Below are 72,089 nucleotides of genomic sequence, written 5' to 3'. Positions count from 1 at the left end.
ATAACCCTCACCCTTACCCTAATCTTAACCCTCACCTTAACGCTAAAGCTCACTGTCCTCCTAACCCTCACCCTAAACCAAACCCTCACCAACACCATAACGCTCACCGTCACCCGAAACCTCATTCTAAACCAAAAACTCACCCTCACCCTAAACATCACCCTAAACCTAACCCTCACCCTCACCCTCACCATAACCCTAACCCTAACCCTAACCCTCACCTAACCCCAACCCTAACCCTCACCTTCACACTAAACCTAAACCTTAACCTGATCCTAACCCCCACCCTCACCCTAACCCTAACCATAACCCTCACAATTAACCTAAACTTAACTGTGAACCTAACCCTCAACCTAACCATAATCCTCACTTCACCCTCACCCTAAACCTAACCCTAACAATTACACTAATCCTAAACCTAACCCTCACCCTCAAAGTCACCCTAAATCTAACACTAACCCTAGCCCTCACCCTAACCCTAACCCTAACCATATTCCTCACCCTAACCCCAAAGCTAACACTAAGCCTAACCCTGAACCTCACCTTCACCCTCACCCTAAGCCTAACCAGAACCCTAACACTAATCCTAAACCTAACCCTCACCCTCATCTTCAACCTAACCCTAATACTAAAACTAACACTCACCCTCATCCTCAACCTCACCCTCAGCATAACCCTAACCCTAACCTTAATCCTAACCCTAACACTCACCCTCTCGCTCACCCTAAACCTAACCCTAACCCCAACCCTAACACTCACCCTAACCCTCATCCTAAACCGAATGTTAAACCTAAAATTCACCCTAACCCTAACCCTCACCCTAACCTTTTCCATCACCCTAACATTAACCCTAACCCTAACCGTAAAAATCACACTAAAAATATCCCTCACCCTAACCCTAACCCTATCCGTTAGCCCAACCCTCCCCCTAACCCTAACTCTGACCCTAACCCTCACCCTCATGCTAAACCTCACCCTCAACCTTTACTTTATCCTAAACCTAACCCTAAACCTAAACCTCACATTAACCCTAACCTTAACTTTTACCCTAACCCTAAACCTAACCCTAACTTTAACCCTCACCCTAACCCTAACCCTAACCCTAAACCTCACCGTAACACTTACCCTAACCCTAACCTTCACCCTCACCCTAACACTCACCGTCACCCAACCCTCACCCTAAACTTAACCCTCACCCACACCCTAACCCTCACCCTCACTTGAACCCTCACCATCACCCTAAACCTAACCCTCATCCTAACCCTAACCCTAACCCTCACCCTAACCCTAAACCTCACTCTCACCCTCACTCAAACCTTAAACCTAATTTTATACCTATAACTAATCCTAAACCTAACCCGCACCCTCACACTAAACTTAACACGAACACTAACCCTCACCCACACCCTCACCCTAAACCTAAACCTAATGCTAATCGTCACCCTAACCCTAACCCTAAACCTGACCCTAACCCTCACCCTCACCCTAACGCTAACCATAAAACTAACCCTAACCCTAAACCTCACCCTAACCTAACCCTCACCCACACCCTAACCCTCAACCTCACCTGAACCCTCACCATTACCATAACACTAACACTCACCCTAATACTAACCTTAACCCTTACCCTAACCCTAAACCTCACTCTCAACCTCACTCTCACCCTAAGCCTAACACTAACACTAACACTAAACCTAAGCCTAAACCTCACCCTCACACTAAGCCTAATCCTAACACTAACCCTCATCCTCAACGTCACACTAAACCTAAACCTAACCCTAACACTCACCCTAACCCTAACCCTAACCCTCACCCTAATCCTCACTCTAACGCTATCCCCAACAGTCACCCTCACCTTAACCCTCACCGTCACCCTAAACCTCACCCTAACCCTAAACCTAACCCTCACCCTAACCCTCACCCTCACTCTGAACATCACCCTAAACCTAACCCTCACCCTCACCCTCACCATAAGCCTAAAACTAACCCTAAAACGAATCCTAAACCTAAACCTCACCCTCACTCTAAACCTAACCCTAACCCTAAACCTAAACCTCACTCTCACCCTCAACCTAACACAAACCATAACGCTAACTCAATCCCTCACATTAAACCTAACCCCAACCCAATCCATAATCCTAAAACTCAGCCACACAGTCTCCCTTAGCCTAACCCTATTCTTCACCCTCACCCCCACCCTCAACCTCAACCTAAGCCTAACCCTAACCCTAACCCTAACACTAACACTAACACAAATCCTAAACCTAACCACCACCATCACCCTAACCCTAACCCTAAAACTAACCCTAACCCTCAACCTAACCTTAACCCTAACCCTCACCCTAACCCTAACCCAACCCCTCACCTTAACCATCAGGCTATCCCTAACCGTAAACCTAACTCTAACCCTCACCCTAACCCTAACAGTAACCCTAACCGTCACCCTCACCCTAACCCTTACCATCACCCTAACCTTCAACCTAATCCTCACCCTCACCCACACCCTAACCCAAACCCTGACCAGAACCCTCACCCTAATCCTCACCCTAACCCTAACCCTTACCTAAATGAAACCCTCACCCTCACCCTAATCCTAACGCTAACCCTACCCTTCAGTCTAAACCTAACCCTAACCCTAGACCTCACACTTGCCCTCACCCTTACCCTAACCCTCACCCTCAACCTAACCCTCAGCCTAAGCCTTACCCTAACCCTAACCCTCACCCTAACCCTAAACCTAACCCTCATCCTAAAGCTCACCCTAACCCTCACTCTAACCCTAGCAATCACCCTCACCATAACCCTCATCCTAACCCAAACCCTAACCCTCACAATCATCCTAACGATCACCCTAACACTTACCCTCAACTTCACCCTAACCCTAACTCTAAACCTAACCCTCACACTAACCCTAACAATCACCCGAACCCTACCTCTACCCCTTACCCTAACCCTCATCCTAAACCTCACCCTAACCCTAACCCTAACCCTAAACCTCACACTAACCCTAACTCTCACCCTATCCCTAAACCTACCCCTCACCCTAACCCTCATCCTAAACCTTACCCTAACCATAACACTCCCCCTAACCCTAACCCTAACCCTCACCCTTAACCTAACCCTCATCCTCACCCTCATCCCCAGCCTAAACCTAACCCTATCCCTAAGCCTAAGCCTAACCCTCACCCTCACCCTAACTCTAACCCTTACCCAACTCTAACCCTCACCCACATCCTAACCCTAACCCTCACTCTGTCACCCTAATTGTAGGCCTCAACTAACCCTAAACCTAACCGTCAACCTCACCCTCAACTTCACCCAAAGCCTAAACCTAACCCTAACACTAATCCTAAAGCTAACCCTCACCTTCACCCTAACCCTAATCCTAACCCTAACCCTCACACTCACCCTCACCCTCACCCTCAGCCTAACCCTAAACTTAACCCTAATCCTAAACCTAACCCTCACCCTCAGCTCACCCTAACCCTAACCCTAACCCTAAACCTCAGAGTCACCCTCAGCCTAACCCTAACACTAATACTAACACTAACCCTAACCCTCACCCTCACCCTCAGCCTTACCCTCACCCTGACACTCACACTCACCCTAAACCTAACACTAACCCTTAGCCTTACCCTAGGCCTAACCCTCACCCCAACTTTCACCGTCACTCTCAACCTCACACTTACCCTAACCCTAAACCTAACCCTAACCCTCAACCTAACCCTCATCCTAACACTAATGCTATCGCTAGTCCTCACCCTAACCCTAACCCTCACCGTAACTCTTACCCTCACCCTAATATTTACCCTAACCATAACCCTAACCCTCATACTAAATCTATCCTTCACCCTAACCCTAACCATACACCTCAGCCTAACCCTCACCCTAACTCTCATCCTAATTATATCCATCACCCTTAACCTAACCCTCACCCTAACCCTCACCCTAACCCTCACCATAACCCTAACCTTAACAATCACCCTCACCCTAAACCTCAACCTAACCTTAAACCGAACTCTAACACTCACCGTAACCCTCACCGTAACTCTAAAACTAACCCTAACCCTCACCCTCACCCTAACACTCAGCATAAAGATTACCCTCACCCTCACCCACACCCTAACCCTAACCATCACAAAACCTAACCCTAACCCTCACACTCACCCTAACCCTTACCCTAACCCTAATCCTAACACTCATCCTAACCCTCACACTAAACCTAACGCTAACACTAACCCTAACCTTAACCCTCACCCTCACCCTAATATTTACCCTCAACCTAACTTTAACCCTAACCCTCAACCTTTCCCTCATCCTAACCCTAACCCTCACCCTCACCCTAACCCTCACCCTAAACCTTACCCTCACACTAACCCTCACCCTAAACCTAAACCTAACCCTCACCCTAACGCTCACCATAAACCTAACCCTGTCCCTGGCCCTCCCACTCACCCTAACCCTCATCCTAACCCTCACCATAAACTTCACACTAATCCTTACCCTCACCATAGACGTAACCTTAAACCTAAACCTAACCCTCACAATAACCCTAAGCCTCACCCTAACCCTAACTCTACCCCTCACCCTTAGTCTCATCTTAAACCTAACTCTAGCCCTAACACTCACCCTAATCCTAATCCTAACCCTAAACATAACCCTAAACCTAATCCTCATCCTCACCCTCACCCCCAGCCTAAAACTAACCGCAAACCTAATCCAAAACGTAACCCTCACCCTCACCCTAACTATAACCGTAACCTAACCCTAACACTCACCCTCACCCTCACCTAACCCTAACCCTAACCCTAACCTTCACCCTAAAACTAACCTCACCCTAACGCTAACCCTAACCCTCAACCTCAACCTAACCCTAATCCTAACTCTCACCCTAACCCTCACTCTAACCTTAATGCTAACCCTAACCCTCACCCTCACCCTCACCCTTATCTTTATCCTAACCCTAACGTTAAACCTAAACCTCACAGTAACCCTAACCTTAACCCTAAAACTAACCCTAAACCTAACACTCACCCTAACCCTCACCCTTTACCTAACCCTAACCCTAAACTTCACAGTAACCCTTACCGTAAACCTAACCCTCACCCTCACGCTAACCCTCACTGTCACCCTAACCCTCACCCTAAACCTAAGCCTCACACACACCCTAAACCTCACCCTTACCTGAGCCCTCACCATCACCCTAAACCTGACCCTCATCCTAAACCTAACCGTACCCTTCAACCTAATAATAATCCTCACACTCACCCTCTTTCTAAACCTAAGCCTAACCATAACCCTAACACTAATCCTAAACCTAACCATCACCCTCACACTAACCCTGAACCAACCACTAACCCTCACCCTCACACTCACCCTAACCCTTACCCTCAACCTAACTTTAACCCTAACCCTCACCCTTCCCCTCATCCTAACCCTAACCCTCACACTCACCCGAAACCTGACCCTCACACTAACCCACAACCTAACTCTAACCCTAAGCCTCACCCTAACCCTATCCCTAAATCTCTCGCTCAGCTTATCCCTCACCGTCACCCTCACCCTGACCAAACCCTAACCCTAACCCTCACCCACACTTTCAAACTCTCTCTCATCCTCACACTAACCCTCAACCTCACTCTAAACTTCACCTTAAACATAACCCTCACCAAAACCCTAACCCTCAACCTAAACCTAACCCTCACCCTCAACCTCACCATAAGCCTAAAACTAACCCTAAAACTAATCCTAAACCTAAACCTCACCCTCACTGTAAACCTAACCCTAACCCTAAACTTAAAGCTCACCCTCACCCTCAGCCTAACCCTGACTCTAACCCTAACCTTATCCCTAACCATAAACCTAACTCTCACCCAACCCATGACCCTAACTCTCAGCCTCACCGTCTCCCTTATCCTAATCCTATTCTTAACCCTCACCCTCACCCTCAACCTCAGCCTAAGCCTAACCCTAACCCTAAGCCTAACACTATCACCCTCGCTCTCACCCTAACCCTAACCATATCCCTAAGCCTCACGCTAACCTTAACCCTCAACCCAACGCTAATCCTAACCCTAACCCTCACCCACACCCTCACACTAACCCTATCCATAACCCTCACCCTAACCCTAATACTAACCCTAACCATCACCCTCAACTTAACCCTAACCTTAACCCTCATCCTAACTGGCACCCTAACCCTAACGCTAATCGTAAAACTAATCCAAAACTAAAACCTAACCCTCACCCTAACCCTCACCCTAACCTTACCCCTAACCCTCAAACAAAACCTTACCCTCACCCTAACCCTTACATTCAACTTAACCCTAACCCTAACCCTAACCTTCACACTAACACTAACACTCACACTAACCCTAACCCTAAAAGTCACCCTAACCCTCAACCTAACGCTCACCCTAACCCTAACCCTAACCCTCACCCTCAAATACCACTCATCCTAACCCTAAACCTAACTCTCACCCTAACCCTAGCCCCAAGCCTAACCCTAAATCTAACCCTAACCCTCACCCTCTCCCTAACCCTAATCCTAACGCTAACCCTCACACTCACCCTAAACCTCACCCTAAACGTTATCCTCACCCTAAACCTAACCCTCACCATAAAACTCAACCTAACCCTCACAATAACCCTAACCCTCAGCCTAATCCTTAACATCAACCTAACCCTACCCCTACCCCTAACTCTCTCACTAACACTAATCCTCACCCTAACCCTAACCCTACTCCTCAGCCCAACCCTCATACTAACCCAAACCCTCACCCTAAACCTCACCCTAACCCTAACCCTCACCCTAACCATGACCCTCACCTCACCATTACCCACACCCTCAGCCAAACCCGAACCCTAAACCTCACCCTCACCCTAACCCTCACCCTACCCCTAACCCTAAATCTCACCCTCATCCTATACTTCACCCTTACCCTAAACCAAACCCTAACCCTCACCCTCACACTAAGCCTAATCCTAACCCTAAACTTAAGCCTCAACCTCACCCTCACCCTAACCCTCACCATATCCCTCAACCTCACACTAACCCTAACCATAACCCTAAACCTCACCCTCACCCTAACCCTCACCCTACCCCTAACCCTAAATCTCACCCTCATCCTATACTTCACCCTAACCCTAAACCTAACCCTAACACTCACCCTCACACTAAGCCTAATCCTAACCCTAAACCTCACCCTCACCATAACCCTCACAATACCCCTAACCCTAAATCTCACCCTCATCCTATACTTCGCCCGAACCGTAAACCCAACCCTAACCCTCACCCTCACTCTAAGACTAATCCTAACCCTAAACCTCACCCTAATCCTAACACCAACCCTAACTCTAACTCTCACCCTAACCCTAACCCTCATGCTAATGCTAAAACTAACCCTCACCCTCACCCTAACCCACACACTACCTTTTACTCTCACCCTAACAATCACCCTAACCCTAATCATCACCCACAACCTAACCCTCAAACTCACCCGAAACCTCACAGTCGCCCTAATCCTCAGACTTACCCTGACCCTCAACCTCATTCTAAACTTCACACTAAACCTAACACTCACCCTCACCCTCACCCTCAGCTTAACCCTAACCCATAACCTAAACCTAAACCTAAACCTACCCCTCAACCTCACCCTCACCCTCACCCTAACTATAACCATAACAATAACCCTAACCCTAAACCTAACCCTCACCCTCACCCTAACTCTACCACTAATCCTAAACCTTACCCTAACGCTAATCCTAACCCTAACCCTAACCCTCTCCGTCACACTAAACCTAAGCCGCAGCCTCACCCTAACCCTAACACTAACACTAATCCTAACCCTAAACCTAACCGTTACCCTAACCCTCACCCTAATGCTTACCCTCACCCTAAGCCTAACCCTAACCCTAATCCTAACACTAACCCTAATCCTAACCCTAACTCTAAACCTGAACCTAACCCTCACCCTAAGCCTCAACCTACCCTTACCCTAACACTAAACCTTTCCCTAACGCTAATCCTAACCCTAACCCTAACCCTCTCCGTCACCCTAACTCTCAGCCTAACCCTAACCCTCACCCACACCCCAACCCTCACCCTCAACCAAACCCTCACCCTCACCCTAACACTCATCCTCACCCTAAACACAAACCTAACAATAAAGCTCACGCTAACCCAAACACTATCCCTCACCTTAACTCTCACCCTAATCCTAACCCTAACCTTTAACCTGACCCTCACCCTAACCCTATCCCTAACCCTAACCCTCACCCTAGCTTTAAGCCTCACCTAACCCTAACCCTAACCCTCAACCTCACCGTCACCCTATCACTAACCCTAAACTTAACCCTCACCCAAACCCTAATCTTAACCCTCACCTTCACCCTAAACCTCACTGTCACCCTAACCCTCACCCTAACCCAAACCCTCACAAACACCCTAACGCTCACCCTCAACCGAACCCTCACTCTAACCCTAAACCTCACCCTCACACTAAACAACACCCTAAACCTAACCCTCACCCTCACCCTAACCATAACCCTAACCCTAACCCTCACCTAAACCTAATCCGAATCCTCACTCTCACAATAACCCTAAACCTATCCCTGAACTTAACACTCACCCTCACCCTAACCCTAACCATAACCCTCACACTTACCCTAATCCTCGCTGTGAACCTAACCCTCACCCTAAACCTAACCCTCACTTCACCCTCACCCTAAGACTAACCCTAACAATAACACTAAACCTAAACCTAACCCTGACCCTCACCGTCACCCTAAATCTAATCCTAACCCTCACACTCACCCTAACCCTAACTCTAATCCTATCCCTCACCTTAACCCTAAAGCTCACACTAAGCCTAACCCTCAACCTCACCTTCACCCTCACCCTAAGCCTAACCAGAAACCTAACACTAATCCTAAACCTAACCCTCACCCTCATCCTCAACCTAACCCTAACACTAAAACTAACACTCACCCTCAGCCTCAACCTCACCCTCAGCATAACCCTAACCCTAACCCTAATCCTAACCCTAACCCTCACCTTCCCGCTCACCCTAAACCTAACCCTAACCCCAACCATAACCCTCACCCTAACCCTCATCCTAAACCGAATGCTAAACCTAAAATTCACCCTAACCCTAACCCTCACCCTAACCTTTTCCGTCACCCTAACATTAACCTTAACCCTAACCCTAACAATCACACTAAACCTATCCCTCACCCTAACCCTAACCCTATCCGTCAGCCTAACCCTCACCCTAACCCTAACGCTAACCCTAACCCTCATCCTCACCCTAAACCTCACCTTCACCCTTTCATTTATCCTAACCCTAACCCTAAACCTAAACCTCACATTAACGCTAACCTTAACTTTAACCCTAAACCTAAAACTAACCCTAACCCTAACCCTAAACCTAACCCTCACCCTAAATCTCACCGTAACACTTACCCTAACCCTATCCCTCACCCTCACCCTAACACTCACTGTCACCCAACCCTCACCCTAAACTTAACCCTCACCCACACCCTAACCCTCACCCTCACCTGAACCCTCACCATCACCTTAAACCTAACCCTCATCCTAACCCTAACCCTTACCCTCACCCTAACCTTAAACCTCACTCTCACCCTCACTCTCACATTAAGCCTAACTTTATACCTATCACTAATCGTAAACCTAACCCGCACCCTCACACTAACCCTAACACAAACACTAACCCTCACACTCACCCTCACCCTAAACCTAACCCTAACGCTAACCGTCACCCTAACCCTAACCCTCACCCTCACCCTAACGCTCACCGTAAAACTAACCCTAAACCTAAACCTCACCCTAACCTAACCCTTACCCACACCCTAAACCTCACACTCACCAGAAACCTCACAATCACCCTAATACTAACCCTCACCCTAACTCTAACCTTAACACTCACCCTAACCTTAAACCTCACTCTCAACCTCACTCTCACCCTAAGCCTAACAATAACCCTAACACTAAACCTAAACCTAACCCTCACCCTCACACTAACGCTAATCCTAACACTAACCCTCATCCTCGCCCTCACACTAAACCTAACCCTAACCCTAACCCTCACCCTAACCCTAATCCTAACTGTCACCCTAACACTAACCCTAACTTACCCCTAAACCTAACCCTAACCCTCATCATAACACTAACCCTAACACTAACCATAACCCTGAACCTAACCCTCACCCTAAACCTAACCCTAACCCTAACCCTCACACTTACACTAAACCTAACTGTCACCCTAACCCTCACCCTCACCCTAACCCTCACCCTAAACCTAACCCTCACCCTAACCCTAACCGGAAACTTCAACCTTACCTTCACCCTCACCCTAAGCCTAACCTAACCCTAACACTATCCCTAAAGCTATCCCTCACCCTCACCTCACCCTAACTCTAAACTTAACCCAACCCTAACCCTCAACCTCACCCTAACCCTAACCCTAACCCTAAACCTCACCCTAACCCTTACCCCCACACTAACTCTAACCCTAACACTTAACCGAACCCTATCCATAACCCTAAACCGAACCCTCACCCTAACCATCATCCTAAACCTAATGCCAACCCTAACCCTCACACTAACCCTAACCCTCACCCTAATTCTTACCCTCACCCTAACATTAACCGTAACCCTAACCCTCACAAAAAACCTATCCGTCATCCTAACCCTAACCCTAGCCCTCAGCCTAACCCTCACCCTAACCCTAACCCTAACCCTAATCTTCACACTATCCCTAACCCTAAACCTCACCCTCAGGTTAGACCTCACCCTAACTGTAACCTTAACCCTCACCATAACCCTAACACTCACCCTAACCCTAATTCTCACCCTCAACATAAACCTCACCCTAAGCCTCACCCTAACCCTAACACTAACCATAACACTCACCCTCACCCTAACACTAACCCTAACCCTAACCCAAACCCTAAGCCTCACCCTAACCCTATCCCTCACCCAAACCCTAACCTAACCCTAACCTTCACCCTCACCCTATCCATCATCCTAACCATTACCCTAACCCTCACTCAAACATTAACCCTAACTCTAACCATCACCCTAAACCTAAACCTAACCCTCAACCTCACCCTAAACCTTACCCTAACCCTAAACATAAACCTCACCCTAACCCTCACCCTAACCCTAACGCTAACATTAACCCTAACCCTTACCCTAACTCTAAGCCTAAACCTTACACTCACCCTAACCCTAACCCTACCACTCACCCTAACCCTAACCCTAACCCTCAAACTAACCCTCACAATCACCTGAGCCCTCACCCTAATCCTCACCATAATCCTAAAACTAACCCTTACCTAAATGAAACCATCACCCTAACCCTCACCTTAACCCTAACCCTAACGCTAACCATCACCCTAACCCTAACCCTCACCCTCACCCTAACGCTCACCGTAAAACTAACCCTAAACCTAAACCTCACCCTAACCTAACCCTCACCCACACCCTAACCCTGACACTCACCAGAACCCTCACCATCACCCTAATACTAACCCTCACCCTAACTCTCACCTTAACCCTCACCCTAACCCTAAACCTCACTCTCAACCTCACTCTCACCCTAAGCCTAACAATAACCCTAACACTAAACCTAAACCTAACCCTCACCCTCACACTAATGCTAATCCTAACACTAACCCTCATCCTCGCCCTCACACTAAACCTAACCCTAACCCTAACCCTCACCCTAACCCTAATCCTAACTGTCACCCTAACACTAACCCTCACTTACCCCTAAACCTAACCCTAACCCTCATCATCACACTAACCCTAACACTAACCATAACCCTGAACCTAACCCTCACCCTAAACCTAACCCTAACCCTAACCCTGACACTTACACTAAACCTAACTGTCACCCTAACCCTCACCCTCACCCTAACCCTCACCCTAACCCTCACCCTAACCCTAACCCTAACCGGAAACCTAAACCTTACCCTCACCCTCACCGTAAGCCTAACCACTTGAGGAGGACCAGGCAGCAGGCTAAAAACATTCTGATTCCCACCCACTCTTTGAAAAAGTACACCGCAGAGGCAATCCAGTCTTCCATCCTACAATCTGTGGAAAATAAGGTGGGGAGAAAAAGGGAGTCTGCATGCAGGGGCATAGGAACTGGCCAGGCCCTGGTGACAGCCCACAACCATTGGTTTAGCTATCACAGGGGTTGCTATTAGCACTGTTGCTAACAGCAGGAAGATCAGCTGCATCAGGAGACGAGTGGATGGCATCTTCAAAGGGGGTTCTGCTGCAGTCTCCACCGGCCTGGTCAGTCTCGTTGGCACCCAGTGAGGTACTTCTTGACTCTGTGGAAAAACACAAACAGCTCCCCTGGATCTCGTTATTACCGGATCCGGTCCATATCATTTTTTATTAATAACATCCTTCCACATAACCATGTCTTTAGTATCCATGGGGTCTCTTGTCATATGCCGATCTGCGGCAGACTGATCGTTGTCATTTAGAATTAAAAAATTAAGGGTAAAGAGCGCAAGAGAAAGTCTTTCCCTGGGGGACGCTGACTCAGCAATTCCCCTTTTTTGTTTTTGAAGCATTCCTTTTATGCTTCTATTAGCTCTTTCCACTATACCTTGTCCTTGAGGATTGTAGGGCAATCCAGTGGTGTGGGCAACCTGCATTTGTGCGCAAAAGGCGCGAAAACCATGGGAAGTATAAGCAGGGCCATTATCCGTTTTAAGTCTAAGGGGCTTTCCCCAAGCTGCCCAAGCTTCTAAGCAGTGTATTTTGACATGAGACACCTTTTCTCCTGCCAGAGGTGTGGCATGAATGACACCAGAAAAGGTGTCCATAGACACATGTAAATATCTTAACTTACCAAATTCTGTCAGATGAGTAACATCCATTTGCCATAGGGCGTTTGGTCTCAACCCCCTGGGGTTTACCCCCACATGGGGAGGATGAAGAAAGGTAACATAAAATTTACAGGCTTTAACAATATCTCTTGCTACATGCCTGGACAAATTATATCTTTTCCTAAGGGTATTAGCAGGTACATGATACAATCTATGAAAGTCTTTTGCCAATTCTACAGGATCAGCAGCAACCAGGGCCACAGCCCGAGTTGCCTGGTCCACCAAATCATTACACCTTGCCATCGGGCCCGGCAACATAGAGTGGGCGCAAATATGTCCAATATAAAAAGAGTGTATTCTGTTTAAGATAAGGGACTGAATCTGTAACAAAACATTAGAAATTGTACTGGCCTGCTTAATTGAAGCAGCAACTTCAAGAGAAGCAACGGCATTTACAACATATAATGAATCAGAAAATAAATTAAAAGGTTGATCAAATCTTTTAAAAACTTCAAGCACAATTAAACATTCAACAGCCTGTGGGGCATTCGGCCGAAAATTAAAGACTACCGCCTGTTTGTGTCCTTGAAAAAAAAAGGCACCTTGTCCAGATTTTGATCCATCCGTAAAGATGGTCAGAGCATCAACCAAGGGCTCCTTTGACAACAGGAAAATACACTAAATTTTTGTTAACTATGGCAAGCAGAGGATGCTTAGGATAATGGTTATCAATTACATTTGGAAATGAGCAAACAAGAATTGCCCACATATCCACTGTGGCTGCTAAAATTTCAACTTGCTCACGGGTGTATGGAATAATTAATTTATCTGGAATTTTTGCAAAGTGCATTAAACAATACTTTATACCCAAAATTGCCTTTTTTTTTCTCAGACCAAAATTGCCTGTTTAGCCACTAATTCAGGAAAATATTGAACAGTTTTTGCTCCCACAGAATCATAGCATTAATAGTTAGCCTTCGAAGCAAGGCAGTGGTATAACTGGCCGTCACCCCATAAGTCCTGACTGCCTCAACTGAATCTTTTAACTGGGAGTAGGAAACCGGCTCCAGAATTCTCTCATTAGTAATGGGATTTTCAAAAACTGGAAAGGCGGCCGCCAGCCGCGACCAGGTGCTTCCTTTTATAAAGTGACTCCGCCCCGCCGGCGGGCACGGCGGGGGGGGGGGGCCAACGGGTGAGGGCCAGCTCCGTTTCCTCTTCCTGGCTGCTGCGGTACTCCCACCCCTAGGGGGCGCCACCCCCCATATCTGTCTGCCTCATACTCAGCCGCACCCTCTTCTAAGTCTTCACTATCAGCTGGATCGAGCTGCTCTCCCTCCTCCTTTAACATTTCTTCCTCTGAGTCACTCACAAGATCACTGCATTCTTGGTCCTGCCCTTCCACATGTAGGGCTGAGAACCGGTTTGCTTTTAAAGAAGGGCATAGGGGTCTCCTTGAGACCCCCTCTTCCCTAAGACCCTTCTCCTTTTGTGAGGGCTGCAGTCCCTCCTACTTTAATTCTTTAGGATCCTTTTGTCTTTTTCCCTTTTTCTTTTAGGACTATTTTCCTCCCATTTACTGGATGCTGACTCTGATAGACTATCCTGATGCCGTGTTAGTACTTTGCATCCTTCATGGATTAAATCAAACCCTCCCTCCTCGAGGCAAGTGCGCACCATCAAAAAGACAAGCCACAAAGGAAGAAGCAATGCAAGCAACCAATAAATATCTAAATCTACAGTGAACAGCATACCGGGGGATACTTACCGACGTCCCCTCTCCGCGTGTCGAGTTCTGGCTCCTGCTCGGCCTCTCGCGCGAGTCCCGGGTTTCGGCACCACTTGCGGCGAATGCCTTCTCGACCAGCGAGGAAGAACGACCACCACACCAGGAGTCTTCTCAGATCATGCTTTATTGGAGAGCCTTTTTATTTATGGGAGAGCTTGAGTGCGAGAGAGCGTGCACCCAAAACATGGCCGCTTATATAGGGAATAGGGACACGGGTCGGTCTATCATTGGTCAACTGCCTTTCAACTTCACCAGGTGCCACGGGATTGGCTGGGGACTCTACGTGGCTCACGCACGCGCAAAGCCCAGGACCCACCGTCCCGCCAAGCACCGCCTGAAATGGAGTGGTTACCTCAAAGCAGCAAGGGAGTGGGCGCCATCTTGTAATGGCGTTTACCCTGGCTCCCTACACTAACCTAACCCTAAAACTATCCCTAAAGCTATCCCTCACCCTCACCTCACCCTAACTCTAAACTTAACCCAACCCTAACCCTCAACCTCACCCTAACCCTAACCCTAACCCTAAACCTCACCCTAACCCTTACCCCCACACTAACTCTAACCCTAACACTTAACCGCACCCTATCCATAACCCTAAACCGAACCCTCACCCTAACCGTCATCCTAACCCTAATGCCAACCCTAACCCTCACGCTAACCCTAACCCTCACCCTAACTCTTACCCTCACCCTAACATTAACCGTAACTCTAACCCTCACAATAAACCTATCCCTCATCCTAACCCTAACCCTAGTCCTCAGCCTAACCCTCACCCTAACCCTAACCCTAACCCTAATCTTCACATCATCCCTAACCCTAAACCTCACCCTCAGCTTAGACCTCACCCTAACTGTAACCTTAACCCTCACCATAACCCTAACGCTCACCCTAACCCTAACACTCACCCTCAACATAAACCTCACCCTAAGCCTCACCCTAACCCTAACACTAACCATAACACTCACCCAAACCCTAACACTAAGGCTAACATAAAACCTAACCCTAAACCTCACCCTAACCCTAACCCTCACCCTAACCTTAACCTAATCCTAACCTTCACCCTCACCCTATCCATCATCCTAACCATTACCCTAACGCTCACTCAAACATTAACCCTAACTCTAACCCTCACCCTAAACCTAACCCTAACCCTCAACCTCACCCTAAACCTTACCCTAAACCTAAACATAAACCTAACCCTAACCCTCACCCTAACCCTAAAGCTAACCCTAACCCTAACCCTAACCCTAACCCTCAAACTAACCCTCACAATCACCTGAGCCCTCACCCTAATACTCACCATGACCCTAAAACTAACCCTTACGTAAATGAAACCATCACCCTCACCCTCACCCTAACCCTAACCCTACCCCTCAGCCTAACCCTAAACCTAACCCTCAACCTCACCCTAACACTAACGCTAAGCCCAACCCTCACCCTAACCCTTACCCTCAACATAACCCTAACCCTAACCCTAACCCTAAACCTCACACTTACCCTAAACCTACCCCTCACCGTAAACCTAACCCTAACTATAACACTCCCCCTAACCCTAACCCTAACCCTCACCCTAAACCTAACCCTCATCCTCACCCTCACCCCCAGCCTAAACCTAACCCTATCCCTAAGCCTAAGCCTAACCCTCAACCTCACCATAACTCTAACCCTAACCCAACACTAATCCTCACCCACATCCTAACCCTAACCCTCACTCTTACTCTCACCCTAACCGTAGGCCTCAACTAACCCTAACCCTAACACTCAACCTCAACCTAAACCTAACCCTTACCCTAAACTTAACCCTCTCCCTAAACCTAACCCTAATCCTCACACTTACCCTAACCCTCACAGTCACCCTAACCCTCACGCTAAACCTTATCCTCACCCACAACCTAACCCTCACCCGAACCCTCACCCTCACCCTCACCCTAAACCTTACCCTCACCCTAAATATCACCATAACCCTAACCCTCACCCTCACCCTAACCCTAACCCTCACCATAACCCTAAACCTCACTTACCCCTAACCCTAACGCTAACCCTAACCCTCATCACCACACTAACCCTAACACTAACCCTAACACCGAAACTAACCCTCACCCTCACCCTAACCATAACCCTAATCCTAATCATAACCTTCAGTCTAATCATAACCCTAACACTAATCCTAACCCCAAGGCCCACCTCACACTCACCGTAATATTAACCCTCACCCTCACACTAACCCTAACCCTAACCCTCACCCCAACCCTAACCCTCACTTAACCCTAACCTTAACCCTAACCCTCACCCTCACACTAACCCTAAACCTAACCCTGATCCTAACCCTCATCCTCACCCTAATCCTAACCCTAACGCTCACACTTAACCTAACCCTCACTGTCAACCTAACCCTCACCTTAACCCTAATCCTCACCCTCACCCTCACCCTAAGCCTAAGCCTAATCCTATCACTACCCATAAACCTAAACCTCACCCTCACCCTAACCATAACCCTAACCATAACACTCACTCTAACCCTAACCCTAATGCTATCCCTCACCCTAACCCTAAACCTAACCCTCAACTTCACCCTCACCTTCACCCTAAGCCTAACCCTAACCATAACACTAATCCTAAAGCTAACCCTCACCTTCACCTTAACCCAAATCCTAACCCTAACCCTCACCCTCACCCTCACCCACACCCTCAGCCTAACCCTAACTTTAACCCTAATCCTAACCCTAACCATCACCCTCAGCTCACCCTAAACCTAACCCTAACCCTAAACCTCACAGTCAACTTCAGCCTAACCCTAACACTAACCCTAACCCTAACTCTCACCCTCACCCTGAGCCTTACCCTCACCCTGACCCTCACCCTCACCCTAAAACTAACCCTTAGCCTCACCCTAGTTCTAACCCTCACCCCAACTTTCACCCTAACCCTCAACCTCACCCTCACCCTAAACCTAACCCTCAACCTAACCCTCAACCTAACACTAATGCTATCGCTAATCATCACCCCAACACTAACCCTCAACCTAACTCTTACCATCACCCTAATATTAACCCTAACCCTATCCCTAACCCTTATAATAAATCTATCCTTCACCCTAACCCTAACCCTACACCTCAGCCTAAACCTCACCCTAACCCTAAGCCTAAACCTAACCCTCACCCTATTCCTAACCCTAACCCTAACACTCACCCTCACCTTACACCTCACCCTAACCCTAAACTTAACCCTCACCCTAATCCTATTCATCACCCTAACCCTAACACTCACCCTCACCCTAACCCTCATCCTAACCCTCAACATAACCCTAACCCTAACCCTAACTCTCACCCTCTCCCTAAACCTCAACCTAACCTTCAACTGAACTCTAACTCTCACCCTAAACCTCACCCTAACCCTAAACCTAACCTTAACCCCCACCCTCACCCGAACACTCAGCATAAAGATTACCCTCACCCTCACCCAAACCCTAACACTATCCCTCACAAAACCTAACCCTAAATTTCACCCTCACCCTAACCCTTAACCTCACCCTAATCTTAACCCTCATCCTAACCCTCACCCTAAACCTAACGCTAACCCTAAACTTAACCCTCACCCTCACCCTCACCCTAACATTTACCCTCAACCTAACTTTAACCCTAACCCTCACCCTTCCCTGCATCCTAACACTAACCCTCACCCTCACCCTAACCCTCACCCTAACCCTAACCCTCACCCTAACCCTTACCCTCACCCTATCCCTGAACCTAACCCTAACCCTCACCCTAAAGCTAATACCATCGCCTCAGCCTAACCCTCATCCTAACCTTAACCCTAATCCTCACCCTAACACTAAACCTAAGCCTAACCCTTACCCTAACCCTAACTCTCACCTTCAACCTCACCCTTACCCTCACCCTCAGCATAACCCTAACCCTAACACTAATCCTAACCCTAATCCACACTCTCACCCTCACCCTAACAATAACCCTAACCCTAGTCCTAACCCTCAACCTCACCCTCACCCTAAAGCAACCGTATCCCTAAACCTCATACTAACCCTAACCCTCACCCTCTTTCTCACCATAAGCCTAACCCTAACCCTAATCCTAATTCTAATCCTAATCCTCACCCTCACCCTCACCCCCAACCTCAGCCTAAATCTAACCTTAACCCTAATCATAAAACTAACCCTCACCGTCACCCTCACCCTAAACATAACCCTAAACTTAATCCTCAACCTCATCCTTATCCTAAACCTAACCCTAAATCTAAAACTCACCCTAACCCTAACCCTAACTGAAAGCATAACCCTAACTTTCACCCTAACCCTATCCTTAACCCTCACACTCACCCTAACCCTAACACTGACCCTAAAACTCACACTAACCCTCACGCTAACACTCAGGCTAACCCTAAGCCTCATTGTCTCCCTAACCCTCACCCTAACCCTTAACCTCACCCTAATCCTAACATTAACCCTAACTATAAGCCTAACTCTAAACCTAACCCTCACATGAAGCCTAACCCTACTGGTCAACTTAATCCTCACCCTAACCCTCACGCTAACCCTAAACGTCACCCTCACCCTAGCCCTCACCGTATCCCTAATCCTCAAACTAACCCTAACCCTCACACTCAACCTAACCCTCACCCTAACAGTAACCCTAACTCTAACCCTCACCCTAACCCGAACCCTATCCCTACCCTCACACTAACCCTCACACCAACCCTAACCCTAACCCTAAACCTCACGCTAACCCTAACCCTCATCCGAACGCTTATCCTGGTCCTCAACCTAACCCTCACACTAACCCTAACCTTCACCATAACCCCAACCCTAACACTCAACCTACCCCTAAACCTAAACCTAACCCTCAACCTAACCCTAACCCTAACTCTCCACTCATCCGAACCCTAACCCTAACCCTAACACTTACCCTACCCCTCACCCTCAACCAAACCCAATCTAAACCTAACCTAACCCTCTCGCTAACCCTAATTCTCATCCTAACCCTAACCCTACCCCTCTCCCTAATCCTCATCCTAACCCTAACCCTAACCAAAAACCTCAACCTCACCCTCACACTCACCCTCATCCTCACCCTAGCCATCATCCTAAACCTAACCCTATCCCTCAACTTCACACTCAACCTCACCCTCAGCCCAACCCCAAACCTAAACATAATCCTAACCCTAACCCTCACCCTCATTCTAAACTTAAACCTAACCATAGCCGTTACTCTCACCCTCACCCTAACCCTAACCCTAACAATTACCCTACCCTAACCCTAAACGTTACCCGAACCATAACCCTCACCCTAATCTTAACCCTAACAATATCCCTAACCCTAACCCTCATCCTAACCCTAATCCTAAACCTAACCTCAACCTATTCCTATCCCAAACCCTAATACTAACTCTCACCCTAACCCTCACACTCATTCTCACCCTAACCCTACCCATATCCCTAACCCTCACCCTAACCCTAACCCTCACCCCAACGCTAACCCTAACCCTCACCTTCACCCTAACGTTAACCGTAACACTCTCCCTAACCCTCACCCTAACACTAAAGCTTACCCTAACCCTCACCCTCACCCTAAAACTCACCTTAAACCTTACCCTCAACATAACTCCAACCCTAACTCTTTCCCTAATTCTCACACTAACCCTAAACCTAACCCTAAACCTCACCCTAACCCTAACCATAATCCTACCCCTCACATTAACGCTTACCCTCTTCCCTAACACTCACCCTCACCCTAACCCTAACCGTCACACTAACTCTCACCCTAACCCTAACCCTCACCCACACACTAACCCTCACTCGAATCCTCATAATCAGCCTAACCCTCACCCTCATCCTAAACATCACACTAACCCTAAACCTCAACCTAAAACTAAACCTAACCCTCACCCTCACCCTCAACCTCACCCTAACCCTAAACCTAACCATAATCCTCACACTCACCCTAAACCTCACAGTCACCCTAACCATCACCATAAACCTAACCCTCACCCACACACTCACCCTCACCCTCACCCTAACCCTAACCCTCACCCTAACCTAAACATAACCATAACCCTAATCCTAGCCCTAACCCTCACCCTAACCCTAACACTCACACTAACTAGCACCCTAAACCTAACGGTAACATTAAATCTAATCCTAAGCCAAACCCTAACTTTCACCTTAACCCTCACCCTAACCCTTTTGCTCACCCAAACCCTAATCTTAACCCTAACCCTCACACAAAACCTTACCCTCAACCTAATCCTTACCCTCACTCTAACCCTAACCCTAACCTTCACACTATGCCTAATCCTCACCCTAACGCTAACCCTAAACCTCACCCTAACCCTCACCCTAACCTTAAACCTCACACTAATCCTCACCCTATCCCTAATCCTAACCCTATCCCTCACACTCAACCTAACCCTCACCGTCAAACTAACCCTCACGCTAACCCTAACCCTAAACCTCACCCTCAAAATAACCCTCATCCTAACCCTAAACCTGTCACCCTAACCCTATCCCCCACCTTAAACCTAAAACTAACCCTCAACCTCACCCTCACACTCACCCTAACCCTCACCCTAACCCTAATAATAACCCTAACCCTAAACCTCACCCTAACCCTTGCCCTCACGCTAACCCTAAACCTCACCCTTAACATCAACCTAACCCTAACCCTAATCCTTACTTTCACCCTAAAACTAACCCTTATGCACACACTAACCCTCACCATCAGCCTAACCCTCATACTAACCCTAACCCTAAACCTTACCCTTACCCTAACCCTTACCCTATCCTTAACCCTCGCCCTAACCCTCACCCTCACACTTAACCTCACCCTCAGCTTAAACCTAATCCTAATCCTAACCCTAAACATCACCCTCACAGTCACCCTAACTCTAACCCTAACTCTAATCCTAACCCTCAACCTCAACTCCACCCTAACCCTAACCCTATACCTAAACCTCACCCTAACCCTAACCCTAAAACTCAACTTTACCCTAAACCTAATCCTCACCCTCTCCCTCAGCCTCACCCTAAGCCTGACCCTAACCCTAACCCTAATCCTAAACCTAACCCTCCGCCTCACCATCACCCTCAGCCTAAAAATTCACCCTAACCCTAACCCTAGTTCTAACCTTCAACCTCAACCTAACCCTAATCCTAACCCTAACCCTAACCCTAACCCTCAACCTAACACCCATCCTAACACTAATGGTATCGCTAATCCACACCCTAACCCTAACCCTCAAACTAACTCTTACCCTCACCCTAATATTAACCCTAACCCTTACCCTAACCCTCACCCTAACCCTCACCTTCACCCAAAAACTAACCCTAACCCTAAAACCCTCACCCTATCCCTTACACTAACCCTCATACTAACCCTCACACTAACCCTAACACTAACGCTAACGCTAAACCTCACCCTCACCCTAACCCTTATCCTCACCCTAACCCTAACCCTAACCCTAACCTTAACTCTCACACTAACCTAAACCTCAACCTAACCCTAACCCAACCCCTCACCCCAACCCTCATTCTATCCCTAACACTAACCCTAACCCTCAACCTAACCCTAAACGAAACCCTAACCGTCCCCCTCACCCTAACAGTTACTGTCACCCTAACCTTCACCCTAACCCTAACCCTCACCCACACCCTAACGCTCACCCTCACCCTAACCCTCACCCTCAACCTAATCCTCAGCCTAAACCTTACCCTCACCCTAACCCTCACCCTAACCCTAAAGCTAACCCTCACCCTAACGCTCACCCTAACCCACAGCCTAACCCTAACCCTCACCCTCACCCTAACTCTCATCCTATACCTAACCCTAACTCTCACCCTCTTTCTAACGCTCACGCCAACACTTAACCTCTCCTTCACCCTAACCCTAACCCTAAACCTAACCCAAACACTAACCCTAACCCTCACCCTAAGCCTAACTCTACCCCTTACCTAAACCTCATCCTAACCCTATCCCTAATCCTAACACTCTAACCCTACCTCTAATCCTAAACTTCACCCTAAACATAACCATCTTCCTCACCCTCACCCCCAGCCTAAACTTAACCCTAAACTTAATCCTAACCCTTACACTCACCCTAACCCTTACTCTAACCCTAACCCAACCCTAACCCTCAATCTCACCCTCACCCTAACCCTAACCCTCACCCTAACCCCAACCCTCACACTAACTCTAAACCTAACACTCAAGATCTCCCTAACCCTAATCCTAACCCTCAAAGTCACCCTCACACTAACCCTAATGGTAACCCTAACCCTCAACCTCAGCCTAAAACTCACCCTAAACCTCACCCTCACCCTTACCTTTACCCTAACCCTAACCTTAAACCTAAACCTCACATTAACCCTAACCCTTACCCTAACCCTAACCCAATCAATCACTCTAACCCTAACCCTAACACTCACCAAAACCCTCACCCTCACCTGAAACCTCACCCTAATCCTCACAGTATCCCCAACCCTAATCTTTACCTAACCAAAACGCTCACCCTCACCCTCACCCTAAACCTAAACTTAACCCTCAGTCTAACCCTAACCCTAACCCTAACCCTCACCATACACCTTACCCTAAACCTCTCTCACCCTCACACTCACCCTCACTCTAACCCTAACCCAACCCTAACCCTCACCCACACCCTAACCCTAACTCTCACTCTAACCCTCACGCTAAACCTAACCCTCACCCTCACCCTCACCCTAACTCTAACCCTAACCCAACCCTAACCCACACATACACCCTAACCCTAACTCTAACCCGGACCCTCACCCTAAACCTAACGCTCACGCTCACCCTAAATCTCACCCTAACCCTAACCGTAACCCTAACCATAACAATTACCCTAACCCTAACCCTAACCCTCACCATTAACCCAAACATCACCCTCACCCTCTCACTCACAATAAGCCTAAGCCTAACACTAACACTAATCCTAAATCTAACCCTCACCCTCACACTTACCCTAATCCTAACCCTAACACTAACCCTCACCCTCACCCCCACCCTCACCCTAAGCCTAACCCTAACACTCTCCCTAACAGTAAGCCTCAACTAACCCTAACCCTAATCCTCAGCCTCACACTAAATCTAACCCTAACACTAACCTTAACCCTCTCACTAACCCTAACCCTAACCCTCACGCTTACCCTAACCCTCACCCTAAACCTAAACCTCACCCACACACTAACCCTCAACCTCACCCTCACCCTCACCCTCACCCTAAACCTCACCATCACCCTAAACATCACCCTAACCCTATCCCTCACCCTAACACTAACCCTAACCCTCATGCAAACCCTAACCATCACTTACCCCTAACCCTAAACATAACACTCACCCTCACACTACCACTACCCCTAACCCTAACCCTGACCCTAACCCTCACCCTCACCCTAACCCTAACCCTAACCCTCACACTTACACTAACCCTCAACCTAAACCTAACCCTATCCCTCAATCTCATCCTCACCCTCACCCTAAGCCTAACCTTAACCCTACACTAACCTTAAAGTTAACCATCACCCTCACCCTCACCCTAACACTAAACCTAATCCAACCTTAACCCTCACTCTCACTCTCACCCTAACCCTCATCCTAACCCTAAGCCTCACCCTAACAATAACCCTCACATTAACTCTAACCCTAACAATCAACCTCACCCTAACACTAACCCTAACCCTCATCCGAAGCCTCACACTAACCCTAACGCTAACCCTAATCCTCACCCTCACCCTAAATCTCACCCTCACCATTACTTTTACCCTAACTCTAATCCTAAACCTAAACCTCACACTAACCCTATCCCTAAACCTAACCATAACCCTAACACTCACCCTAAACCTCACCCTAAACCAAACGCTAAACCTAAACCTCACCATAACCCTAACCTTAACCCTAATCCTCACCCTCACCCTAACACTAACCGTCACCCTAAAAATCACCCTAAACCTAACCCTCACCAACACCCTAACCCTCACACTCATCCGAACCCTCAACATCACTCTAATCCTAAAACTCATCCTAAACCTAACTCTAAACCTTACCCTCAACCTAAACCTAAACATAACCCTCACCCTCACCCTAACCCTAACCCTACCCTTCAGCCAAAACCTCATCCTTACCCTAACCCTAACACTCTCCCCAACCCTAACCCTAAACCTCACCCTTAACCTCACCCTCAGACTAACCCTATCCCTAACTATAACCCTAAACCTAATCCTTACCCTAACTCTCATCCTCACCCTAACTCTAACCCTAACCCTAATCCTAAACCTCATCCTCAGCCTCTACCTAAACCTAACCCTCACCCTACACCTAAGCCTAAGCCTCACCCTAACCCTAACACCAACACTAACCTTAACCCTCATCCTAACCCTAACCCTAACCCTAATCCTAACATTAACCCTAACCCTAAACCTAAACCTAATCCTCACACTAACCCTAAACCCACCCTAACCCTAACCCCAACCTAACCCTAACCATAAACCTCAACCTAAGGCTAACCCTAACCCCAACCCTAATACTCACCTTAACCCTCACCCTAAACCTAAACCTAACCATAAAATTCACTGTAACCCTAACACTAAATCTAACCCTCTCCTTCACCCGAACCCTCACCATCACCTTAAACCTCACCCTAACCCTAAATCTAACAATAACTCTAATCCTAACCCTCACCCTCACCCTCACCCTAACCCTCACCCTCACCAAACCCTAAACCTAACCCTATCCATCACCCTAAACCTAACGCTCACCCTAACCCAAACCGTCAACCTCACATTCATCCTCACCCTAAGCCTATCCAGAAACCTAACACTAATCCTAAACCTAACCGTCACCATCATCCTCACCCTAACCCTAACCCTTAAGCTAAACCTATCTCTAAATCTCACCCTAACCCTCAGCCTAACCATAACCCTAACACTAATCCTAACCACATCCCTCACCCTCACACTCACCCTGACACTCATCCTCACCATACCCCTTACCATCACCCTAACCCTAACCCTAACCCTATCACTCAGCCTAACACTCACCTAACCCTAACCCTAAACCTAATCCTAACCCTATCACTAACCCTAACCCTAATCCTCACCCTCAACCTAGACCTCAACCTAACACTAACCCTATCCCAAACCCTCACCCTAACCGTATCCCTCACCCTAACCCTAACCCTCACCTTAACCCTCACCGTAACCCTAACCCTAACCCTCACACTCAGGCTAACCCTAACCTTAAACCTAACTCTAACTCTCAACCTAACACTCACCTGAACCCTAAACCTAACCCTAACCCTCATCCTCACCCTGACCCTCAGCATAAAGATTACCCTCATCCTCACCCAAACCCTAAACCTAACCCTCAACCTAAACCTAACTCTAAGCCTCACCCTCACCATAACCCTTACCCTACCCCTAATCCAAACCCTCATCCTAACCCTCACTCTAAACCTAATGCTAAACTTAACCCTAAACCTCAACGTCACCCTCACCATAACCCTTACCAATAACCTAAACCTAACCCTAACCATAACGGTAACCCTAACCGTCACCTCACCCTAACACTTACTGTCACCCTAACCCTATCCCTAACACTCACACACACCTTAACCCTCACCATCACCCTAACCCTCACCCGAGCCCTAACCCTAACCCTCACCCACACCTTCACCCTCACCCTCACCCTAACCCTCGTTCTCACTATAAACACCACCCTGAACCTAACCTTCACCAAAACCCTAACCCTCACCCTAATCCTAACCCTGACCCTCACCCGCACCATAAGCATAAAACTAACCCTAAAACTAATCCTAAAACTTTACCTCACCCTCACTCTAAACCTAACCCTAACCCTAACCCTAAACCTCACCCTCACCTCAGCCTCACCGTCTACCTTAAACTAACACTATCCTTAAAACTCACCCTCACACTCAACCTCAACCTAAGCTTAAGCCTAACCCTCTTCCTAAGGTTAACCCTAACCCTCACACTCACCCTAACCCTAACCCTAAACCTAACCCTAACAATCACACTAAACCTATCCCTCACCCTAACCCTAAACCTACCCGTCAGCGTAAGCCTCATCCTAACCCTAAACCTACCCGTAATTCTCACACTATCCCTAAACCTAACCCTCACACTCACCCTAACCCTCAGCATAACCATTACATTCAACCTCACCCAAACCCTAACCCTATACCTAAACCTCACCCTAAACCTAACCCTAACACTCAACCTCACCCTAACTCTTACCCTAACGCTAAATGAAACTCTCATCCTAACACTCACCCTAATCCTAACACTAACCCTAACCCTAACCCTCACACTCACCCTCACCCTAACGCTTACCCTCACCATAAGCCTAACAGTATACCTGCCCTTAACTCTCACACTAACCCTAACCCTCACCCTAAACCTAAACCAACCCCTCACACTAAACCTCACCCTATCTGTAAACCTAACCCTTACCTTCACCCTAACTCTAACCATAGCCCTAACTGTCATCTTCACCCTAACCCTTATCGTCACCCTAACCTTCACCCCAACCCTAACCCTAACCCACACCCTGAACCTCACCCTCACCCTCATCCTCACCCTAAAACTCACCCTCACCCTGACTCTAACCCTTACCTAACTGAAACCCTCACCCTCACCCTAAACCTAACCCTACCCCTCAGCCGAACCCTAACCCTAACCCTCACCCTTCCCCTCATCCTAACCATAAACCTCACCCTCAACCTAACCCTCACACTAACCCTCACCGTAACCCTAAACCTAACCCTCACACTCAGCCTAACCCTCACCCTAACATAAAACCTAACTCTAACTCTCACCCTAACACTAAACCAAACCCTAAACCTCACCATCACCCTCACCCTAACCCTAAACCTAACCCTCACACTAAACCTAACCCTAACCCTAACCTTAAATCTACCCCTCACCCTAACCCTCATCGTAACCCTAACCCTAACCCTAACACTCACCCTAAACCTAACCCTCATCCTCACCCTAACTCCCAGCCTAAACATAACCCCAACCTTAATCCTAACCCTGACCCTCACCCTCACCCTAACTCTAACCCTAACCCAACCCTAACACTCAACCTCACCCTCACCATAATCCTAAAACTAACCCTAACCCTCATGCTAACCATAACCCTCAACCTAACCCTAACCCTAACCCTCAACTTACCCTAACCCTAATCCTAACCCCTCACCCTAACCCTAACGCTAACCCTAACCCTCACCCTCACCCAAAAACTCACCCTCACCATAACCTTTATCCTAACCCTAACGCTAAACCTAAACCTCACACTAAGGCTAACGTTAACCCTAAAACTAACCCTAATCCTAACCCTCAACCTAACCCTCACTCTACACCTAACCCTAACCCTAAACCTCACCGTAAATCTTCCCCTAACCCTAACACTCACCCTCACCCTAATCCTCATCATCACCCTTACCCTCACCCTATACGTAACCCTCACCAAACCCTATCCCTCACCCTCATCTGAGCTCTCACCATCACCCTAAACCTAACACTCATCCTAACCCTAAACCTCACCCTCACCCTCACTCTAAACCTAAGCCTAACCCTAAATCTAACATTAATCCTAAACCTAACCCGCAGCTTCACACTAACCCTAACCATAACACTAACCCTCACCCTCACCCTAAACCTAACCCTAAACCTAAACCTCACCCTAAGCCTAACCCTAACCCTAACCCTAACCCTAACCCTAAACCTCCCCCTAACCCTATCCCTAACAATCACGCTCAAATTAACCCTCACCGTCACCCTAAACCTCACTCGAACCCTAAACCTAACCCACACCCACACACTCCTCCTCCCCCTCCCAACTCCCCCTAAACCTCACCCTCACTCTAAACATCACCCTAAACCTAACCCTCACCAAAACCCTAACCCTCACCCTAACCCTAACCTTCATCCGCACCATAAACCTAAAACTAACCCTAAAACGAATTCTAAACCTAAACCTCACCCTCATTCTAAACCTAAACCTATTCCTAAAACTAAACCTCACCCCTCACCCTTAGCCTAATCCTAACTCTAACCCTGAACCTATCCCTCACCCTATATCTAACCCTCACCCAAAACATAACCCTAACCCTCAGCCTCATCGTCTCCCTTAACCTATCACTATCCTTCACCCTCATCCTCATGCTCAACCTCAACCTAAGCTTAACCATAACCCTCTTCCTAACCTTAACCCTAACCCTCAACCTCACCCTAAACCTAAACCTATCCCTAACCCTCACCCAAACACTAACATTAAACCTAAACCTAACCCTAAATATCACACTAAACCTATCCCTCACCCTAACACTAACCCTGCCCATCATACTAATCCTCACCCTAACCCTAAACCTAAATTTAACCCTCACCCTAATTCTCACCCTAACCCTCAACCTAACCCGAACCCTAACCTTAGCAGTAACCCTAACCCTAACTCTCACCTTCACCCTAACCCTCACCATCACCCTAACCTTCACCCCAAACCTAATCCTCAACTACACCCTCACCCTCACCCTCACCCAGACCCTAACCCTCACCCTAACCCTAGCCTTAATCCTCACATAAACCTAACCCTCACCTTAAACCTCCCCCTCACCCTAATCCTCAACATAATCCTAACCCTAAGCCTTTGCTAACCTAAACGCTCACCCTCACCCTAGCCCTCACCCTAAAACTTACCCTAACCCTAACCCTCACCCTCAACCTCGCCCCCAACTTCAGCCTAACCCTAACTCTAAACCTTATCCTAACCCTAACCCTAACCCTCATCCTCACCCTTACCCTAACCCTAACCCTAACTCTAATGCTAACACTAGCCCTCACCCTCACCCTAACCCTAATCCTAAACCTAACCCTCACCCTAAACCTAAACCTCACCCTAATCCTAACCTTAACCCAAGCCCTCAGCCTCACCCTAGCCCTCACCCTAACTCTAAACCTAACACTAACCATAAAACTAAACGTAAACATAACTCTCACTCTCACCCTCAACCTCACCATCACCCTCACCATCACCCTCAGCCTCACCCTCACCCTCAAGCTAACCCTAACCATAAACCTAAACCTCACCCTAAAACTAACTCTGACCCTCACCCTCACCCTCACCCTAAGACTAACCCTAAACCTAAGCTTAATCCTAAACCTAACCCTCACACTCACCCTCACCCTAAACCTAAAACTCATCCTAAACTTAACCCTAAACCTAGCCCTCACCCTTACCATTACCCTCACCTTCACTCTAAGCCTCACCCTAACACTCACCCTCACCATAGCCCTCACCCTAAAACTCACCCTAACCCTAAACCTCAGCTGCAAACTCACCCCCAACTTCAGCCTAAACCTAACCCTAAACCAAATCCTAAACATAACCCTAACCCACACCCTCACCCTAACCCTAACCTAATTCTAATGCTAACACTAGCCCTCAACCTCACAATAACCCTAATCCTAACCCTAACCCTCACCCTAACCCTAATACTAACCCTAACCCTCAAACTCACCCTAACCCTCACCCTAACCCTTACCCTCAACCTCAACCTCAACTTAACATTAATTCTAAACCTAACCCTAAACCTCACCCTAACACTCACTCTAACCCTAACCCTAAACCTACCCCTCAGCCTAAACCTCACCCTAAACCTAACCCTAACCCTAATACTCACCCTATAACTAACCCTAACCCTCATCCTCACCTTAACGCTCAACCTCACTGTAACCCTAATGCTAATATTATCCCTCAACCTCACCCTAACCCTTAACCTCACCCTAACCCTAACCCTAAACCTAACCCTCACCCTCACCCAAGCCCTAACCCTAACCCTAACTCTCACCCTAACCTTATTCTAACCCAAGCTCTCACCCTCACCATAACCCTAACCCTAACCCTAACCCTCACCCTAAACCTAAACCTAACCCTAATGCTATCACTAACCCTCACCCTCACCCTAACCCTCATTCTAACCCTTACCTTCACCAAAACCCTCACCCTAACCCTAATACTAACACTAATATTAAACCTCACCATAACTCTGGCCCTAAATCTAACACTAAACCTAATCCTCACCCTAACGCTCACCCTAAACCTCAACCTAACCCTAACCCTCACGCTCAGCCTAACCCTCACCCTAAACCTTACCCTCACCTTAACAATAACCCTAAACCTAACTCTAACCCTCACGTTCACCTTAAACCTCACCCTAACCCTAACCTTAATCCTCACATAACCCTAACCCTCACTTTAAACCTCACCCTCAAACTAATCTTCAACCTAACCCTATCCCTAAGCCTTTCCTAACCGAAACCCTCATCCTCAACCTAACACTCACCCTCACCCTAGCCCTCACCCTAAAACTAACCCTAACCCTAACCCTCACCCTCACCCCCAAATTCAGCCTAACCCTAAACTTAAACCTAATCCTAACCCTAACCCTAACCCTCACCCTCACCCTAACCCTAACTCTAATGCTAACACTAGCCCTCACCCTCACCCTAACCCTAAACCTAACCCTACCCCTCAGCCTAACCGTCACCCTAAACCTAACACTAACCCTAATCCTCACCCTCACCATCACCATCACCTTCACCATAAACCTCACCCTCACCCTCACATTAAGTCTAACCATAACCCTAACCCTCACCCTAAAACTAACTCTGACCCTCACCCTCTCGCTCACCCTAAGCCTAACCCTAAACCTAACCCTAATACTAAACCTAACCCTCAACCTCACCCTCACCCTAAACCTAAAACTCACCCTAACCCTAACCATAACCCTAGCCCTCACTCTAAACCTTACCCTCACCTTCACTCTAACCCTCACCCTAACCCTAACCCTCACCCTAACACTAAACCTAATCCTCACCCTCACCCTCACCCTAACCCTAACCCTAACCCTAAACCTCACCCTAATCCTAACCCTAACCCTAACCCTCAACATAACCCTCACTGTAACCCTGACCCTAACCCTAACCGCAACCCTAACACTCACCCTAACCCTAATCCTAACCCTAATGCTATTTCTAACCCTCACCCTCACCGTAACCCTCACTCTAACCCTTACCCTCACCCTAACCCTATCCCTAACCATAAAACTAAACCTCACTCTAACCCTCACTCAGCCTAAACTTAACCCTAACCCTCATCCTAATGCTCACCCTAACCCTAACCCTAAACCTAAGCCTCACCTTCACACTAACCCACACCCTAAACCTTTCCCTCACCCTAATACTAACGTAACACTTAGCCTAACCCTCACACTAAACCTAACCCTCACCCTAACCCTAAAACTAACCCTCACCCTAAACCTTAACCTCACCCTCACCCTCAGCATAACCCTAACCCTAACCCTAATGCTAACTCAAACCCTCACACTCACACTCACTCTAACTCTAACCCTAAACCTAACCCTGACCCTCACCTAATCCCAACCCTATCAATAACCCACAACCTAACCCTAACCCTCACCCTCACTCCAACCCTTACCATGACCCTAACCCTCACTCTAACCCTAATGAGAAAACTAACACTAAACTTCACCCTAACCCTAAAGCTAAACTTAACCCTCACGCTAATGACCACTCTAACCCTGAACCTAACCCTAACCCTAACACTAACACTAAACCTCACCCTAACCCTCACCCTAACCCTAAACCTAAACTTAACCCTCAACCTAACTCTCACCCTAACCCTCAACCTAACCTTAACCCAAACCCTAGCCCTAAACCTAACCCTGATTCTCACCTTCACCCTAACCCTCACCATTACCCTAACCCTCACCCCAAAACTAACCCTCAACTACACCCTCATCCTCACCCTCACCCTGACCCTAACCCTCACCCCACCTTAACTTTAATCCTCACATAACCCTAACCCTCACCTTAAACCTCTCCCTCACCCTAATCCTCACCCTAACCCTAACCCTAAGCCTTTCCTAACCGAAACGCTCACCCTCACCCTAACCCTCACCCTAATCCTCAGCCTCACCCTAAAACTAACCCTAACCCTAACGCTCACCCTCAACCTCACCCCCAACTTCAGCCTAACCCTAACTCTAAACCTTATCCTAACCCTAACCCTAACCCTCATCCTCACCCTTACCCTAACCCTAAACCTAACCCTAACTCTAATGCTAACACTAGCCCTCACCCTCACCCTAACCCTAATCCTAAACCTAACCCTCACCTTAAACCTAACCCTCACCCTAATACTAACCTTAACCCTACCCTCACCCTCACCCTAGCCCTCACCCTAACTCTAAACCTAACACTAACCATAAAACTAAACCTAAACATAACTCTCACTCTCACCCTCAACCTCACCATCACCCTCACCCTAACCCTCACCCTCACACTCACCCTAACCATAACCATAACCATAACCCTCACCCTAAAAGTAACTCTGACCCTCACTCTCACCCTAACCCTCACCCTAACCAGAACCCGAACTCTCACCCTAACCGTCACCTTCAACCTAAACATCACCTTAACCTTAACCCTCAACCTAACACTAACCATAATCCTCACCCTCACCCTAACCTTAACACTATCCCTAACCCTAAACCTAACCCTCACCGTAACCCTCACCCTAACACTCAGGCTAACCCAAACCCTCACTCTCACCCTACCCCTAAAACTAACCCTAACTCTAATGCTAACACTAGCCCTCACCCTCACCCTAAACATAAACCTAACCTTAACCCTCACCCTAACCCTAATACTAACCCTAAACCTCAACCTCACACTAACACTCACCCAAACGTTAAACTTCACCCTAATCCTAAACTTAACCCTAGCCCTCAGCCTCACACTAGCCCTCACCCTAACTCTAAACCTAACACTAAACTTAAAACTAACCCTAAACATAAATCTCACCCTCACCCTCAACCTCACCATCACCCTCAACCTAAACCTCACACTCAACCTCACACTAACCCTAATCCTAAGCCTAACCCTCACCCTAAACCTAATACTAACCCTAAACCTCAACCTCACCATAACTCTCTCCCTAACCCTTACCCTCAACCTCAACCAAACCCCTAACAATAACTTTAACCCTAAACCTCACCCTAACCCTCACCCTAACCCTAACCCTAACCCTACCCCTCAGCCTAAACCTCACTGTAAACCTAACCCTAACCCTAAGCCTCACCCTAACCCTCAACCTCACCGTAACCCTAATGCTAACGTTAACAATCAACCTCACCCTAACACTCACCCTAACCCTTAACCTCCCCCTTAACCCTAAAAATAACCCTCACCCTAACTCTCACCCTAACACTCACCTTCACCCTAACCCTCACAGTCAAACTAAAACTCACCCTAATCCTTTCCCTCACCCTAATCCTAAACCTAACCCTAATCCTAACCCTCACACTAAACCTAACCCTCACCCTCACCCTAACTCTAACCCTCACACTAAGCCTAACACTAACCCTCACACTAACCCTAACCCTAATACTAACCCTACCCCTCACCCTCACCCTCACCCTAATCCTCACCCTAACCTTAAGGCTAACCCTAACCCTCATTCTCACCCTAAACCTCACCCTAACCCTTATCCTCACACTAACCCTAACACTAACAATAACCCTTACATTAACCCTAACCCCCAACCTAACCATAAACCTACCCCTCACCGTACCCTTCCCCCTAACCCTAAACCTAACACTCACCCTAACCCTAACCCTAACCCTCACCTTCAACCTAACCCTTAACCTAACCCTAAACCTCACCTACACCCTTACCCTCAACCTCAAACTCATCCTCACACTAAACATCACCCTAAACCTAACCCTCACCCTAACCCTAACACTAATCCTCACCTAAACAGAACCCTCACCTTAAACCTCACCCTCAACCTAATCTGAAACCCTCATCCTCACGCTAACCCTAACCCTAATGCTAACACTAGCCCTCACCCTCACCATAACCCGAACCCCAACCCAAACACTCACGCAAACACTAACCCTAACCCTAATGCTAACCCTAAACCTCAATCTCACGCTAAACCTCACCCTAACCCTTACCCTCACCCTCAAACGCACCCTAAACCTAACCCTAATCCTAATGCTAACCCTCAACCTAACCCTAATACTAACCCTACCCCTCAGCCTAACCCTCACTCTAACCCTAACCACAACACTAACCATCACCTTAAACCTAACCGTCAACCTCACCCTCACCATCACCCTCACTCTAACTCTCAACCTCACCCTCACCCTAACCCTAACCATAACCCTAACCCTCAACCTAAACCTAACTCTAAACCTCACCCTCACCCTAAATCTCATCCTAACCCTAAACCTAATGCTAGCCCACAACCTAACCCTTAACCTCAACGCCACCCTAACCCTAACCCTCAACATAAACCTAACCCTAACCTTAATCCTCATCCTAACCCTAACCCTCACCCTCACTCTAACCCTAACCCTAACCCTATCCCTCACCCTAACCCTAACCCTGTCCCTCAGCCTCAACCTCAACCTCAGCCTAACCCTAACCCTATCCCTAATTCAAACCCTAACCCTCACCCTCACAATAACTCTAAACCTAGCCTTAACCCAAACCCTCAGGCTAACCCTAAAGCTATCCCTAACCCTCACCCTAACCCTAAACCTAATCCTAAACCTAACCCTCGCCCTAATCCTAACCCTCACCCTAACCCTAAGCCTAACCCTCAGCCTAACCCTCATACTAACCCTAACCCTAAACCTAACCCTCACCCTAACGTTAACCCTAACCCTAACCCTAACCCTAAACCTAACTCTAACCCTCTCCCTCATACTAACACTCTCAACTTAACCCTTACCCAACCCTCACCCTAAACCTAACGCTAACCCAAAACCTCACCCTCACCCTAAATATCACATTAACACTAACCCTAAACCTAACCCTAACCCTCATATTAACCCTAACACTCACCCTAACCCTAAACCTACCCCTCACCCTACCCCTCACCCTAACCCTAATCCTAACCCTCACCCTAACCCAAGCCCTAACCCTCACCTTGACCCTAACCCTCATCGTCACCCTAACCCTCACCATAACCCTAAACCTCAACTACACCCTCACCCTCACCCCTACCCTAACATTCACTCTCACCTTAAACATCACCCTAACCCTAACCCTGACCCTAATCCTAACCCTAATCCTCACCCTAAAATTAACCCTCACCTTAAACCTCACCCTCATCCTAATCCTCAAACTAACCCTAACCCTAAGCCTTTCCTAATCGAAACTCTCACCCTCACCCTAACCCTCACCCTAAACCTCACCCTCACCCTAGCCCTCACCCTAACCCTAATCCTAACCCTCACCCTAAACCAAGCCCTTACCCTCACCTTGACCCTAACCCTCACCGTCAACCTAACCCTCACCATAAACCTAACCCTCAACTATACCCTCACCCTCACCCTAACACTCACTCTCACCCTAAAATCACCCTAACCCTAACCCTGACCCTAATCCTAACCCTAATCCTCACCCTAACCCTAATCCTCACCTTAAACCTCACCCTCATCCTAATCCTCAAAGTAACCCTAACATTAAGCCTTTCCTAACCGAAACTCTCACCCTCACCCTAACCCTCACCCTAAACATCACCCTCACCCTAGCCCTTATGCTAAAACTAATCCTAACCCTAAACCTCATCCTCAATCTCACCCCCACCCTCAGCCTAACCCTAACCCTAAACCTAATCCTAAACCTAACACTCCTTCTCACCCTCACCCTAACGCTAACCCTAACCCTAACTCTAACCCTAATGCTAACACTAGGCCTCACCCTCACTCTAACCCTAAACCTAACCCCTTAACCTCACCCTAAACCTAACCCTAATGCTAACCCCAAACCTCAACCTCACCCTAACCCTCAGCTTAACTCTTACACTCACCCTCAACCTCACCCTAACCCTAACCCTAAACCTAACCCTAAACCTCACTCGAACTCTCACCCTAAGCCTAAACCTAACCCCACCCCTCAGCCTAACCCTCACCCTAAACCTAACCCTAACCGTAACCCTAACAATAACACTAAAACTCACTCTAACCCTCACCCAAATCCTCAACCTAAAACTAACCCTCACCCTAATCCTCACCCTCACACTCACCCTAAACCTCACCCTAAACATTACCCTCAACATAACCCTAACCCTAACTCCAACCCTCAGCCAAACCCTCCCCCTAACCCTAACGCTCAAACTAACCCGAAACCTAACCCTAAACCTAACCCTCACCATAAAACTAACCCTCACATTAACCCTCAGCCTAACCCTAACCCTACCCCTAATCTTAAGCCTAACCCTCACCATCACTCTAACTCTAACCCTAACACTAACCCTGAACCTCACCCTAAACCACACCCTCACCCTAACCCTAACCCTCAACCTCACCCTCACCCTAACACTCACCTTAACCCTCACCCTTATTCTAATGCTAACCCTAACCCTCACCGTCACCCTAAACCTCATCCTAACCCTTACCCACTCCATAACGCTAAACCTAACCCTAATCCTCACACTAAGCCTCACACTAACACTCACCCTAAAAGTAACCCTAACCCTCACCTTCACCCTAACCCTCACTGTCACCCTAACCCTCACCCTAAACCTAACCATCACCTACACCCTAACCCTCACCCTAACCCTCACCCTCACACACTCCCTCAACCTAAACATCAACCTGACCCTATCCCTCATTCTAACAATAACCCTAATCCTCACCCTCACCTTAAACCTCACCCTCACCGTAATCGACACCCTAACCTTAACCCTAAGCCTTTCCTAACCAAAAACCTCCCCTCAACATAACCCTCACCCTCACCCCAACCCTCACCCTCAACCTAGTCTTCACCCTAAAACTCTCCCTAACCCTAAACCTCGCATTCAACCTCACACCCACCCTCAGCCTGAAGGTAACCCTAACCCTAATCCTAGACCTAAACCTAACCCTCACCCTCACCCTCACCCTAACCCTAAACCTCACACTCACACTCAACCTCAGACTCAGCCGAACCCTAAACCTAACCATAATCCAAAACCTAAACCTCACCCTCACCCTCACCCTCAACCTAAACCTAACTCTAACCAAAACCCTCACCCTAACCCTAACCCTATCCCTAACCCTCAACCTAACCCTAGCTCTCACCCTAACACTTACCCTCACCGTCACCCTAACCCTAACCCTCACCCTCACCCTAACCCTAACCCGCACACTAACCCTAACACTAACCCTCACACTAACCATAACCCTAACCCTAATGCTAACCCTAATCCTCACCCTCACCCTAACCTTTATCCTCACACTAACCCTAACACTAACCATACCCTTAAATTAACCCTAACCCCCAACCTAACCCTAAACTTAACCCTCACCCTACCCCTCCCCCAACCCTAAACCTAACCCTCACCCTAACACTAACCCTAACCCTCACCTTCAACCTAACACTCAACCTAAACCTAAACCTCACCTACAATCTTACCCTCCACCTCAAACTCACCCTCACACTAAACATCACCCTAACCCTAACCCTCACCCTAACCCTAACCCTAATCCTCACCCTAACCCTAACCTTCACCTTAAACCTCACCCTCAAGCTAATCCTCACCCTAACCCGAAACCTAAGCCTTTCCTACCCGAAAACCCTCACCCTCACCCTAACCCTCACCCTCACCCTAGTCCTAACCCTAAAACTAACTCTAACGCTAACTCTCAACCTCAACCTCAAACCCACCCTCAGTCTAACACTAATCCTAACCCTAATCCTAACCCAATATGTAAGCCTCATCCTCACCCTAACCATAACCCTAACCCTTACCCTAATGCTAACACTAGCCCTCACCCTCACCATAACCCGAACCCTACTCCAAACCCTCACCCGAACCCGAACCCTAATCCTAATGCTAACCCTAAACCTCAATCTCACGCTAAACCTCACCCTAACCCTTACCCTCACCCTCAAACTCACCCTAAACCTAACCCTAATCCTAACCCTAACCCTCAACCTAACCCTCACCCTAACCCTAATACTAACCCTACCCCTCAGACTAACCCTCACCTTAAACCTAACCTTTACCCTAATCTTCACCCTATCCCTAACCCTAAACCTAACCCTCACCCCAACCCTCACCCTCACCATAAACCTAATGCTAACATTAACCCTCAACCTCACCCTAAACCTCGCACTAACCCTTACCATCACTTTAACCCTATCCTCACCATCACTCTAACCCTCACCCTAACCCTTACCATCACCCTAAAGCTCACCATAACCCTAAGCCTAACCATACCCTCACCCTCAACCTAGCCCTCACCCTAACCCTTATCCTCACCCGAACCCTAAACCTAAACTTCAGCTTAACCCTCATCCTAACCCTAACACTAACCCTAACCCTCACCCTAACCATATCCCTAATGCTAACCCTAAACCTCACCCTTACCCTCACCCTCACCCTCACCCTAAACCTCAGACTCAGCCTAACCCTAACCCTAAACCTAACCCTCACCCAAACCCTAAACCTCACCCTTACCCTCTACCTCACCACCAGTCTCACGCTAACACTCACCCTCACCCTCACACTAACCCTAACCATGATCCTAACACTCACCCTAAACCTAACCCTCACCCTCACCCTCGCCCTCACCATCACCCTCACACTAAACCTCACACTCACCCTCACCCTAATCCTAACCATAACCCTAACCCTCACCCTAAACCTAATTCTGACCCTCACCCTCACCCTCACCCTAAGCCTAACCCTACACCTAAGCCTAACCCGGAACCTAAACCTCACACTCAACCTCACCCTAAACCTAATCATCACCCTAAACCTAAGTCTAACCCTCACCCTAATATTAACACTCTCACCTTAACCCTCACCCAACCCTCACCCTAAACTTAAGGCTAAACCTAACACTCACGCTCACCCTAAATATCACCCTAACACTAACCCTAAACCTAACCCTCATCCTAACTCTCACATTAACCCTAACACTCACCCTAAACCTAAACCTACACCTCACTCTAACCCTAACACTAAAACTCACCCTAACCCTAGCCCTAACCCTCACCTTGAACCTAACACTCACCATCACCCTAACCCTCACCCTAACCCTATCCCTCACCTACACCCTAACCCTTACACTCACCCTCATCCTAACACTCTCTCTTACCCTAAACATCACCCTAACCCTAACCCTCACGCTAATCCTAACCCTAATCCTCACCCTAACACTAACCCTCACCCTCATCCTAATCCTCAAACTAACCCTAACCCTAAGCCTTTCCTAACCGAAACACTCACCCTCACCCTAACCCTCACCCTAAACCTCACCCTCACCATAGCCCTCACCATAAAACTAATCCTAACCCTAACCCTCATCCTCAATCTCACACCCACCCTCAGCCAACCCCAAACCTAACCCTAATCCTAAACCTAACACTCCCCCTCACCCTCACCCTAACACTAACCCTAACCCTAACCCTAACCCTAACCCTAATGCTAACACTAGCCCTCACCCTCACTCTAACCCTAAACCTAAACCTAAACCTCAACCTAACCCTAATCCTAATGCTAACCCTAAACCTCAACCTCACCCTAACCCTCACCCTAACTCTTACACTCACCCTTAACCTCACCCTACGCCTAACCCTAAACCTAACCCTAAACCTCACTGTAACTCTCACCCTAAGCCTAAACCTAACCCCACCCCTCAGGCTAACCCTCACCCTAAACCTAAACCTAACCCTAAGCCTCACCCTATCCCGAACCCTGACGCTAACCTTCACCCTCACCGTATCCCTAATGCTAACATTAACCCTCAACCTCACCCTAAACCTCACCCTAAATCTTACCCTCACCTTAACCCTATCCCTCACCTTCGCTTTAACCCTCACCCTAACATTCTACCCTCAACCTTGCCCTCACACTAAACCTCACCCTAACCCTAAGCCTCAGCCTAAGATTTACCCTCTCCCTAACACTCACCCTAAAACTTACCCTCACCCTTATCCTGACCCTAACCCTCAGCCAAACCCTCAAGCTAACCCTAACCCTAACACTAACCCTCAGCCTCACCTTAAACCCAACCCCAACCCTAACACTAACACTAACCCTAACCCTGACCCTCACCCTCAACCTCAACCTCAGCCTAAACCTAACCCTAACACTAATCCAACCCCTAACCCTCACCCTAAATCTAACCCTAACGCTAAACCTAACCGTCACCTTAACCCTCACCCAAACCCTCACGCTAACCCTATCTCTAACTCTAACCCTCACTCTCATCCTAACCCTCAACCTAACACTTATTCTCACTCTAACCCTAAACCTAAACTTAAACCACACATTAACCCTAACCCCCATCTTAACTCTAACCCTACCCCTCACCCGAACCCTCACCCGAACCCTCACCCGAACCCTCACCCTAACCGTAAACTTCAACTTCACCCTAACCCTCACCGTCAACCTAACTCTCACCCTAACACAAACAATCACCTACTGCCTAAGCCTCAACCTCACCCTCACCCTCACCCCCACTCTCAGCCTAACCCTAACCCTAGCCCTAATCCTAAACCTAACCCTAATCCTCATCCTCACCCTCACCCGCACACTAACCATAACCCTAACCCTCACCTTAAACCTCACCCTCACCCTAATCCTCACTCTAACCCTAAGCCTTTTCTAAAAGAAACCCTCACTCTCATTCTAACCCTCACACTGACCCTAGACCTCACACTAAACCTAACACTCACCCTCACCATTACCCCCACCATCAGCCTAACCCATACCCTAACTCTAATCCTAAGCCTAACCCTAACCCTCAACCTCACCATCACCCTAACCGTAACCCTCACCATAACCCTAACGCTAATGCTAAAACTAACCCTCACCCTCACCCCAACCCTAACCCTCATCCTCACCCTAACCCTAATGCTAACCCTAAACCTCCACCTCACTCTAACCCTCACCCTAACCCTTTTCGTAACCCTCAACCTCACCCTAAACCTAACCCTAACCCTCAACCTAACCCACACCCTAAAAATAACCTTAACCCTAACCCTCAGCCTAACCCTCACCATAACCATAACCCTAAGCCTAATCCTCAACCTCTCCCTAACCCTAACTCTAAGCCTCACACTTACTGTAACCCTAATGCTAACATTATCCCTCAACCTCACCCTAAACCTCGCCCTAACCCTTACCCTCACCATAACCCTATCCCTCACACTCACCCTAACCCTCACCCTAACACTTACCCTCACCATAACCCTATCCCTCACCCTCACCCTAACCCTCACCCTAGCCCTTAACCTCACCCTAACCCTCACTTTAACCCTAACCCTAACCCTCACCCTAAACCTCACCCTAACCCGTACCCTCACCCTAACCCTCACGTTAACCCTAACCCTAACCCCCACCCTAAACCTCACCCTAACCCTAAACCTAACCCTAACACTCATCCTAACCGTATCCCTAACCCTAACCCTCACCCTAAACTTAACCCTAAATCTAACTCTAACCCTCAGCCTAACCCTAACCCTCACCCTCACGCTCAACCTCACCCTCAGCCTAACCCTAAGCATAACCATAATCCTAACCCTAACCTGAACCCTCACGCTAAACCTAATCCTAAAACTAATGCTAACACTAAGCCTCACCCTCACTCTAATCCTAACCCTAACACTAACCCTCACCCTAACCCTAATCTGAATGCTAAACCTAAACCTCAACCTCACCCTAACCCTCACTCTAACACTTACCCTCACACTTACCCTCACCCTAACCCTAAACCTAACCCTACAACTCAGCCTAACCCTCACCCTAACACTAACCCGAACCATAATCCTCACCCTATCCCTAAACCTTACCCTTACCCTCACCCTAACTCTCACCCTTACCCTAAGGCTAATGCTAACATTAAACCTAACTTCCCCTAAACCTCCCCCTAACATTACCCTCACCAAAATCCCTATCCCTCACCATCACCCTAACCCTCACCTAAGCCTTACCCTCACCCTCACCGTAACCCTAAACCTAACCCTAACACCTCAAGCTAACCCTCACCCCAACCCTAAACTTAACACTAACCCGAACCCTCACCCTAACTCTCACCCTAACCCTAAGCCTAATCCTAACACTTACCCTCACCCAAAAGCTTACCCTCACACTAAACCTAACCCTAACCCTCAGCCTGACCCTCATCCTAACCCTAACTCTAACCCTAACCCTCAACTTAACCTTAACCCTAACCCCAACCCTAACACTCACCCTAACCCTAACCCTCACCCTCACACTCAAACTCAACCTCAGCCTAAACCTAAAACTAACCCTAATCCAAACTGTAACCCTCACCCTCAAAGTCACCCTAACTCTAACCCTAACCCTACCTCTAACCCTATCACTAACCCTCACCCTGACCTTAACCCTAATCCTAAACCTAGCCCTCACCCTCACCCTAACCATAAACCTAACAATTATCCTAACCTTAACCCTAAGCCTAGCCCTCACCCTAACCCTTACGCTCAACCTCACCCTAAACCTAACCCTCACCCTAACCCTAACCATGACCCTAACCCTAACCCTAACCCTTACCCTCACCCTCACACTCACCCTAACCCTACCCTAACCCTAACCCTCAACATAAACCTAACCGAAAACCTAATGATAACGTAAACCTCACTCTCAACCTAACCCTAACTCTAAGCCTCACCCTTCCCTATACCTAAACCTAATGCTATCCCTAACCGTCACCTTCACCCTAACCCTCACCCTAACCTTAACACTCACCCTCACCCTCACCATAACCCTAACACAACCCCTCAGCCTAACCCTCACCCTAACCCTAACCCTAATCCAAACCCTAAACCTCACCATCACCCTCACCCTAACTGTAACCCTAACCCTAAACCTAACCCTCACTCTAACCCTAACACTATCCCTAACCCTCACCCTAAGCCTAACCCTAATCCTAAACCTAACACTTACCCTCACCATCATGATAACCCTAACGCTCACAGTAACCCTAACCCTAAAACTAATGCTATCCCTAATCCTCACCCTCACCCTAACACTCACCCTAACCTTAAACCTCACCCTCACCCTCACCCTCACACTAACCCTAAACCTACCAATCAGCCTAACCCTAACACTAACCCTAATCAAAACCCTAACCCTCATATTCACCCTCACTCGAACTCTAACACTAAACCTAACCCTAACTGTCACCCTAATCCTAACCCTAAACCTAAACCTAAGGGTAACACGATTCCTCACCCTCACCCTAAGCCTCACCCTAACCCTAACTGTCACCATCAACCTCACCCTAACCTTCACCGTAAACCTCACCCTCACCCTAGCCCTTACCCTAAACCTAATCCTCACCCTAACCCTAAACCTAAACCTAACCCTAACCCTCACACTAACCCTCACCCTAACGCTAACCCTAACACTACCCCTCAGCCTAACCCGAACCCTAACCCTAACCCGAACCCTAAACCTCAACCTCGGCCTAACCCTAAACCTAACCCTCAACCAAACCCCACCCTTATCCTAAGGCTAATGCTAACATTAACCCTAAACCTCACCCTAAATCTCTCCCTAACCCTTACCCTCACCAAAAACCCTATCCCTCACCCTCACCCTAACCCTCACCTAAGCCTTACCCTCACCCTCACCCTCACCCTAACCTTAACACTAACCATAATGCTCACCTTAACCCTCACCTTAACATTAAACCTAACCCTAACCCTAACTCTCACCTTAACTCTCACCCTAACCCTAAGCCTAATCCTAACCCTCACCCACACCCTAACGCTTACCCTCACCCTAACTCTAACCCTAACCCTCAGCCTAACCCTCATCCCAACACTAACCCTAACCATAAGCCTCACCTTAACCTTAACCCTAACCCCAACTTTAACACTCACCCTAACCCTAACCCTCACCCTCACCCTCAAACTCATCCTCAGCCTAAGCCTAAACGTATCCCTAATCCAAATCGTAACCCCCACCCTCAGCCTCACGCTAAATCTATCCCTAACCCTACACCTAACCATTTCCCTAAAACTCACCCTGACCCTAATCCTAAACCTAACCCTCACACTCACCCTCACCATAACCCTAACACTCACCCTAACCCTAACCCTAGCCCTCAATGCTAACCCTTACCCTCAAACTCACCCTAAACCTAACCCTCACCCTAACCCTAACCATGACCCTAACCCTAACCCTAACGTACACCCTCACACTCACCCTAACCCTACCCTAACCCTTACCCTCAACATAACCCTAACCGAAACCCTAATGCCAACCCTAAACCACACCTTCACCCTAAGCCTAACCCTAACCCTAACCTTTCCCTATACCTAACCCTAATGCTATACCTAACCCTCACCCTCACCCTAACCCTCACCCTAACCTTAACACTCACCCTCACCCTCACCATAACCCTAACCCTACACCTCAGCCTAACCCTCACCCTAAACCTAACACTAACCCTAATCCAAACCATAAACCTCACCTCACCCTCACTCTAACTCTAACCATAACCCTAACCCTAACCCTAAACCTCACCATAAACCTAACACTATCCCTAACCCTCACCCTCACCCTAACCGAATCCTAAAGCTAACACTCAACCTCACCCTCAAGATAACCCTAAATCTCATCCTAGCCCTAACCCTAACCCTAGCCCACACCCTAACACTTACCCTACACTCACCCAAACCCTAACCCTCAACCTCACCCTAACCCTCAGCCTAATCCTTACCCTAATCATAAACCTATCCCTCCTCAACCTAACCCTCACCCTAACCCTTAACCTCACCCTAACCCTCACCCTAACCCTTTCCCTAAAAGAAACCCTAAGCCTCACCCTAACGCCCACACTAAACCTAACCCTAACCCTATACCTTACACTCAACATAACCCTCACCCTAACCCATACCCTCACCCTCACCCTCACCCTAACCCTAAACCTAACCCTCAGCCTAATCCTCATCCTAACCCTAAACCTATCCCTAACCCTCAATCTAATCCTAATCCTCAGCCTACCCCTAACCCTCATCCTCACCCTAACCCTAACCCTAAACCTTACCCTAATCCTAATGCTAACCCTAATCCTCACCCTCACCATAAACCTCACCCTAACACTTAACCTCATCATAACCCTAACCCTAACCCTAATCCTAATCCTCACACTAACACTAACCCTAACCCTCACCCTAACTCTCACCCTAACCCTAATCCTCACCCTCACCTTAACCCTCACCGTCACCATAACCCTCACCCTAACCCTAACCGTCACCCACACCCTAAACCTCACACTCACGTTCAACCTAACCCTCACCCTAACCCTCACTGTAAGATTAAACCTAACCCTCATCTTATCCATAACCCTCACATTAACCCTAAATCTAACATTCACCGTCAACCTAACCCTAAACCTAACCCTCACCATAAACCTCACCCTAAACCTCACGATAATCCTAACCCTCACCCTCATCCTAAACCTCACCCTAACCCTTATCCTCACACTAACCCTAGCACTCAGCCTAATCCTAACAATACCCCTCACCCTAACCCTCACAGTAACCCTAACACTAAACCTTACCCTTTCCCTAACCCTAACCATAACAATAACCCTCACCCTCATACCAAACATCATCCTAACGCTAAGCCTCACCCTAACCCTAACCCTAACCCTCACCATAACGCTATCCCTCACCATAACCCTCATTCTCCCCTAATCCTCACCCTAACCCTAACCCTAACACTTACCTAACCGAAACCCTCAACTTCACCCTCATTCTCACCCTAACCTTTACCCTCACCCTAGCCCTCACCTAAACCCTAACCCTAAGCCTAACCCTAAGCTTCACCCTCACCCTCACCGTCACTTTCAGCCTAACCCTAAACCTAACCCTAATCCTAACCCTAACCCTCAACCTCACTCTCACCCTAACCCTAACCCTAAACTTAACCTTCACCCTCACCATCACCGTCACCGTCAACCTTACAATAACCCTAACCCAAATCGTAACCCTTACCCTCACCCTCACCCTCACACTCACCCTAAACCTCACCCTCCGCATAGCCCTCACACTAAACCTAAACCTCACCCTAACCCTAACCCTAAACCTCACTCTTACCTTATCCCTAAACCTAACCTTAACAATAACCCTAACACTAACCCTAATCCTAACCCAAACCTTAAACCTAACTGTAACTCTAAAACTCACCCTAACCCTAATCCTAACCCTAAACCTCATCATCACTGTCACAGTCACCCTAATCCTGAACCTCAAACTCACACTCACCCTAACCCTCACACTAACCCTAACCCTCACCCTAACACTAACCCTAACACTCACCCTCACACTCACACTCAGCCTAACACTTAACCAAAGCCTAATCCTAACCATAACCCTCACAGTCACCCTAAACCTAAACCTAACAATAACCCTCACCATCACCCTCACCCTCACCCTTACCCTAAGCCTCACCCTCAACCTCAACCTCACCCTATCCCTCACCGTCCAACTAAACTTCAGCCTAACCCTAAACCTCACCTTAACCCCAAACATAACCCTAACCCTAATCCTCACCCTAACCCTCACCCTAACCCTAACCCTACCCCTCACCCTAACACTCCTCCTAACCCTAACCCTAACCCTCACCCTAACCCTAACCCTCACCCTTACCCTCACCCTCACCCTCAGCCTAACCCATACCCTAACCCTAATCTTAATCCTAACCCTCACACTCTCCCTCACCCTAATCCTAAGCATAAACCTAATGCTAACCCTCGCACTAACACTCAACTGAACCCGAACCCTAACCCTAAAAATAACTGTAACCCTAACCCTAACCATAATCCTAACACTAACCCTCACCCTAAGCCTCAACAAAACTCTAACCCTAAGCCTAATCCTAAACCTAACCCTCATTCTTACTCTATCCCTAAACCTAACCCTTACACTAATACTCAACCTAACACTATTGCTAACCCTAAACCTCACCCTCACCCTAAACCTCACCCTAACTCTAAAGCTCACTATAACCCTAACCCTAACATTAACCCTAATCCTCACCCTAACCCTAACCATCAACCACGCCCTAACACTGAAACTCACCCTAAACCTAACCCTCACCGTAAACCTCACCCTAACCCTAACGCTAACCCTAACCCTCACCCTCACCCTAACACTCATCCTCAAAATAACCCTAACCCTATACCTAACCCTAACCCTCACACTAACCCTAAACCTCACCCTAACCCTAACCATACGCCTCACCCTAAACCTCACACTAACACTAACCCTAACGCTAACCCTCACCATAAAACTCACCCGAGTCCTAAACCTCACCCACACACTAACCCTCACCCCCACCCGAACCCGAACCCTAACCCGAACAGTCACCCTCACCCTAACCCTCACCCTCAACCTAAATATCACCCTAAACCTAACACTCACCCTAACCCTAACCCTCACCCTCAATCTAATCCTCACCCTCACCCTAATCCTCACACTAACCCTATCCGTTACATAACTGAAACCCTCACCATCACCCTGACCCTCACCCTCACACTAACTATAACCCTAATGCTAACCCTAACCCTCACCCTCACCCTAACCATCACCGTAACCCTTACCCTTACCCTAACCATAACCCTCACCGTCACCCTAAACCTCACCCTAACCCTTTTCCTGACATTAACACTAACCCTATACATAACCCTATCCCTCACACTAACCCTAAAGCTCACCCTAACCCTCACCCTAACCCTAACCCTAACGCTAACCCTCACCCTAATCATAAACTGAACCCTAACACTCACCCTCACCCTAACCCTCACCCTCACCCTAAATCTCACCCGAAACCTAACCCTCACGCACACCATAACCCTCATCCTCACCCAAACCCGAACCCTCACCCTCACCCTAAACCTCACCCTCAACCTAAACATCATACTAACCCTAACCCTCACCCTAAATCCAACCCTAACCCTCACGCTAAACCTAACACTCAACCTAACCCTCACCCTCACCCTAAACCTCACCCTAACCCTAACCCTTCGCTAAACGAAACCCTCACACTCACCCCCACTCTCACCCTGACCCTAATGCTCACCCTCACCCTAGCCCTCACCCTAACACTAACCCTCAACCTAAACCTAACCCTCACCCTCACCCTCACCCTAACCCTAACCAAAGCCTAACCCTCATCCTAAACCTAACCCTAACCCTAATGCTAACCCTAAACCTCACACTCAATCTAGCCCTCACCCTATCCATAACCCTTCACCTAACCCTAACCCTCAACCTCACCCTCACCCTCACCCTAACCCTAAACCTAACCTTCACCCTCACCCTAATCCTCAGCGTAACCCTTACCCTCACCCTAATCATAACCTTAACCTACCCCTCACACTGACCGTAACCCTCAATCTTACCCTCACCCTCACCCTAAGCCTAACCCTAACCCTAATCCTAAACCAAACCCTCACCCTCACCCTCACACTTACCCTAAACCTAACCCCCAACCTAATTCTAACCCTTACCCTAAACCTTACCCTAACCCTCACCTTAACCCTCACTCTAAACCTAACCCTAAACCTAACGCCAAACCTAACCCTCACCCTAATCCTAACCCTCACCATAACCTTATCCTCACACTAACACTAACCCTCACCTTAAACCTAAGCTTATCCCGCACCCTAACCCTCACCCTAACCATAACATTAACTCTAACTCCCACCCTAAACATAACCCTAACCCTCACCCTCGACCTAAACCTCACCGTCACCCTAAACATCAGACTAACCCTAACCTTCACCCTGACCCTCACATGAGACCTCAACCTCAACCTAATCCTCACCCTAACCCTAACCCTAACCCTAACACTCACCCTCAACCTCACTCTAACCCTAACCGTCACCTTCAGCCTAGCCCTCACCCTAACCCTAACCCTAATCCTAACCCTAACACTAAACCTCAGCCTCTCCCTCAACCTAACCCTAAACCTAACCGTAATCCTAACAATAATCCTCACCCTCACCAGAACCTTAACCCTAATTCTAACTCTCACCTTCACCCTCAATCTCACACTCACTCTAACACTCACCCTCAACCTCAAATCTTACCCTAACCCTCAACCTCACCCTAAACATCAAACTAACCGTAAGCCTCACCCTAACCCTAACCCTCTCCCTAAACTTCACAATAACCCTGACGCTAACCCTAACCCTCACCCTCTTCCTAACCTTCACCATAACCCTTATCCTCACACTAACCCTAACCCTAACCCTCGCACTAATCCTAACCCTCACATTAACCCTAACTCTTACCTAAACGAAACCCTCACCCTCAAACTAGCCCTCACCTTAACCCTCACCCTAACTTTAAACCTAACTCTCACCCTCAACCTCATCCTAACCCTAATGCTAAACCTCACCCTCACACTCACCCTCACCCTAACCCTTACACTCACCCTCACACTCACCCTAAACCTCACACTAAACCTAACCCTCATCCTAAACCTAGCCCTAACCCTCTCGCTCACCCTCACCCAAAAACTCACCCTCAGCCTAATCCTAACCCTGACCCTAATCCTAACTGTAACCATCACCCTTACCCTAACCCTCATCCTAACCCTAATCCTAACCCTCACCTAAACCTAACCAACACCCTAATCCTCACCCTAACCCTCACCTTCACCCTAACCCTCATCCTAAACTTAAACCTCTCTCTAACCCTAACTCTAAACCTAACACTAACCCTCACACTAAACCTAACCTTCACGCTGACCCTAAACCTACCGCTCAACCTAACCCTCACCCTAACAATCACCCTAACACTAACCCTAACCCTCACCCTCACCCTAACCCTCAATGTCACCCTAACCCGACCCTAACCCTAAACCTAACCCACACCTTAACCCTCACCCTCACCTGAACCCTCACCCTCACCCAAAAACTCACACTCATCCTAACCCTCACGCTCACCCTAAACATCACCCTAACCATAACCCTCACTGTAAACCTAACCCCAACCATACCTTAACCCTAACCCTCAACCTAACCCTCACCTTCACACTAACCCTCACCCTAAACTTTAACCTCAAATTAATCCTAACCCTAAAACTAACTCTAAGCCTCACACTAACCCTAAGGCACATCCTAACCCTAACCGTACACCTCAACCTAACCCTCACCCCAACATTCACCCTAACCCTAAACCTAACCCTCACCCTCACCCTAACCCTCACTGTCAGGCTAACCTGACCCTAACCCTAACCCACACCCTAAACTTTACCCTCACCATCAACCTAATCCTCACCCTAATCCTAACCCTAACCCTAACCCTAAACCTTAACCTAACCCTAACCCTCACACTATCCCTAACCCTCACCATAACCCTAACCCTACACCTCACCATAACCCTCACCATCACCCTAAAACTAACACGAACCCTCACCCAAAACCTAACACTAACCATCACACTCAACCTAACCCTCACCGTCACACTAACCCTCACCTTAACCCTAAACTTCAGCCACACTCTAACCCTCACACTCACCCGCACGCTAACGCTCACCCTAAGCCTCACCCGCACCCTGAACATCACACTAACCCTACTACTCAACCTAACTATAAACCTAACCCTCACCCTAACCCTAACCCTCAAACTAACACTCATCCTCAATTTAAACCTCACCCTAACAATAACCCTAACTCTTACCTAACCGAAACCCTCACCTTCACCCTCACCCTCACTGTCACACTAACACTCACGCTCAACCTAGCCCTAACTCTAACGCTAACCCTAACCCTTACACTCACCCCCACCCTCGTCCTCAGCCTAACCATAACCCTAACCCTAACACTCACCCTCATTCTCACCCTAACCCTAACACTAACGCTAAACCTCACCATCACACTCACCCTGACCCTCAACCTAGCCCTAAAAATAACCCTAACCCTAACCCTAACCCTAATCCTAACACTAGCCCTCACCCTCACCCTAACCCTAACACTAACCATCACCCGCACCCTAATCCTCACCCTAACCTTTAACCTCACACTAACCCTAAATCTATCCCTAACCCTAATCCTCACACTAAAACATACCCTACCCTAACCCTAACCCTAACTCTAAAAATAATCCTAACCCTAACCCTAACACTAATCCTAACCCTAATCCTAACCTTAACCCTAAAACTTACCCTAACACCAATCCTAACCCTAACCCTAACACTCTCCCTAAACTTAACCCTCAATCTATCCCTCACCTTCACCCTAATCCTCACCATAACCCCAACCCTAACCCTTACCTAACCAAAACCTTCACCCACACCCTCACCCTCACACTCACCCTCACCCTCTCCCTATTCCTCACCCTAAACTTAAACCTGCCCTTAACCCTAACCCTCACCCTAACCTAAACCTCACCCTAACCCTTACCCTCAAAATAACCCTAACCATAACCCTAATCCTCACACTAACCCTAACCCTATCCCTCACCCTAATATTCACCCTAACCCTAACCCTGTCCCTCACCCTAACCCTCACGGTCACCTTAACCCTCACCCTAACCCTAACCGTCACCCACACCCTAAAACTCACCCTTACCCAAACCCTCACCCTGACTCTAACCCCACCCTAAATCTCACCCTAACTCTAACCCTCACCCTAAAACTAATTCTAACCCTCACCCTCATACTAACACTAACCCTCACCTTATCCCTCACCCTAAACATCACCCTAACCCTAATGCTAACCCTAACCCTCACTCTCAACCTAACCCTCACCCTAATCCTTATCCTTACACTAACCCTAACCCTAACCCTAACCCTCACATTAACCCTAACTCTGACGCTAACCTTTACCCTACCCCTCACCTAACACCTTACCCTAACCCTACCCCAAACCCTCACCCTAAACCTAACCCTAAACTTCAACTTCCCCATTACCCTCACCATCACCCTAACCCTTACTCTAACCGTAACACTCACCTACACCCTAACCCTCATACTCGCCCTCAAACTAACTCTCACCCTCACCTTAAACATCATCCTAATCCTAAACCTCACCTGAACCCTAATCCTAATCCTCACGCTAACCCTAACCCTCACTTTAAAACTCACCCTCACCCTAATCCTCACCCTAACCCTAACCCAAAGCCTTTCCTAACCGAAACCCTCACCCTCACCCTAACCGTCATTCTAACCCTCACCCTCACCCTAGCCCTCACCCTAAAAGTAACCCTAACCCTCACCCTCACGCTCAACCTCAACCCCACACTCAACCTATCCATAACCCTATCCCTAACCTCAACCTCAACCTCACCCTCACCCTCACCTTAACCCTATCCCTAACCAGAACCCTAATGCTAAATCTATCCCTCCCCTTCACACTAACCCTAAACCTCAGCCTAACCCTAACCCTTACCGTAACCCTACCCCTACCCCTCACCCTCATTCCTAACCCTCTCACTAACACTAGCCCTCACCCTAAACTTAACCCTCAACCTAAACTTAACCCTAACCCTCTCCTTCACCCTAACCCTCACCATCACCCTAAACTTCGCCGTAAACCTTACCCTCACCCTCAGCCTAACCCTAACGCTAACAGTAACACTAACCCTCACACTAGCAATCACCCTAACCCTTACCCTCACCCTAACACTCACCCTAACCCTAACCCTCATCCTAACCTTTACCCTCAAAAGAACCTTAACCCTAACCCTCAGCCTAACCTCATATTAAACTTATTCCTAACCCTAACCCTCACCTTACCCTTAACCCTAACCCTAATCCTAACCCTCACCTTAACCCTAACGCTCACACTCACCCACAACCTCACCCACAGCCTAACCCTAAAACTAACCCTAATCCAAACCCTAACCCTCACCCTAACTCTAAACCTAACTCTAAACAAAACCTCACCCAAACCGTAAACCTATCCCCAAACCTAACCCTATACCTAGCCCTAATCCTAATCCTAACGCTCACCCTCAACCTAACCCTAACCCTAACCCTCACCCTAACCCTAACCCTAACACTAACCCTCACCCTAAACCTCACCCTAACCCTAACCCTAACCGTAAACCTAACCCGCACCGTAACCCTCACCCTCACCCTAATCCTAACCCTAACCATCACGCTCTCCCACTCCCTCACCCACAAGCTCAACCTCATCCTCACCCTAATCATCACCGACACCCTAAACATCACCTAACCCTAACCCTCACCCTTACACTAACCCTTACACAAACTGAACCCTAACCGTAACCTTCATCCTAACCCTAACCTTAACCCTAAACCTCACCCTCACCTTAACCCTAACCATAAACCTAAACCTCAGCCTAAACATTACCCTAACACTAACCCTAAACCTCACACTAAACCTAACCCTAAACCTAACTCTCACCTTCACCCTTACCCTAACCATAACTCTAACCCTAACCCTCACCCTAAACCTAACCCTGAAGCTAACCCTCACCCTCACCCTCACCCTAACCCTAAACCTATCCCTAACTCTACGCTAACCCTAATCCTAACCCTAACCCTCAACCTCACCGCCACCTTCAACCTCACCCTCACCTTCAAACTCACCTTCCCCCTAACCCTCAAATTAACTCTAATCCTAACCCCCACCCTCACGCTCACTCTCAGCCTAACCCAAAACCTAACCCTAATCCTAACCCTAACCCACACCCTCACCCTAAACATATCCCTCACCGTCACCCTCACCCTCACCATCAGCCTAACGCTCACCCTTACCCTAACGCTAACCTTAGCCCTAACCCTAACCCTAACCCTCCCCCTAACCTTTATCTTCAGACTAACCCTTACTCTAAACCTAACCCTAAACCTCACACTAACCCTAACCCTCTCCGTAAGCCTAACCCTACCCCTCAACCTAACCCTTGCCTTAACCCTAAACCTAACCCTAAACCTCACCCTAAACCTAACCCTAATGCTCACCCTCTACCTAACCCTCATCGTGACTCAAACCCTCACCCTAAACCTAACATTAACCCACACCATAACCTTCACCCTCACCTGAAACCTCACCCTCACCCTAACCCTCAGCCTCACCTGAACCCTCGCCCTAACCCTGAAACTAAATCTCACCCTAACCCTAATCCTCACCCTAACCCTAACCCTAACACTTACCTAATGGTAAAAGTCATACTCACCCTCACACTCACCCTAACCCTCACCATCACAGTAGCCCTCACCCTAAACCTAAACCTCACCATTACCCTCACCATCATCATCACCCTAACCCTCAAAATAACCCTCACCATAAACCTAACCCTAACCCTAAACCTAACCCTCACCCTAATTCTAACCCTTTCCTAACCCTAAACCTAACACTAAACCTCACCCTAACCCTAATCCTAACCCAAAGGCTCACCCTCACCATAACCCTAACTTTAACGCTAACTCTCACCCTAACCCCAACCCTTACCTGAACCCTTATCCTAAGCCTCACACTAACCCTCAACTTAACCCTAACACTAACACTAACACTCACCTGAACTCTCAACCTCACCCTAACCCTCAGCCTCACCCTAACCCTCACTCTAACCCTTATGCTCACACTAACCCTAACCCTAAACCTAACCCTCATCCTCACCATCACCCTAATCCTAACCCTAACACTAACCCTCACCCTAACCCTTACACTTACCCTAACCCTCACCCTAACCCTATCCCTAACCCTAGCCCTCACCCTAACCCAAACCCTTACCCTAAACCTAACCCTACCCCTCACCCTAACCCTCACCCTCGCCCTAACCCTAAGCCTAAACCTAATTCTAAACCTAACCCTGAACCTAACCCTCACCCTAACCCTAACACTAAACCTCACCCTAACACTAACTCTTACCCTAACCCTTACCCTAACCCTAACCCGAACCCTTACCCTCACCCTAACCCTAAACCTAAACCAAACCTTCAACCTCACCCTCACCCTAAACTTAACCCTAACTCTCACACTCACCCTAATCCTAAATCTAATCCTAAACCACACCCTCACTGTCACCCTAACCCGAACCCTCATCATCAAACTCTCCTTCACCATAACCCTCAAACTAACCCTAACCCTCAAAATAAGCCTAAACCTAACCCTCACCCTAACCCTCACCCTCACCCTAAACCTAACCCTCACCATCACCCTCACCCTCACCCTAACCCTCTCCCTTAATCTCACCCTCACCCTAACCCTCACCCTCACCGTAAACATCACCCTAAACCTAAGCCTAACCTTAAACCTAACACTCAACCTAACCCTGACCCTAAACCTAACGATAAACCTTACCCTCACCCTCACCCTAAACCTCACACTAAGCTTTATCCTCATACTAACACTAACTCTAACCCTAACGCTAACCGTCACACTAACACTAAACCTCTCCCTAAACCTAATCCTACCCCTCAACCTAACCCTCACCCTAAGTCTAACCCTAACCCTAACCCTCACACTAACACTAACCCTAAACTCCACCCTCAGCCTAACCCTCACCGTCATCCTAACGCTCACCATAAACCTAACCCTAAACCACACCCTAAGCCTCACCCTCAAGGGAACCCTCACCCGAAAAGTCACCCTCACCCTAACCCTCAGCCTAACCCTAAACATCAGCCTAACCCTAACCCTCAATCTAACCCTAACCCTAACCCTCACCTTAACCCTAACCCTCCAACTAACCCTCACCCTCAACCTAATCCTCATCCTAATCCTAACCCTAATCCTTATCTAACTGAAACCCTCACCCTCGACATCTCACTCACCCTAACCCACACTCTCACCATAGCCCTCACCCTAAACCTAAACCTCACCCTAAACCTAACCCTAAACCTCAGCCTCAGCCTCACCCTAACCCTAACCCTCACCCTAATCCTAACCCTAACCCTAAACCTAACAATCACCCTAATCCTTACCCTAACCCTAACACTAAACCTAACCCTCACCCTCAACCTGACCCTCAACGTAACCCTTAATCTTAACCTGACCCTAACCCTAAACCTAACCCTAACCCTCACACTAATCCTAACCCTCACACTAACCCTAACTGTACCTCTCACCCTAACCCTCACCCTCACCCTAACCCTAACCCTCACTCTAACCATAACCTTAACCTTAACCCAAACCCTAACTCTAACCCTAACCATCACCCTAACCCTAACCCTTACACTAACCCTCACATTCAACCTAATCCTCACCATAACAATAACCCTAACTCTTACCTAACCGAAACTATTACCTTCACACATATTCTCACCCTAACCCTCACCCTCTCCCTAGCCCTCACCTTAACCTTAACCCTAACTCTAAGCCTAAACTTCACCCTCACCCTCATCCTCACCCTCAGCATAACCCAAATCCTAACCCTAATCTTAAACCTAAGCCTCACCCCTTCCCTCACCCTATTCCTAACAATAACCCTAATGCTAACCCTCACACTCACACTCAACATAACCCTAACCCAAACCTTAACAATAACTGTAACCTTAACCCTAACCCTAATCCTCACCCTAAACCTCACCCTCAGCCTCACCAAAACTCTAAACCTAACCCTAATCCTAAACCTAACCCTCACTCCCACCCTATCCCTAAACCTAACCCTTACCCTAATCCTCAATCTAACCCTATTGCTAACCCTAAACCTCACCCTCACCCTAAACCTCACTCTAACTGTAAAGTTCACTATAACCCTAACCCTAAAGCTAACCCTAATCCTCACCCTAACCCTAACACTCAACCACACCCTAACACTCAACCTCACCGAACCCTCACCCTCAAGTTCACACTCACTCTAACCCTAACCCTAACCCTAACCCTACACCTAACACTCACTCTCACCCTCACCCTCACCTAAACCCTAACCCTAACTCTAAACTTCACCCTCATCCTAAATATCACCCTAACCCTAACCCTAACCCTACACCTAAAACTCACCCTCACCTAAACCCTAACCCTAACTCTAAACTTGACCCTCAACCTAAATATCACCCTAACCCATTACCCTAACCCTACACCTAACAATCACCCTCACCGTAAACCTCACCCCAACCCTAAAGCTAACCCTAACCCTCACCCTCACCCTAACCCTCATCCTCACACTAACCCTAACCCTATACCTAACCCTAACCCTCACCCTAACCCTAACCCTCACCCTAACCCTAACCATACACCTTAACCTAAACATCACGCTAAACCTAACCCTAACGCTAACCCTTACCCTAATCCTAACCCTAACCCTAAACCTCACTCTCACCCTAACACTCACCATCACCCTAAAACTCACCCGAGCCCTAACACTCACCCACACACTAACCCTCACACCCACCCAAACCCTCCCCCTAACCCGAACCATAACCCTCACCCTAACCCTCACCCTCAACCTAAACATCACCCTAACCTAACCCTCACCCTAAACCCAACCCTAACCCTCACCCTAACCCTAACCCTCACCCTCAATCTAACCCTCACCCTCACCCTAATCCTCACCCTAACCCTATGCCTTACCTAAACGAAACCCTCACCCTCACCCTCACCCTCACCCTCACACTAACCCTAATCCTAATGCTAAACCTCACCCTCACCCTCACCCTAACCTTCACCCACAACCTAAACATCACCCTAACCCAAACCCTCTCCCTAACCCCAACCCTAACCCTAACGCTAAACCTATCACTCAACCTAATCCTCACCCTCATCCTAAACCTCACCCTAACCCTAAACCTTACCTAACCGAATCCATCACCCTCACCCTAACGCTCACCCTCAACCTCGCCCTCACCCTAACCCTAACCCTCAACCTAAACCTAACCCTCACCCTCACCCTCACCCTAACACTAACCAAAGCCTAAGCCTCACCCTAAACCTAACCCTAACACTAATGCTAACCCTAACCCTCACCCTCAATCTAGCCCTCACCCTAACCCTTACCCTCAACCTTTCCCTAACCCTCAAACTCACCCTCACCTTCACCCAAACCCTAAAGCAATCCCTCACCCTCACCCTAACCCTCAGCGTAACACTTACTGTCACCTTAATCCTAACCTTAACCCTACCCCTCATCCTAACCATAACCTTCGATATCACCCTCACCCTCACCATTAGCCTAACCCTAACCCTAACCCTAATCCTAAACCAAAACCTCACCCACACCCTTACCCTTACCCTAAACCTATACCTAACCCTCACCCTAAACCTAAACCTTACCCTAAAAATCACCCTAACCCTAATCCTAAACCAAACCCTCACCCGCGCCCTCACCCTTACCCTAAACCTAAACCTAACCCTCACCCTAAACCTAAACCTTACCCTAACCCTAACCCGAAACCTCACCCTAAACCTCACCCTAACCCTAAGGCCAACCCTAACCCTCACCCTAATCCTAACCCTCACCATATCCCTTATCCTCAAACTAACCCTAACCCTAAACCTAAACCTCAAACTAAACCTAACCCTACCCCTCACCCTACCCCTCACCCTAACCCTAACATTAACTCTAACTCTCAGCCTAAACATAATCCTCACCCTCACCCTCACATTAACATTCACCGTCACCCTAACCTTCACCCTAACACTAACCCTTACCCACACCCTAACCCTCACATGAAACCGAACCCTAACCTGAACCCTAACCCTCACCCTCACCCTAAACATCACCCTATGCCTTACCCTCACCTTAACCTTCACACTAAAACTCAAACTCAACCTAATCCTCACCCTAACCCTAACCCTAATCCTAACCCTTACCCTCAACCCCCCCCCCGCCCTCAGCCTAATCCTAACCCTAACCATAACCCTCACCCTAGCCCTCACCCTAACCCTAACCCTAATCCTAACCCTAACACTAACCCTCAGCCTCTCCCTCAGCCAAAACCTAATCCTAAACGTAATCCTAACAATAAACCTCACACTCACCCTAAATTTAACCCTAACCCTCACCATCACCCTCACCCTCACACTCACTCTAACCCTCACCTACACCCTCAAACCTCACCGTAACCTTCAACCTCCCCCTAAACATCACCCTAACAGTAACCCTCATCCTAACCCTAACCCTCTCCCTAAACCTCACAATAACCCTAACGCTAACCCTAACCCTCACCCTCTTCTTAAACCTCACCATAACCCTTATCCTCACACTAACCCTAACCCTAACCCTCACACTAACCCTAACCCTAACCTTCACGCTAACCTTTACCCTAACCCTAACCTTAACCCTAACCATCACATTAAACATAACGCTAACCCACACCCTCACCCTAACCCTCACCATCAACTTAACCTTCACCCTAACCCTCACCCATAACCTAACCCTCAACTGAACATGAATTCTAACCCTCACCCTAACCCTCACCATCACCCTAAACATCACCCTAAACCTAACCCTAACCCTAACGCTAACCCTAACCCTCACCCTAACCCTGAACCTCACACTAAACCCCACACTCAACCTAAACCACATCCTAAAAATAACCCTAACCCTTACCTAACCGAAACCCTCAACCTCACCCTAGCCCTCACCTTAAACCTCAGCCTAACTTTAACCCTAACTCTCACCCTCAACCTCAGCCTAACCCAAACACTAACCCTAATCCTAAACCTAACCCCCAACCTCAACCTAACCCTAACCCTATCCCTAACACTAAACCTCCCCCTCACACTCACCCTCAAACTAACACTCAACCTCTCCCTCACCCTCACCCTAACCCTCACACTAACCCTAACCCTAACCTTCACGCTAACCTTCACCCTAACCCTAACCTTAACACTAACCATCACATTAAACATAACGCTAACCCACACCCTCACCCTAACCCTCAATGTCAACTTAACCTTCACCCTAACCCTCACCCATAACCTAACCCTCAACTGAACATGAATTCTAACTCTCACCCTAACTCTCACCCTCACCCTAAACATCACCCTAAACCTAACCCTAAACCTAACGCTAACCCTAACCCTCACCCTAACCCTAAACCTCACACTAACCCCCACACTCAAGCTAAACCACACCCTAAAATAACCCTAACCCTTACCTAACCGAAACCCTCAACCGCACCCTAGCCCTCACCTTAACCCTCACCTAACTCTCACCCTCAACCTCAGCCTAACCTTAACCCTCCACCTCACCCTCACCCTCTGCCTCAGCCTAACCCAAACACTAACCCTAATCCTAAACCTAACCCCCAACCTCACCCTAACCCTAACCCTATCCCTAACGCTAACCCTCCCCCTCACACTCACCCTCAAACTAACCCTAAAACTCAACCTCACCCTCACCCTAACCCTCACACTAACCCTAACCTTCATCCTAACCCTAACCCTAAACCTCTCGCTCACCCTCACCCAAACCCTCAACCTCAGCCTAACCTTAACCATGACCCTAATCCTAACCCTAACCCTCACCCTCACCCTAACCCTCAGCCTAACCCTAAACCTAACCCTCAACCTAACCCTAACCAACACACTAATCCTCACCCTAACCCTCATCCTAAACTTTAACCTCACACTAACCCTAACACTAACCCTAACACTAACCCTCACACTAACCCTAAATCTCACTCTAACCCTAAACCTACCGCTCAAGCTAACCCTCACCCTAACAATCACCCTAACACTAACCCTAACCCTCACCCTCACCATAACCCTCAATGTCACCCTAACCAGACCCTAACCCTAAAACTAACCCACACAATAACCCTTATCCTCACCTGAACACACACCCTCACCCGAAACCTCACAATCATCCTAACCCTCACCCTCACCTTAAACATCACCCTAAACATAACCCTCACTGTAAACCTAACCCCAACCCTAACTTAACCCTAACCCTTAACCTAACCCTCACCCTAAAATTTAACCTCACAATAACCCTAACTCTAACACTAACCCTAACCCTCACACTAACCCTAAGGCTCACCCTAAACCTAACCCTACCCCACAACCTAACCCTCACCCGAACATTCACCCTATCCCTAAACATTTCCCTAAACCTAAACCTCACCGTCACCCTAAGTTGACCCTAACCCTAACCCTAACCCACACCCTAAACTTCACCCTCAACTGAACCCTCACCCTCACCCGATCCCTCACCCTAATCTACACCCTAACCCTAACCCTAAACCTAACTCTAAACCTCACCCTAACCCTAACCCTAAACCTAACTGTAACTCTCATCCTAACCTTAATTCTAACCCTAACCCTCACCCTCACCATAACCCTAACCCTAAACCTAACCCTCACCCTAACCCTAAACCTTTCCCTAAACCTAACCCTCCCACTAACCCTAACCCACACCCTAACCCTAATCCTACACCTCACCCCAACCCCCACAATCACCCTAAAACTAACCCGAAACCTCACCCTAACCTTTATCCTCATTCTAACCCTAACTCTAACCGTAAACCTAACCATCTCACTAACACTGACATTACCCCTCACCCCAACCCTCTCCCTGACCCTAACCCTAACACTCACCCTCACCCTCACACTCACTATAACCCTTACGCTAAACCTCAACCTCACACTCACCCTAACCCTAACCCTAACCCTAACAATAACACTAACCCTAACCCTAACCGTATTCCTAAAATAACACTCACCCTAACCCTAACCCTAACACTCACCCTAACCCTAACCCTCACTTTAAACCTCACCCTAACCCTAATGCTAACACTCACCCTCACCCTCAACCTTATCCTCACACTAACACTAACCCTATACATAACCCTAACCCTCACACAAACCCTAACCCTCAACCTAACCCTATCCCTACCCCTCCCCCTAACCCTCACCTTAACCCTAACGATAACCCTCACCCTAACCATAATATTAACCCTAAACCTAAAACTCACCCTATTCCTCACTGTGACCCTAAAACTCACTTGAAACCTAACCCTCACCCACACCCTAACCCTCATCCTCACCGAACCCGAACCCGAACCCGAACCTGAATCCTCACCCTAACCCTCACCCTCAACCTACACATCGCCCTAACCCTTACCCTCACCCTAATCTCAAACCTAACCCTCACCCTCACGCAAACCCTCAACCTAAACCTCACCCTCACCCTACCCCTCACCCTATCCCTAACCTGCAACTTCACCCTCACCCTCACCCTCAACCTAACCCTAACCCAAACACTCACCCTAACCCTCAGCCTAACCCTAACGCTAACCCAAACCCGCAACCTACCCTAAACCTCAGCCTAACCCTTAAACTCAACAAAACCCTGACCCTAACCCTAACCCTAATATGCACCCTAACGCTAACCCTCACACAAACCCTAACACTCAAGGTCACCCAAATCCTAAACCGAACCCTTACACTCACACTAGCCCTAACCCTAAGCCTAATCCTATACCTATCCCTAACCCTAAACTTAACCATCACCATCACCCTAACATTCACGCTCACCCTAAATATCACCCTAAAACGAACCTTCACCATAACCCTAACCCTAACACTCACCCTAACCCTTACACTCACTGTAAACCTCACCCTAACCCTAACCGTAACCCTCACCTTCAACATTACCCTCACCGTCACCCGAACCCTTACCCGAACCCTAACCCTCACCCACACAGACCCCATCACCCTAAATCTCACACTCACCCTAAACATCACACTAAAACTAACCCTAACACTCAAACTCACCCTAACCTTCAATGTCACCCTAACCAGACCCTAACCCTAAAACTAACCCACACAATAACCCTTATCCTCACCTGAACACTCACCCTCACCCGAACCTCACACTCATCCTAAACCTCACCCTCAGCCTAAACATCACCCTAACCATATCCCTCACTGTAAACCTAACCCCAACCCTACCTTAACGATAAACCTCAACCTAACCCTCTCCCTCACACTAACCCTCACCCTAAACTTTAACCTCACACTAACCCTAACCCTAACACTAACCCAAACCCTAACACTAACCCTAAGGCTCAACCTAAACCTAACCCTACCCCTCAACATAACCCTCACCCCAACATTCACCCTAACCCTAAACCTCACCTTCAACCTAACCCTAACTGTCACCCTAACCTGACCCTAACCCTAACCCTAACCCACACCCTAAACCTCACCCTCACCCTCACCTTCACCCTCACCCGAACCCTCACCCTAATCTTCACCGTAACCCTAACCCTAAACCTAACCCTAAACCTTACCCTAACCCTAACCCAAACTCTAACCCTCACACTAACCCTGAACCCTAAACCTAACCCTCAACCTAAACCTCATCCTAACCTTCACGCTAACCCTAACCCTCACCCTAACCCTAAACCTTACCCTAACCCTAAACCTCACACTAACCCTAACCCACACCCTAAACCTAACACTACACCTCACCTTTACCCTCACCATCACCCTAAAACTAACCCGAACCCTCACCCAAAACCTAACCCTAATCCTCTCACTCAACATAACCTCACAGTCACACTAATCCTCATCGTAACCCTAAACCTCACCCACACCCTAACCCTCACACTCACCCGAACCCGAACCCTCACCCTAAGCCTCACCCTCACCATAAACATCACCCTAACCCAACCTCTCAACTTAACTATAAACCTAGCCCTCACCCTAACCCTAACTCTCACACTAACCCTCACCCTCACCCTAACCTCAACTTCACCCTCACCTTAAATCTCAACCTGACACTAACCCTAACCATAACCCTAATCCTCACACTCACCCTAACCCTAACCCTAACCCTAAAACTCACCCTAAACATAATCCTAACCCTAACACTCACCATCACCCTCATCCTCACCCTAACCCTCACCCTCACCCTCACCCTCAGCCTAAATCTGACCCCAACCCTAAACCTAACCGTCACCGTCACTGTCACCCTCACCGTCACCTTAACATTCACCCTCAAACTCACCCTCACCCTAACCTTCGAACTCACCCTGAGCATTACTCTCACCTAACCCTCACCCTAACCCTAACCATAACCCTCATACTAACCCTAACTCTCACCCTAACCCTCACCCTAACCCTAACCCAAAACCTCACAATAACCCTCACCCTAACCCTAAGGCTAACCCTAACCCTAAACCTCACCAAAAACCTCACCCTAACCCTTAAACTCACCAAAACCCTGACACTAAATCTAACCCTAATATGCACCCTGACACTAACCCTCACCCAAACCCTAACACTCAAGGTCACCCGAATTATCAACTGAACTCTTACAATCACTCTAACCCTAACCCTAACACTAATCTTATACCTATCCCTCACCCTAACCTTAACCCTAACCCTAACAATAACCATTACCCTCAAACTAATATTCACCCTCACCCTAAATAACACCCTAAACATAACCGTCACCATAACACTAACCCTAGCAGTCACCCTAATCCTAACACTCACCGTAAAACTCACCCTAACCTAACACTAACCCTAACCCTCACTCTCACCCTCACCCTCACCGGTATCCTACCACTAACCCTAAACCTAACCCTCACACTAATCCTAACCCTGACCCTAACCCTAAACCTAACCCTCACCCTGACCCTCACCCTAACACTAACCCTAAACCTAACCCTTATTCTAACACTAACCATAACCCTAACGCTCAACCTTACCCTAGCCCTCATCGTCACCTTAACACTCAGCCAAAACCTAACCTTCACCCACACCCTAACCCTCAACCTCACCCGAACACTCACTCTCACCCTAAACATCACCCTAACCCTAACCTTAACCCTAAGCCCTATCCTAACCCTCACCCTAACCCTAACCCTCTACCTAATCCTCACCCTCAACCTAATCCTCACCCTATCCCTAACCCTAACCCTTACCTAAACCTAACTCTAAACCTCAACCTCACCATCACCCTAAACCTAACCCTAACCCTCACACTAATCCTAACCCTAAATCTAAGCCTAACCCTCTACCTCACCCTCACCCTAACCCTAACCCACACCCTCACCCTAACCCTAACACTAACCCTAAATGTAACCCTAAACCTCTCTCTCACCCTAACACTCAACCTCACGCTAAACAGTGCCCTCACACTAACCCTCGCCCTAAACCTAACCATCAACCTAACCATCACCCTAACCCTAACGATAACCCTAACACTCACCCTCACCCTATCCCTCACCGTAATCTTTAAACATACACTAAAACTAAGTCTAACCTTAACCCTAACCCTCACACTAACACTAACCCTCACCCTAACTCTAAACCTCCCCCTCAACCTAACCCTCACCCTAAGCCTAAACCTAACCATCACACTAACCCTCACCCTAAACCTAACCCTAAATCTCATCCTCACCCCAACCCTCACAGTCACCCTAACACTCACCTTAAGCCTAACCTCTACCCACACTTTAACCCTCACACTAAACCTAACCCTAAACCTCACCCTCATCCTCACCCTCAACCTAACCCTAAACCTAACCAGAACACTCACCCTAACCCTAACCCTTACCCTAACCGTAAACCTACCCTGCACCCTAACCCTCACCCTAACCCTAACACTAACCCTCACCCTAAACCTAACCCTAACCTTAAACCTCAACCTAACCCTAACCCTAACCTCACCCTAACCCTAATCCTTACCCTAACCCTAACTCCAACACTCACCCTAACGCTAACCCTAATCCTAACTCTCACCCTCACCCTCAACCTAACCCCAACCCTAACCGTAACCCTAAACATCACACTCACAGTAACCCTCACCCAAATACTCACTGTCAACCTAACCCTCAAACTAACCCTAACACTCACCCTAATCCTAACCCTCACAGTCACCCTCAAATTCAGCCTAACCCTAAACCTAACCCTAATCCTAACCCTAACCATCAAATTCACCCTAAACCTAATCCTCACCATCACCCTCACCCTCACCCTTAACCTCAACCTCACCTTCACCCTAACCCTCACCCTCACCCTGAATATCACCCTAACCCTAACCTTCACCCTAACCCTAACCTTAACCCTAACACTAACTCTAAGCCTCACCCTAAACTTTGTCCTCATACTAACCCTAACTCTAAACCTAACCCTAACACTAACCCTCTCCTTAGCACTGACCTTACCCCTCACCCCAAACCTCACCCGGACCCTAACCCTAGCACTCACCCTCACCCTGACCCTAACCCTCACCCTAACCCTAAACCTCAAACTCAAACTCACCCTAACCCTAACCCTAACAATAACACTAACCCTAACCCTAACCGTAATCCTAACAATAACACTCACCCTAACCCTAACCCTAACACTCACCCTAACCCTAATCCTCACCTTAAACCTCACCCTAACCCTAATGCTAACTCTAACCCTCACCCTCAACCTAACCCTTATCCTCACGCTAACACTAACCCTATACATAACCCTAACCCTCACACTAACACTAACCTTCACCCTAACCCTAACCCTACCCCTCCCCCTACCCCTCACCTTAACCCTAACCCTAATGCTAACCCTCACCCTAACCATAATATTAACCCTAATCTTCAAACTCAGCCTAATCCTCACCATCACCCTAAAACTCACCCGAACACTAACCCTCACCCACACCCTAACCCTCATCCTTACCGAACCCTTACACGAACACAAACCCGAACACTCACCCTAACCCTCACCCTCAACCTACACATTGCGCTAAACCTAACCCTCACCCTAATCCCAACCCCAACCCTCACTCTAACCCTAACCCTGAACCTAAACCTCACCCTTACCCTAACCCTAACCAGCAACCTCACACTCACTCTCATCCTAAGCCTAACTCTAAACCTAAACCTAATCCTAAACCAATCCTCACCCTCACCCTCACCCTAACCCTCACCCTCACCATCAGCCTAACCCTAACCCTAAGCCTAATCTTAAACCTAACCCTCACCCTCACACTAACCTGCACCCCAACCTTAAACCTTACACTAACCCTAACCCTAACCCTCACACTAACCCTAAATTTCACTCTAACCCTAACCCTACCCCTCAACCTGACCCTCACTCTAACTCTAACCCTCATTTTAACACTCACCCTAAACTTAACCCTAACCCTCACCCTTACCCTAAGCCTCACAGTTAACCTAACCCCACCCTAACCCTAACCATAACCCACACCTGAACCCTCACCCTCACCCGAAAACTCACACTCACCTGAAACCTCACCCTAACCCTAACTCTCAGCCTCACCCTAAACATCACTCTAACCCTAACCGTTACTCTAACCCTATCCCTAAAACTAACCCTAAACCTAACCCTCAACCTAACCCTCACACTCACCCTAATCCTCAACCAAATCCTAACCCTCACACTAACCGTAACCCTAACCCTAACTCTAACCCTCACCCTAACCCTAATCCTCACAATCACCCCACCCTAAGCCTAACCCAAACCCTAACCCTAACCTCAATCTCTACCTCACCTTCAAACTCACCCTAACCCTATTCCTAACCCTAACCCTAATGCTAAAACTAGCCCTCACCCTCACACTAACCCTAACCTTCAGCCTAACCCTAATCCTAACCCTACCCCTGCCCTCACCCTCACCCTAACCCTCTCCCTCACACTAGCCCTCACACTAAACTTAACCCTCACTCTAACCCTAATTCTAACCCTCTCCTTCACCCTAACCCTCACCGTCACCCTACACCTCGCCCTAAACCTCACCCTAACCTTAACCCTAACCCTAACCATAACAGTAACACTAACCATCACCCTAACAATCACCCTAACCCTTACCCTCACCCTAACCCTCACCATAAACCTAACCCTATTCCTAACACTAACCCTCAACCTAACCCTGAACCTAACACTAAGCCCTAACCCTAAACCTCACCCTTACCCTAAACCTCACCCTAACCCTTACCCTCACACTAACCCTAACCCTAACCCTCAGCCTAAACCTCATATTAAACTTAATCGTAAGCCTAGCCCTCACCTTACCCTTAACCCTACCCCTAATCCTAACACTCACCTTCACCCTAAACCTCACACTCACACTCAACCTCACCCTCAGCCTAATCCTAACACTAACCCTAATCCAAACCCTAACCCTCACCCTCACCCTCACCCTAACTCCAAATCTAACCCTAAACAAACCCTCACCCTAACCCTAAACCTATCCCTAAACCTGACCCTAACCCTAACCCTAATCCTAATCCTAACCCTCACCATAACCCTAACCCTAACCCTCAGCCTAAACATCATCGTAACCCTAACCCTAACCCTAACTCTAACCTTAAACCTAACACTAACCCTAACTCTCACCCAAACTCTAACCCTCACCCTCACCCTCAACCTCACCATCACCCTCACCCTACGCCTCACACTCACACTCACTCTAACCCTAACCATAACACTAAACCTTACCCTAAACCTAACCCTCACCCTCACCGTCACCCTCACCATCACCCTCAAACTAACCCTCACCCTAATCTTAAGTCTGACCCTCACTATCACCCTATCCCTCACCCTATCCCTAACCTGCAACTTCACCCTCACACTCACCCTCACCCTAACCCTAATCCAAACTCTCACCCTAACCCTCAGCCTAACCCCAACACTAACCTTAACCTTCACCCTCATCCTAAACCCTAAACCTCAGCCTAACCGTTAAACTTACCAAAACCCTGACCCTAACCCTAACGCTATTATACACCCTAACGCTAACCCTCACCCAAACCCTAACACTCAAGGTCAACCGAATCCTCAAACGAACCCTTACCTAATCTTTACCCTAACTCTAACCCTTATCCTATACCCATCCCTCACCCAAAACTTAACCCTAACCCTAACCCTAACCATCACCATCACCCTAAATATCACTCTAAACCTAACCCTCACCATAACCCTAACCTTAACACTCACGCTAACCCTAACACTCACCCCCACCCTCACCCTGAACCTAACCCTAACCTTAACGCTAATCCTCACCCTCACCCTCACCCTCACCCTAACCCTAACCCTAACAATAACCATAACCCTAACCCTAATCCTAACCCTAACCCTCACCCTAACCCTAACCCTAACCCTAAAACTCACCCTAACACTAATCTTAACACTAACACTCACCCTAACCATAACCCTCACTCTAAACCTAACCCTAACCCTCACCCTAAACCTAATCCTCACCCTAAAACTCACCCTAACCCTAACGCTAACCCTAACCCTCACCCTAAACCTAACCCTCACACTAACCCTCACTCTCACCCTAACCCTAACCATAACCCTCACACTAAGCCTCACCCTAACCCTAACACTAATACTAAACCTCACCCTAAACCTAACCCTAAGCTTAACCCTCTCCCTCACCCTCAACCTCACCCTAACTCTCACCCTCACCCTAAACATCACCCAAACCCTAACCCTCACCCTAAACCTAACCCTAACCCTCACCCGCACACTAAACCTCAACCTAAACCTAAACCTCATCCTAATCCTCACCATACCACTAACCCTAACACTTACCTAACAGAAACCCTCACCCTCACCCTCACCATAAACCTCAGCCACACCCTAGCCCTCACCCTAACCTTAACCCTCACCCTAACCCTAACACTAACCCTCACTCTCACCCTAACACAAACCCTAACCCTAACCCTCACCCTAACACTCACCCTAACCCTCAACCTCACCCTAACCCTAAGCCTCACCCTAACCCTCACCCTAACCCTCACAATAACCCTAAACTAACCCTAACACTCAACCTCACCCTAACACTCACCCTCACCCTCACCCTCACCCTCACCCTAACCGTAACCCTAACCCTGAACCTAACCCTCACCCTCACCCTAATCCTTACCCTAACCCTAAACCTTACCTAACCGAAACCCACACCCTCACCCTCACTCTCACACTAACCCTTACCCTAAACCTAACCTTAACCCTCACCCTCACCCTCAGCCTAACCCTAACCCTAACCCTCACCCTAAAATTAACCCTAACCCTCAACCTCAACTAATCCTCAACCTAAACCTCACCCTCACCCTAATCCTCATCATAACCCTAACCCTAAACCTTACATAACCGAAACACTCACCCTCACACTCAACCTCACCCTTACCAACACCCTCACACTAGCCTTCATCCTAACCTTAAACCTCACACTAACCCTAACTCTAACCTTCACCCTCAACTTAATCCTAAACCTAACCCTAACCCTCACCCTAACCCTCACTCTAACCTTAACCCTAAACCTAACCCTCACCCTAAACCTCATCCTAAGCCTAACCCTCACCTTAACCCTAACACTAATCCTCATCCTAACCCTAAACCTCAACCTATCCCTAAACCTCACCCTAACCCTTATACTCACAGTAACCCTAACCCTAACCCCCAAAATAACATTCACCCATTTCCTCACACTAAACCTAAACCTAACACTAATCCTAACACTGAACCTCACCCTCACTCTCACCCTAACTCTATTCCTAACCCTCACCCTCACCCTAATTTTAACCCTAACCCTAATCCAAATTCTAACCCTCAGTCTCTCCCTCACCGTCACTCTCACCCTAACCCTAATCCTCACCCTAACCCGCACTCTAACCCTAACCCTCACCCCAACCCTAACGCTAAACATAACCCTCACCCTCACCCTAAACCTCACCCTAACCCTTAAAATCACCCAACCCTAACCCTTAACCTAACCCTAATCTTCACCCTAACCATAACTCTCACCCAAACCCAAAACTCAACCTCACAGGAAACCTCACCCTCACCCTTACACTCACCCTAACCCTAACCCTAACCTTAATCCTAAACTTAACCCTCACCCTAACCATCACCCTCACCCTAACCCTCACCATCACCCTAAATATCACCCTAACCCGAACCCGAACCCTAACCATAACACTCAACCTAACACTAACTCTCACCGTAACCCTCACCCTAAACCTAACGCTAAATCTAACCCTAACCCTCACCATCACCCTAACACTCAGCTTAAAACTAACCCTCACCCACACTCTAACCCTCACCCTCACCCGAACACTCACACTAACCCGATCCCTCAACCCCACCCTAACCCTAATCCTAACATTCACCCTAACCCTAATCCTAACCCTAACCCTAAACCTAACCCTAACACTCACCCTAACCCTAAACCTAAACCTAAAATTGAACCGCACCCTCATTCGCACCCTAAATCTAATCCAACCCTAATCCTCACCATCACCCTAACTCTAACCATAACCCTAATACAAATTCTAGCCCTCACTCTCAACCTCACCCTAACTCTTAACCTAACCCAAACCCTAACTTTCACCCTCACCCTCACCCTAACCCAATCACTAACCCTCACTAACCCTAACCAATCACTAACCCTCTCCCTAAACCTAACCATCACCCTAACACTAAGCCTAACCCT

The sequence above is a fragment of the Dipodomys merriami genome, unplaced genomic scaffold (genome assembly GCF_024711535.1).
Source record: "Dipodomys merriami isolate MVZ:Mamm:240054 unplaced genomic scaffold, mDipMer1.0.p SCAF_47, whole genome shotgun sequence".
Classification (NCBI taxonomy): Eukaryota; Metazoa; Chordata; class Mammalia; order Rodentia; family Heteromyidae; genus Dipodomys; species Dipodomys merriami.
This window is presented reverse-complemented; position numbering follows the sequence as displayed.